This window comes from Lactuca virosa, chromosome 1, assembly GCF_052849685.1.
Source record: "Lactuca virosa cultivar CGN04683 chromosome 1, Lactuca_virosa_CGN04683_v6, whole genome shotgun sequence".
Classification (NCBI taxonomy): domain Eukaryota; kingdom Viridiplantae; phylum Streptophyta; class Magnoliopsida; order Asterales; family Asteraceae; genus Lactuca; species Lactuca virosa.
Genome location: NC_136426.1, coordinates 50,814,620 through 50,877,217, shown reverse-complemented (window position 1 = coordinate 50,877,217; position 62,598 = coordinate 50,814,620). Strand labels below are relative to the sequence as shown.

At 35.1% G+C, this 62,598-nt stretch overlaps 3 protein-coding genes and 2 pseudogenes across 5 annotated transcripts; 2 read left to right on the top strand and 3 right to left on the bottom strand.

Moving 5' to 3' along the window:
- Positions 1-17,664: 17,664 nt before the first annotated feature.
- On the bottom strand, positions 17,665-19,486 carry LOC145126994 (aldehyde oxidase GLOX pseudogene; annotated as a pseudogene).
- A 36-nt stretch (positions 19,487-19,522) lies between these two features.
- Positions 19,523-23,370, bottom strand: LOC145127054 (E3 ubiquitin-protein ligase RGLG2-like). 3 transcript variants are annotated; one of them, XM_079062317.1, is made up of 12 exons: positions 23,213-23,370; positions 22,406-22,653; positions 22,153-22,237; positions 21,919-22,059; positions 21,723-21,836; positions 21,363-21,460; positions 21,180-21,259; positions 20,989-21,094; positions 20,675-20,802; positions 20,179-20,338; positions 19,884-19,940; positions 19,523-19,779 (listed from the first exon to the last, which is right to left on the bottom strand). In XM_079062317.1, the coding sequence occupies exons 2-12, from the start codon at positions 22,646-22,648 to the stop codon at positions 19,699-19,701; spliced, it is 1,293 nt and encodes a 430-aa protein (XP_078918443.1). In that variant the 5' UTR covers positions 22,649-22,653; positions 23,213-23,370; the 3' UTR covers positions 19,523-19,698. The 3 variants fall into 3 exon arrangements, with proteins under 3 accessions (XP_078918443.1, XP_078918484.1, XP_078918525.1); XM_079062358.1 differs by lacking the exon at positions 23,213-23,370 and adding an exon at positions 23,139-23,156; XM_079062399.1 differs by lacking the exon at positions 23,213-23,370 and adding an exon at positions 23,011-23,067.
- Positions 23,371-23,818: 448 nt separating this feature from the next.
- Positions 23,819-26,266, top strand: LOC145126928 (Rhodanese/Cell cycle control phosphatase superfamily protein). The gene is made up of 10 exons (XM_079062217.1): positions 23,819-24,073; positions 24,172-24,267; positions 24,689-24,796; positions 24,912-25,008; positions 25,150-25,189; positions 25,281-25,355; positions 25,476-25,563; positions 25,670-25,737; positions 25,852-25,924; positions 26,014-26,266. Exons 1-10 carry the CDS (start codon positions 23,915-23,917, stop codon positions 26,095-26,097), a joined length of 888 nt encoding a protein of 295 aa, XP_078918343.1. The 5' UTR covers positions 23,819-23,914; the 3' UTR covers positions 26,098-26,266.
- A 28,182-nt stretch (positions 26,267-54,448) lies between these two features.
- LOC145126868 (cytochrome P450 736A117 pseudogene) lies at positions 54,449-56,382 on the bottom strand (annotated as a pseudogene).
- A 712-nt stretch (positions 56,383-57,094) lies between these two features.
- On the top strand, positions 57,095-58,909 carry XRCC2 (homolog of X-ray repair cross complementing 2 (XRCC2)). The gene is made up of 2 exons (XM_079041883.1): positions 57,095-57,515; positions 57,950-58,909. Exon 2 carries the CDS (start codon positions 57,974-57,976, stop codon positions 58,862-58,864), a length of 891 nt encoding a protein of 296 aa, XP_078898009.1. The 5' UTR covers positions 57,095-57,515; positions 57,950-57,973; the 3' UTR covers positions 58,865-58,909.
- Positions 58,910-62,598: the final 3,689 nt, after the last annotated feature.

The window sequence follows — 62,598 nt, the reverse complement described above, 5'->3', positions numbered from 1 at the left end:
TCTCTCCTAGATTACTCCTCAACTCAAAGCTCTCTCTAAAAGATTCCTGCTGGATACTCTTACTCCGCACATACTCAAACCGCATCACAGACAACAAAAATTCCTAGGCTAAGGCATCAAAAATCAGGCAAATCTAGCCCTAATATATGAAATACCTAGCCTATCATCTAGCATGCATCACTAATATCTCAATAATAACTCATAACACAAATAAGTAAGGGTATTTTGGGAAATCACCGTTCAGGCTCTGGCTGATTGCACACACTGCTCCTTCTCGTTTTCTCTTAGAAACTCTTGCTCGTTTTAGAAAAATCATTTCTTTTGAAAATTTTTCTCAAATCCCCAGTTTGAGTCCAGACATACCCGAAGGTGCATCCGAATCTCTCAAACCAATGCTCTGATACCAACTTGTAACACCGAAAATTTTCAAACAAATTTTTCGTTTAAATCATAAAATTCTCATAACACGTTGCACATAAATCTCATTTGTTTAATTTACAAATCGCAACTCCATAATTGTTTGATTAAAATCCAAGATCCTCAAAACATGACTCTTTCACTGGTGTGTACAATCAAGTCGGTGCCTTCCCGTGATCCTGAGAAAAACCTGAAACACATGACACATAACACGGTAAGCACGAAGCTTAGTGAGTTCCCCAAAATACCACACACATCTCATTAGCCACTCGAGGCTATAACATAGTAAGACCCTCCGATCAATGTGTCTCAGTGGGACCCTCCGGTCCCACAACTCTGATGGACCCTCCCGTCTTAACTCTGTAAGCTCTGAATAATACACAACATAAATCACAAAGAAATAATGCAGGATATCACAATACACAATATAAGCACATAAGACATATCAATCACACAAAGATACCACTCATGGTAAGTATAGTGAGAAGACTCACCTCGCAAGCAAGCAAAGAAATAACCTCGTACTCGAATCTTGAACTATCCTCCGCCTAACACAAGGATGAATATCTCTAATTAATACTCTTTTCACGAATCTAATACCCGAAGGCTATTCTTTCTCTCTCTAACTCTTAAAGTGGATAAAAGACCATTTTACCCCTCCATTGTCTCCATTACTCATGTTTGACCCAACCCTAAAGTCAACAGAAGTCAAACTCGAGTCAACAGTCCATGTTTGACCCGACTCGCCGAGTGTACCCATGTGACTCGTTGAGTCCACTCGTTTCCTCAGAAGTCTCGTGAAGCTCCAGCTCAGCTCGTCGAGTTGACCCCCAACTCGCCGAGTTATCGCATGATCAAGCTCATCGGGACAAACCCTCACCGACTCGTCGAGTCGGCTCATCGACTCGGCGAGTCCATTCAAACTCGTTCCTTATTCAGACGATTCAAGGCAGATCTACCACTCCAAACACTAGATCTAGCATCTTAAGACTCAGTTGTCACGTAAAGCTTCGATCTTTACGTTAATGTATGGTAAATTTGCTCCAAAATACCAAAACATGCTCTCACAAGGTTTTAAGCACAATAACCCTCATGTGGATGAATAAAGTTGGGACCTTTGGACTCTGGGGACCCCACAAGGTCCAGATCTGAGGTTTAAACCCCGTGATAACTCTATATGCTCGAAGTCCCAACAAAAGGGGGAAGAAACCCTAATCTTCCATAATAATGAGATCTAGGCAAATAAATGAGAAAGGTGCAAGCTTTTACCTCCCACTGAAGCCCTAGCATGAAGATACTCTAGATCCAACCGATTCTCTTGCTTCCTTGTTGGATAATCTCCCCTTCTCCTCAAAAGATGCACTAGGTTACTCCAGGTTTAGCTTCTAAGACTCTCTTAGCTCACTACACACGTTTAGGGTTTTACACAGGAAGGTTAGGCAGCTGGTGAGGCAGAAATAGGGGCATAAATTCCCTTATATAGGCCCCAACCCCGGGAAATTAGGGTTTCACAACACAGCACCAACTCGGCGAGTCGGCTCTTTGACTCGTCGAGTCCATTCATTAATCCCATGCGGTCAACTCGACTCTACTTGACGAGTTGGACTCACAACTCGTCGAGTCACTCCATAAATCTCAAAAAATTAAACACACAATAATATACCTGGGAGTCCGGATGTTACAATTGGTTTTGGTGCAATTCATAAGTCCCCATATTTTTCCAAAGGAATTTAGTTTTTTATTTTTCATTTGCTAATGCATTATTGGATTCTAAACTATAATTGGATTTGTTTTCACAGAAGTTGATGCTTGAAGAACGGACCACAAAATTAGAAGTGATTCTTAGCAACATTATTCTTTTCGAATGTATTAGTGTCTTTGTTAGATTTTGATGTTTTTTTCCTGATTTGAAAGTGTTTTTAGTTTTATTCTTTAACCATAAATGTAATTCTTAGCAATTGTTACTCGTATTCTATAAGAATTAATGTAATTTTTGTTTTTATTCTTCAATTGATAGTTCGAGAATTTGTTATTCTACAAGAATATTTTAAAGTTATGATCAAGAAATAGGTTCAAGAATATTTTTATTATTTTATGGTTCAAGAATATTTTTATTTTTTAATATACTCATAAACATATTCTGTCAGAATGTTCGAATTAAAAGAATTATAATTTGTAAAATCGGGTTTTTAAAATTAATAAAATCTATGATCCCTTAAAATATGCAATTTTTATTGATTAAATCTATATTATATGACTAAAATACCCTTGTAATTAATTTAGATGGTATTTTTCAATTATATTTATTTCAATAATATGTATTAATCACTTTCTTAAAATAAGTAAAATGATTGGCCCACAATCATTCCTACATCCATACAATAATTAGTTAGAATATAATAACCTAAGCCTATATATATATATATATATATATATATATATATATATATATATATATATATTGAACGATAAATACAAATATATACTAAACTATTCCTAAATTATTCCACATATGTCCACAATGAGATTTGAACCCTCAACCTCAAGGAGGAAGGACAATACCAGATATAAATTAGATTTTTAAAGCTCATATTCTATGTTTTAATTGCCCAATGTTTTAGGGTATAATTAATGCATAGCCCAATCTAAATTAAATTATAAAAAATAATAACTTGAATCACATGATGTAATGTCCTAAAAATATTAAGTAAAATCTTTTTATTTTAAAACCACCAATAACCGTAAAATAATGTGTTCAAATTCAACCAATGTATAAAGAATTCTCAAACATCAAAGTAAACAAATAGATAATGCGGAATAAATCTCCGGGAGATGTAATGTGATCAAGCCGGACCCTTTCCCTGGGAACCAGAACTACCTGAAACATTTACACATAAAAACGTAAGTACAAAGCTTAGTGAGTTCCACAAAATACCACATACCATACATAACATCCCCCACCCCCCCCCCCCCCCCACACACACACACACACATCACAGGTCTCGTCCATATATCGGGCCCGACCTTTATATCGGGCCCCAACCACATTGCGGGCCCTGCACAACACACATGCAACATTCACAAAGACAATCTAGCATTCTACATAGTATAGTGAGAAAAATCACCTCACAAATGCAACCAACAGCTAACCAGCTCACACAGTCGAAAAAACAGGTGCTTCACACCTTCTAATGAATCATACAAGGTAACCCTTAGTCTACCTTCTAAAACTAGCAATATTACTAAAAGTCAAACATGTCAAAGTCAACGGTCTAAAAGGTCAACTTAGAAGATCACCATGCCATGGCCAACCCATGGCCATGTGGTGGCGGCTAAATGCCAAAACAATCATGCAGACTATGCTCTCCACGTCGTGGCGAGCAAGCCACCACGTCGTGGAAACTACAAAAAAGACATCTTAATGGGATTAAGCTCTTAATCTGTTAAGCCTTCTGATCTAACTTTTCGGGATGCTTCTAAGGACTCCAAAGGCTCATAAAAATCCAAAACTTTATGGACATGCATGCCACATGCATGTCGTTCACTCAAACTAGGTCAAAATATGAGAAAAATGACATAATCCACATGCATGTAACACCCATTTCCTAGAATGGATCTGATAGTGCCATATTTATACATATTTTTAGGCATTATTTTAATACATTTTAAACTATAATTTGGTTAATTGCAAAGATATTTGGTACTTATAATGTTTAAATTATATTTAAAATGGACATTCTCGAAGAAAAGGACTGAAACCGACAAAAAGGTGGATATTTAGAGGAAGAGGAGCTGAAAAAGACACAAAAAGGATGTTGTCGGACAACTTGACCCCTCATCAGTATTTTGGCCATATCTCATGACTATTAACTCCGATTGACTAGATTCAAAATGTTCCGGAAACTAGACAAAATTTCGGACGACTTTCATTTTTTGTGAAAAATACGAATTCCTAGTTCTCACGATGTGATACCTCTTACCTCACGACGTGAGAATAAAAAGTCACCAAAAACGCCCTGTGTCGGTCTATGCAGGTGTGCTGCCCCCTCCAACATTTTTCATTTTACTTATATACTATTAGTTATAATTATAAACCCTATTAATTACTTTTTGCCAAAAACAAAAACTAATCCCAAGCCCAACGCCCCGCTGAGCCCAATTTCCTTAATATTGTGGTTGGACAATTATAATTTGCATATTCAATAACAAATACATCAATTACAATTTGATGACAGTTAAAAATCATCGGCAATTGGCAAAGGGACTATATTGCAAATTACATTCACCTCATTTTCTTTTACAAACTTCAAGTTCAAGAAAAGATAATTTCTAATTCTTACTTTACTAGTTAATACATATTTACGTTATTTTTTACTTATCATTAATATTATTTTTAGCAATATAATTTGTAATTAATGACAATATTATGATTAGTTATTAGTTTCTAAATTCTTATAATAATAGGGTAAACCATGTGTAAGAAAATAATTATTGATTTTTTTTTCAAACATAAAAAGAAAAATAATTATTGAATTCTTGAAAAAATTAATGTAGTTCCTATTTATACCATTTTTTCTTTATCATTTTCTGTTTCAATTTTACAAAGACGATTATGTTATTTGAATAAAATTTTTTAATATATATAAGCCCCTTTATCCTAAAATCCTAGCTCCGCCCCTGGGTCTAGGAGTTCGTGTGCGGCAAGGAATTACATCACCACAACGTGGCATCTATTCCCCATGCAGTGGAAATCGAATTTTAGGAAACTATATATATTCGAACATTAGGTCGATTCCAGAGGTTGAAGGCCAGACGGTTGTGATAATTGACGAAGAAAAACCCTTCCAAGAACCCTGGGAAGGTGGAATTCGATTAGAGAACAAGGGATAAAGATATTGGAGCAATGATTCACATATATTCATTCGGCTTGCCTAGTTTAATCATGTTTAGCCTATTTTTCCTTTTGTTTATGTATTTTTCAGTTGTGATTATGGGCTAATTACCCTTGCTTTCGTTTAGATTAGATGAAATCTTGATTAATATGTGCTGATTTCTTGTTTGATGGATTGATGAAGTTATTTTTGCTTTAAATATTTTTTGATAAATCTAAACCTAGCTTGTAAAAGTTTCTACCTTTATTGCCTTGTCTCAAGATTGTGTAGTTAAACCGTAGTTAATTGCATGAAATTGATTTACATAGTTGTTTATGATCATTAAATTGCTAGAGATAGGATTGGTCATATCCTAGTATAGGTGATAAGTTAGTTGTTTAATTGTGTTAGAGAGCAATATTTGATCATAATATTTGCTCGATTACTAGACTTGACCAAAGAATAGTAGTCTGTAGATTCTATCATTCAGAGTACAAATTACCTTTAAAATCAATGTAGTGTCCTCAACTTGCATGATCATTGGGGTTAAGTTAGTCGGATCAAGATAACTAGTAACTTTTATTTGGTAACTAACGAAATTAATCCTTTGTCTTGAAATCAACCATAAGAAAAAGGAGGGATTCGTAGCTAAACGAAAGTATCCTTTATTCTTGATTTAAAATCATGTTTCTAGTTGTTTACTTTAGTAATTAGTTGATTATTTTAATTAAGTTAATATGAACTTGTAAAATCAGATAAAACCCCCATTTTTAGTTGTTTTCTTAATTTAGCTTTTAGTAGTTATTTTATTAATTAAATACCGTTCCCTGTGATCGACACCCGACTTACCCAAACTATTCTATAATATGACTAGGTACACTGCCTATAAGTGCATAATTTAGCTAAGTAGTTAGGTTAATAAATTTAAAGTTAGAAAGGTATATAAAGTGCACATCAAGTTTTTGGCGACGTTGCCGGGGAACGGTTTGTGTTTAGTTCGGATTATTTATTTTAATTTTCTTTAGGTTTTTATATCATTTATTTTAATTTTCCAAGTTTCAAAGCTTTTGATGCTTGTCTTAAGGAAATGGAACAAGAATTAGAGCGGGAAGATGAGGGATATGACTTAGACAAAGATTTGAAGAGGTTTGGAATATGCTTAGGTCACATCTTACCTGAAGATCAAGAACAAGCTGAGTTAAATGAACTAGAGATAGAAGAGGTGGAATTTAATCCAAACAAAAGTTCTAGAGGAGCTAAAAAGATTGCTAGCAGAAGGCTCAGACGAAGAACAAGAACAAGTTGATTTGCAGGAACCACGTCGTGGTGTGATCATTACCACGTCGTGGACCACTGTTTTTCCGGTTTGTGTTTCGAAGCATGGGGTGACGATTCCATCTTTGAAGAAGGTACTGAAGTGCGATCCTTTTCTGAAAAGTGTCCAACCGGTTCCCACCATTGTCAATTTTCTGGAATTCGATAGATGCTTGCTCGATTGGCCGATTTTCGAAACAAAAAGTCAAATCTTACGAACCGGTCTAAAAATAATATTAAATACAACGGATGGATTGGCATCGATTTTTTTATAAGTTTATTAATTTGAGCTTCCAGCTCAAGACTCACACAAAAAAAAACGCTTATTGGGAGGTAATTCGACTTTTAAATTAGTTTGCATTTTCTTTTCCTTTTAGTTTTTGTTTTATTTTTTTAGTTTTTGTTTTATTTTTGAATAAAATTGCTTTTGATGATTCTTATTTTTGTTGCAAGAAACTTTCAGCTAAGAAATTGATTATGGGAAAAAATGCAAGCGTGGGGTGGAGTATTACGAGAAGAAGGCAAGAAGTAAGACACACAAATAAGTGTAGGGTATACAATCGACATGAAGCTAAAACCAAGGAGTCTTTTGTGTTATAAATGCTATATATGTGAATCAATTGATACGAGGGACCGGTCGAGAAATTAGCTACTTCGATATTAGTCGATTTATTCAACGATGAAGAATTAAGATTTTTCACGAAGACGCGGCACAAGCCTAGCTACCTCGAGACGCGACTTTTTATTACATCACGACTACTTTCCTGACATTTGAAGACAGCGACGCGCCAATTCTCACTGCACATTGTAACAATGATTTTCTCGCAAGTTCTAGATTTTATAGGGACCACATTGTGGCCAGCAACTTGCCACGACGTGGCAGTGTCCCAGTCAAATTTTCGAGCTATGAAGTTTGGTTGTCCGCCTCTTATTTTGTTTCCAAGAGTACACTATTTTCGGCATGGATGTTCAAATTCCGGAGTGTTCTAGCATATAAAATCAAGTTTAGTATCGATAAGCAACCCACGACAGTCATCCAATCTCGCGATTACATAATGAAGGCGAGTTTGTTCCTTTTCTTCCTCTTTTATTTTATAAGCTTTTAATTTTTTTTATACAATGAGGGCATTGTATATTTAAGTTTGGGGGTAGGGCATTGAGAAAGAAAAATAACATGCTAGATTGAAATAAAAATATATGCTATGCTAGATTGAAATAAAAATATATGCTAGATTTAAAAAAAAATACTGAGAAAACAAAGACTTGAAAAAATGGTATAAATTAGAAAAATCTAGAAAATTTAAAATTTTGCTTATGTTAGAACTAAGTTTGCTAGTATTGTATGGGATAACTTGATGCAAATTTAAAGATTTAGTTAAGCTAATATCTTATAGTATATTTGTGGCTTCCCAATTTTAGTGAAATCATGAGACACAAACGTAAAATTGTGTAGTTTGAGGGACATAATATGTTTTGCATCGTGTACTTCAAATGTATCCAAGAAAATTTATATAGTCATTGCACATTAGAATAATACCTTTAACCAATAAATGCTGATGTTAAGTTCACTTGCTTAAGCATGTATTTTTCTTTTAGGTTTTTAGTTTGAGAGGAAAAAAGTGAGATGTGAAAAAAAAAGTGAAAAAAGTTTTGATAAAGAAAAAAAAAGTTGCAAAGTTTGAGAATAAGAGTCTACAAAGCTATGAAGATCAATATGTATGTTTGGGAGCTTAACCAAAAATACGTTGAGGTTAAGAAAGTTTTATAGGGATGGATTCGAAGGGATGCATACAATGAATGTTGTTCAAAATACATGGGAAACATTTATGACGATCGTAAGTATTTAGGGTGTGGGAGGTAATTAGGATCTAGACACAAATACATGCATTAAAGTGACACGTAATTAGTCGGTTCAATTCGGATTGTCTTGTGTGATATTGGTGGGCAATGTTCTATGTGATGTATTAAAAATAAAGTTTTGCTTGAGGGCAAGCAAAAGACAAGTGCATGGTATTTTAATAGTGCCATATTTATACATATTTTTAGGCAATATTTTAATATATTTTAAACTATAATTTGGTTAATTGCAAATATATTTGGTACTTATAATGTTTAAATTATATTTTGCAGCCAAAAATGGACATTCTCGAATAAAATGACTGAAACCGACAAAAGCTGGATATTTGGAGGAAGAGGAGCTGAAAAAGACACAAAAAGGATGTTGTTGGACAACTTGACCCCTCGTCAGTATTTTGGCTGTATCTCATGACTCGTAACTCCGATTGACGAGATTCAAAATGATCCAGAACTAGACAAAATTTCGGATGACTTTCGTTTTTGTGAAAAATATGAATTCTCATTCTCACGACATGAGACCTCTTACCTCACAACGTGAGAATAAAAAAATCACCAAAAAACTCCCTGTATCGATCTAGGAGTTCGTGTACGGCAAGGAATCACATCACCACGATGTGGCATCTATTCCCCAACGCCGTGGAAATCGAATTTTAGGAAACTATATATATATATATATATATATATATATATATATATATATATATATATATTCGGACATTAGGTCGATTCCAAAGGTTGAAGGCCATGGGCTGCGATAATTGACAAAGAAAAACCCTTCCAAGAACCCTGGAAATGTAGAATTCGATTAGAGAACAAGGGATAAAGACATTGGAGCAAGGATCCACACATATTCATTCGGGTTTCCTAGTTTAATCATGTTTAGCCTAGTTTTCCTTTTGTTTATATGTTTTTTCAGTTGTGATTATGGACTAATAACCCTTGCTTTCATTTAGATTAGATGAACTCTTGATTACTATGTGTTGATTTCTTGTTTGATGGATTGATTAAGTTAGTTTTGCTATAAATAGTGTTTGATAAATCTAAACCTATCTTGTTAAAGTTTCTATCTTTATTGTTTTGTCTCAAGATTGTGTAGTTAAACTGCAGTTAATTGCATGAAATTGATATCCCTATTTATTTATGACCATTAAATTGCTAGAGATAGGATTGACCATATCCTAGTATAGGTGATAAGTTAGTTGCTTAACTATGTTAGAGAGCAATATTTGATCATAATATTTTCTCGATTGCTAGACTTGACCAAAGAATAGTAGTCTGTAGATTCTATCATTCAGAGTCCAAATTACCTTTAAAATCAATTTAGTGTCATTAACTTGCATGATCATTGGGGTTAAAGTTGTTAAATTGACTTATGCTAGTTAGTCGGATTAATATAACTTGTAACTTTTATTTGGTAACTAACGAAATTAATCCGTTGTCTTGAAATCAACCACGGGAAAAAGGAGGGATTCGAAACTAAGCGAAAGTATCATTTATTCTTGATTTAAAATCGTCTTTCTAGTTGTTTACTTTAGTAATTAGTTGAGTATTTTAATTAAGTTAATATGAACTTGTAAAATCATATAAAACCCCTATTTTTAGTTGTTTTCTTAGTTTAGCTTTTAGTAGTTATTTTATTATTTAAATATCGTTCCCTACGATCGACACCTGATTTACCCAAGCTATTCTATAATCTGACTAGATACACTGGCTATAAGTGTATAATTTAGCTAAGTAGTTAGGTTTATAAATTTAAAGCTAGATAGGTATATAAAGTACATGTCAGGATCAGTGAATGATATAAAGGAGTCTAATACATGGTTTTTGAGGAAAAACATATGCGACGACGTGACACATAGAGTGTCACGGCGTGGCATGCAAGATGAAGAACGCGTATTTTACGTAAGCACCACGACGTTGCAAGACAGTGGCCATGACATGGTGAGCGCTGCAGCCCAGCCCATGGATGAAGAGTGTGTTTTCAACATAGGCATGTGTTTTGAATCAGACTGTGTTTATTGCTAAAACTTCAATTGGTCTTCAAACTTGGCTTCGACTTCGTTTTAACTTCGACCAACGACACATCTTGTCCATCTTCTCTCCATAATCTATGCTCCATCATCCAAGCTCCAAGCTCCATGCTCGCCTCCAATGCTCCAAGCTCCATATTGCCTACAAAATAAGTCAAAAATAGTGAAATATTAGGCATTCCAAATAAAACATGCAAGTACACAATAGTTCACTAAAGACAATAATTAGAAAGTAAAATACAATGAAAAGATAGAAATGAATGTGCAAAATATGTGCATAAAATGCACCTAACCAATTTATATTTAATGGTATAAGATAGATTTTGTTTCAAATAAAGAAATCGTAATTATTAAAATATATTTATATTTAATCGTGTAAGATAAATGATCAAAAAGTATAGATTTGATTTATTTATTTAAAAAGTATTTAAGTTAATTTGTTAAAATTTAAAAGTTTTTTGTTAAAGGGTAGTCCAAGTAGGTTTTGGATTTAAAGTTTGAAACTCAAACTTAAACAAAAATGTACAAGGACTTTTTCGTAAAAAAAATTAGATTTTTGTCATAGCAGTTTTGTATATTGGCAAGTTTGGTCCTTGTTTGGAAAATAAATTACAAAAGTTGTCATTGTAATTTACAGAAAAGATCTCGATGTAAAAAATTAAGAAAAAACAACATAAATGGTCCCTGTGGTTTCCTAAAATCTGAAGTTTAGTTCTTGTGGTTTAAAAACATCATAGATGGTCCCTGTGCTTTCAAAACTTTTGACGATTGGTCCTTATTGCTAACTCCGTTAAGTTTTGTCCGTTAACTGAAGGGCAATTTCATCATTTCACTACTACAGGGATCATTTATTATGTTTTCACTTATTTAAAACTAAAATTAAATAATATTTAAAGGGGTCTCTCTCTCTCTCTCACACACACACACACACCCAAACGCAACTTTGACCTACACATAAACACACATGGTCGGTTACAAAACAAATTAGGACTAAATACCGTCATCGATTCACTCGATCACAAACCAAATCTCCAAAATAAAATACAAATTAAACTACTGGTTCATTAACCATGTCATCCTTCTTTGTAATCTTCTCCAACTCCTATGCATCCAATCAGATCCCAAATTGGTTGCCTCCTAATTTCATCTTGATCAATCAATTGTGTTTAGTCATCATCTCTTTACGTCTGCACTAGATAACTCAAAGGCTCAAACTTAGATAACTCGAAGGCCCAAGATGATTGTTTACGTTTTCCTGTGTATATAACCATGTAACACCAAACCCACACCACACAATTTTACAATTTCAACATCATTAAGAAAAATATGTATTTGAGAAACATACCTGATGAAGAAGGCGAAGACGATGGTGACGAAATTGAAGAAGACCTTGTTGGTTTATTAGGTTTTAGGGTTCTCCAGATTTGGTATTCGATTCTAGATTTGGGTTAATGGGAAATCACTGATCAATAACCCACGTCCTCCAGAATGAATCATTCCAAGATTCAAGATTTAGGTTTATGATGGAGTTCAGTATAGCTACATCCAGTTTCACACATGATTAATACAAAATTTCAATCAATTGGTTACAAAACCAAACTACAGAAATCCATGTGATGTTTATCGATAGACACTGTCATCAAATTCAAAGAAACCAATCAAAAATCGGATCTCAAATGAGTCCCACTCATCTTCTACAGACGCAACAAAGAAACCCTAATCCCAATTTGACATCTTCTCCAAGTCTACAAGAAGCAGCTGTTTCAAGATGTTCAGTGGAAATTGAATTAGTTTGAATCGGAGGCACATACAGGCAAGAAGGAAGAGATGAATGTGTTGACGGAAGTTAATGTGTTAGAGAACCAGATGGAAGCTAAAGTGGCTGAAGCAAATTATGAGGATAAACACACACATATACACACATGATCTGCATCTTCTCACACATACACACGAAGAGAGAGAGAGAGAGAGAGAGAGAGAGAGAGAGAGGGTGGGACCCTCTTTGTATATTATTTCATTTTTTTATTTTTTTTAAAATAAAAGAAAACATCATAAGTGGTCCCTGTAATAGTGAAATGACGAAATTGTCCTTCGGTTAACGGATAAAACTTAACGGAGTTAGCAATAAGGACCAATCGTCAAAAGTTTGAAAGCACAGGAACCATTTATGATGTTTTTTCAAAAATTAATTACAAAAGCTCTCCCTGTAATTTACATAATAAGTCCATGCATATATTTTTTTTATATAAACTAGTAAAGAACCCGCGGCTACGCCGCTTTTGGGGTAATATGGAAAAATCGGCCAACTTTAAAAAATATGTACTGAAATTGTAAATCACCATAAATAGGGGAGAAAGTCGACAACCCCTAAAATTAGATGTCAAAAGTGTACAACGAAAAGAATGGACATTGGTGGAGAAAATCCAAAAATGTTGTGGCAATAATGTTAAAGTTGTCAAAGTTGGGAAAATATGGTGGCAAAATTTAAAGGAAGTTTTCTGTGTTTTTTTATGTCAAAATGTAAAAATTTTGACTACAAGGACGAAAAGTGTCAAATTCATTAAAGATTTGTGGCAAAAACACCAAAATGTAAAACCTTTGACTGCAAGGACTAAAAGTGTCAAAGTCATTAAAGATTTCTGGCAAAAACCTTAAGGCACAAAAACTTAATTAAAAGGCAAAAATGTAAAAATTTTGACTTTAGGAACTAAAAGTGTCAAATTCAGTAAACTTTTGTGGCAAAAACCTAAAGCCTAAAAAGGTACTTGTTAGGCGTGTCAAACCCAACAAATAAAGGGTACAAATGACTCCTTAAACACTACTACTATGCACTAAAAACGTAGTACAAGGTAAGTAGGGTCGATCCACAGAGACACGGGACAAGTGTTTATACCTTTTTGCGTAAGGTACAAAAATGGTCACAGAATGGGGGGAATTTATAAGCAATGATTTAAACTATAGAATAAAGCAATAAGTAAATGATTGATTAAGTGAAATAAGTTCAAGATTTGTAAGTACTCCAACTCTATGCAAGACAAATTAGCAATGTGATTCCATGGATGACAAGATATTTGTTTAATTCTATCTAAGTTGGTACTTAAAAGTGTTAACAAGCTCTAACACTTCCCATTCACCACAATAATTAACCAAAACAAGCTCTTTGATTAATCCTAACCTTACCAATTTAATCTAAACAAACTCTTAGAATTAGGTTGAAAGATTGCATTAAACTTTATGTGAATGTTCCCAACAACACTCAATACTCCTCATAAGCTCGGGAGCATAAGAATGTGTGAATAAGATTTACACTAAATTCATTCAATAGAAATCAGTTTAGTGCTTGTTACCTAGTCCAATTTACAAAACAATTACGGATTTTGCAATTAGATAACTTGAATGATCTAACCCTAATTCAAATGGCCAATAAGAATCACAATTAGAATCAAACATTCGATTGAAACAAAATCAAATTCACTAGATAGAAAATTGAAAGAAAACATCAAGTCATATGATTGAAATCACAACTAGAAGTCAAGACATAAAGTTGGAGAATCTAGGGTTCTAGCCACTCATGACTAGAACAATATCACAAATCTAGAAAATGAAATTAAAGTTCTTACAAAATGAAATCAAATGTTCCCAAGTGTTAATCAACTTCAAAATCCTCAAGAAAATCGCCTTCTCTACTCCAAAAGTCGACCCCCCCAAAGTAAAAAGTCGGTTCCCCCCTTTAAAAATGGTGAAAAACTGCTTTAAAACCCGCATTTACGTTTACACGGCCCGCGTAAATTAACACTGTCATTTACACGGCCCGCGTAAACGCAAAAATATACTGTGCAGAAATCTACGTTTACACGGCCCGCGTAAACGCAAGGCTTGCATTTACTCGGCCGTATAAATCTCTGTAAAGCCAAAATCTTCATTTCTTTGATATCTTGCTCCTCGGTGCTCCGCAAGTCCTGAAATTTTGTCTGCAACTTTTATTTACCTCCTCCAACAATATCCTACCTCCAAAAGTCCCTGAAATATCACAAAAGTATTTGAATGAAATTGCCTCATGAAAAATCCCGAAAAACATGCAAAATGCATGAGTTTAAGCCTATATGCAATGTACTTTTATGAAATAAAGCTACAAAATGGGTACATGAAATGCACCTAACAATACTATTCCTAAGTTCCTTTGGATTTAATATATACTAGTAAAGAACCCGCGGCTACGCCGCTTTTGGGGTAATATGAAAAAAATCGGCAAACTTTAAAAAATATGTGCTGAAATTGTAAATCACCATAAATAGGGGAGAAAGTCGACAACCCCTAAAATTAGATGTCAAAAGTGTACAACGAAAAGAATGGACATTGGTGGAGAAAATCCAAAAATGTTGTGGCAATAATGTTAAAGTTGGGAAAATATGGTGGCAAAATTTTAAAGGAAGTTTTCTGTGTTTTTTATGTCAAAATGTAAAAGTTTTGACTATAAGGACGAAAAGTGTCAAATTCATTAAAGATTTGTGGCAAAAACACCAAAATGTAAAACCTTTGACTGCAAGGACTAAAAGTGTCAAAGTCATTAAAGATTTGTGGCAAAAACCTTAAGGCATAAAAACTTAATTAAAAGGCAAAAATGTAAAAATTTTGACTTTAGGGACTAAAAGTGTCAAATTCAGTAAACTTTTGTGACAAAAACCTAAAGCCTAAAAAGGTACTATTCCTAAGCTCATTTGGATTTAATATATATATAATGATCAATGTTTTTAAATAGTATGTTTTATGGTTTATATGTTGATAAAAAATAGAAAAATGGTCTTTACCTAATAAAAATTTTATAGATCACTGTAAAATAAACATAAATAAACTCTCAATCGTGCACCCCTATAAAACAGGGAAAAACAATTTATAGTTACAATAAAAGACCACTTTTACTTCACATTAATTCTTTTTCTTTTTTGTTTTAGTGCATATGCATAGTCCGCACATATACATACACAAGGACCACAAGTAACTTAAAAACAATACAACGAATTAACATATTACAGACAAAAAAAATAGATAAAACTTCAAAAATGGTCCCTGTGGTTTCCGAAAATATCAAGTTTAGTCCCTAAGTTCAAAAAACATCACGGATCGTCCATGTGGTTTCAAAATTTGTAATGTTTAGTCCTTCCGCCTAACTCCGTCAGCTTTCTGCCGTTAAATGAGGAGCATTTTCGTCATTTCAATACCCAAGGACCATTTATGAGGTTTTCTCTATTAAAAAAAAGAAAAAAATATAATTATTTAATTAAAGGGCCCCACCTCTCTCTCTCTCTCTCACACACACTTTTCCTTCCTCGCCTATTCTTCTTCGCCAGAGCTAAAAACAAACAACAGTTCTCTTGTTTCACTTGAAGCAGCTTCCAGCCACCCGATCCTTGTCATTCTCGTTGATTGTTGTGTTTGTTAATGCCTCTGGAAAGGGTGGAGTTAGGTACCGAGTCTAAGTACAAACAACGTTGATGGATTAGGCTGAGGAAAGTTGTTCGCCATCACCCCCTTCTTTGACTTGGGCTATTCCGGCAGTGAAACTCGAAGGGAAGGGGCAGTTGCAGTCGCCGATCAAAGCAGGGTGTTTGGGGGTTGAGCTTCGACTGGAAAGGTGGAGAGGGGGTTAGATCTGAGGCGGCAGTCCCCATTCTTGTGCTTCGTTTTTCCGGTGAGCCAAGGTTGGAAGGGGTGATGGCGAACAACATCGATTCTGCTTAAAAGAGTTGTTGAATTCTCTCCCTAACGGTTTCTCTTCTTCCTTGTTCGAAGATTATTGGAGAGACCTGCTCTCGCCAGACCGTCGCCGCCACCACCGTAGGAGCTGCCTCTCTATCATAAATTTGTAATGCTACCCTCCCTTGGAATCAACTAAATTCGATTCTGTTAGTATCATACAATAAACCATTTCCTATGAATAGAAAAGGGAATGGCTGATTCTAGTGTCATGGTGTTTTTCAGTACAGATTGTAAATGGAAAATGGAATCCCCTGAACGATTTGATACTATTGTGGTGTTAAAGAAGGAAGATAGTCTTAACCTGATAAATCCTTGTGAACCCATCAAAGTTTTTGATGAAGATGATGAAATATGAAACAGATTGAATAAGGATTTGAAAGAATGGTAATCAGATTATGTTTTTTTACCTGATACCCAATTGGAGATTAAGCATCTCGATCTAACTCTATGGCGTCCTTGTATAACATTTATCGAAATTCCAATTTTGTTAAAAGTGTGTTTGTTGGTGTGAAATGTATCTGGGTTTTTTTTACGAAGAAGATGATCGTGTGTATGAGAGAGAGAGAGAGAAGAGAGAGAGAGAGGGGCCCTTTTATTAAATAATTATATTTTTTTTCTTTTTTTTAATAGAGAAAACCTCATAAATGGTCACTGGGTATTGAAATGACGAAAATGTCCCTCACTTAACGGTAGAAAGCTGACGGAGTTAGGCGAAAGGACCATTTGTTAAAAGTTTTGAAACCACAGGGACGATCCGTGAGGTTTTTTGAACTTAGGGACTAAACTTGATATTTTCAAAAACCACAGGGACCATTTTTGAAGTTTTGTCAAAAAAATATCTTTCACATTGAACAAACCTATTTATATTTCGCACATTCTTTTTTTATGTTTATATCGGATTATAGTATTTTGTTTAGTTTTACCCACATTCAAATGTATTGTACCATTCCGTATAGTAAGTATTACAATTTAAACTGATAATCTTTAAAAAATTGAAGTAAACTTTCAGAGTATGTTATGAATAGAAATTGATATTCATACGTAAAGGTAAGAGAATAAAAAATACGCATGACCACTTATTTAATATTCTTATACCTTCTCATATAAGACAAAAAAATACAGCTGAAAATAATAATATTAAAACAAAAAAGTATAATATATTAATCGGAGAGTTTGAATGGGCATTTGCCTGCTTAAGCATGACCAATCGAAGTCAATGCCGTTTTATTGCTTAGATTACATCTTTTATTTGTAGAAAAAAGTTATGAATTTTCTTTTATTTAATCTTTAATAAAATAAAATCTAATTGTAATATAAACTTTTATAAATAACAGTTGTATTAAATATGACGACATAACTAAATCATCAATATAATCTTTACATTTTTTTTTAATAACACAACTTAAAATAATGCAACATTTGAATACACTTAACTCTTCTGACCCCCTACAAAATATTTGTTTAAACATTAAAAAGAAAGTTTGATGTGTTTCTGTTGAAATAAGAGGGAAGTGGGTAGCGACATTTTACCCACAAACCTAAAGTATCCTAAGCCACGAAGATCTACTAGGAACACCACCGTTAACCACCGTCAACATATAAAAACCCGGTGGTGCAACATAAATCGAAGGAGGAGCCACCACACTCGCCTGAACCCTATCTTGACCACCACCACTCTCCAAACCCAAACACTCAAGTCTCAACATTCTCTGATTCATCGATAACGAGTGAGTCGTAAACGGTGGTGCATATGCCACCACACTCAAATTCCCGGAATCATTCGTGAGGCCAAAAGTAACATTAAAAATGTGACCGTTTTCCACACCGTGGGCTTTTCGTGGGTAAATGACCATTACGTCCTTTGGCCGGAGATCATCAAACTGTGGATCCATATAGTCCGGGGTTAGGGCTTGTAGCCTGAGCTCAGTCGGGTGAGTCACACCGTGCATGATGTACCGGTTATTCGGGTTCCCACCAGCCACCAAGATCCGCCCGTCCGGTAACAACACTGCCGACGAATGATACAACCTCGCGATTTTTGTTTTCTTTAAAATTTGAAACCGTTTTCCTGGCCCGTTGTCCGGTTTATAAAGATACGGTTCGAGAGCCGGATCCGATGCGGTACCCCATCCAGCGCACCCTCGTTTTGCACCGTTGATTATCAAGATATCACCGGTCGGTAATACCAACATGTCGCTCATGATCCGTGGGCCGGGCATGTTCTCCATCCGCCACTTGTGGCGGTTTCCGGTGATCACCATTCTTCCACAAGAACGCAAGCCCGTCAGATAACGCCGCCGTTGAGCTGCAGTGTAGGACCCACGGGCTGCACCACCGCACACCATAACTTCAACTTTACCGAAATTGTCGTTGTAGTCTAAAGGAAGAATTACGGAAGAGCCTGTGCTCGGGTAACTGCGGGCCCCGTTTCCCGGGATTTTTGGGAAGTTTTTTACGACTTTACGTTTTTTATAATCGAAAAGAATCGAATCCCGATTAGCAAAAATGAATAAATGTCCATTGTTTGATAAGTGTAAAATCGGGTATAAATTGTTCCCTTTTGAATTTCGCTCAAACGTACGATGCAAAAACGGGAGATCATATGGTTTATTCGAAGTTTTAGGGACAAATTCGTAACTAAACGCCGATTGTCCCCCGACAACTATAACACTGTTTTCCTTTGGAAGAGATAAACTCGAAGCATACCATCGCCTAACAAACATCTCCTTTTTTGATTCCATCCAATCACATCCGTTATTTTGACATGGTTTATAATACCGGATCTTTTTCGACCCGGACCCGTTTCCACCCGTTTGTAGTAGGGTTCCATTACTCAAAAACGAACCTGATGAGCACCACGTGTCTGTTGCAAGATGTAGGGCCCGCACTTTGTTTTTCACTATATTATATTCCACCGAGTGTGCGTAACACGAGGACTCCCGGGACCCACCCCGGGCCTTGCACTTTCGTAAACGGTACTGAGATGGGCCCGCATTGGTTTGATCAAATATGACAACTTTATTGTGGTGGGTGACTGCCATGTGCATTGCTACGACACCCGTGTTGTTCATGAGAAGGTTCCAATTCCACCCGTGTTGACTGGACTTTGACCGGGTCGGGTTGGGCCCGGTTTGGCCCAGTTCATGTGGACGTTTACTACATATAACGCAATTCAAAAGTAAAAGAAAAAGTATGAAGCACTCGAGTGGTTTACACGAGGCCCGTGTCCCACCCATGGGAGTATTGATAATAATCTTGAGGGACGAGGGTATGGTATTTGTAGAGTGAAATTAATTATATGAATTTATTTTGGTTAAAGAAATGCATATGATACATCCTAAAGTTATGCAACTAATTTACAAGATCACAAAAAAAGCTTACCCTAAGATTTTGCAATTTTTTTGGGGGTATTAAAGAGAAAGAATATGAACAGAAAATATGGGGGCTGGTGTTTAATAAAGTTTGATTCTGGTTTGTATGTGACTCCTACAAATAGGGCAAAGTTGAAGGTCTGTGCCACATTCGCAACATGTCTGAAAATATTAAAAGGAAAGAAATCATGAGTTAATTTACTTAAATGTATATTAATTTGTATTTCATTATTTTGTAGGTTTATATATATTTGTGGAAAATGTACCTGATGCCCACAGCCGAAAGCCATGTCCTTTCGAGCAGTTATGCAGATGGGACAAAGCTGCAAAGAATGTGTAAATTAAAGGTGTAATCTCGGGTAAAATTAGTTCACCAATAAATTCTTTTTCTCTTTATATGTATTTAATCATAGATTTTATTGCAAAAGTATAGGACATTTCATACTCATATTAGTTGTAACACAATATTTTTGGAAACAAGTTAAAAAAACTAAAAATGGTTACTTGTTTTTTAGGAGAATAGAAAAGAGGGTATGTTTTGTATTATATAGATTGACTTACATTATTATCTGAGGTAGAAGTCCCATGGTAATTTGTATGAGTTGATGATGTTTCTCTTGTTTTGACAGTTGGTTGGAAAGTAGTGGATCGTGAAGGATTTGGTCCACCATAACGTGGTGGTGGAAGCGAAATCCTTTCTATAGCATTTCCTCTACGAGCACTGAGAGAGTACAAGAAATAGCAATGTACTTTTATTTATTTGTTTATTGTATTTACTACTATTTATAGTATATGACTATCATTTCTTTCTATTATATTATTGTACTTTCAGTTTTTTTCTTATTACATCGTAAGTATAGAAATCTACCCAAATATAGCATCGTACTTTAAAAATTCTACTCAATTATCTCAATGATAATTGCTTTGAATTTATATGATGTTGCTATAATTGGGTAGAACTTTTAAAGTATGAAGATGTAATAGGAAGAAATGTAAGTAGGATGCTATTTCATGCATACTTTATATTTTTTTCAAAGAGTTTTGAGAAGTCACCCACCCTAGTATGTTGAGCTCAAGTGTTGCTTTATATTGTGAAGGTATCTCCATCAAGGCAGAAAGAGCAAACTCTGCTTCCTTCCTAGATGAATCCATGTTCGCCGACATAATTTCTGTGAAATTTACAAACTAAAATCGACAAAACAAGTAAATATTCAGAATGGTAAAATGGAAGGAAAAAACAAATTAGTAGAAATTTATAAAAAGTTAGGACTCACTCATTTCACTAACTTTATTTATTAAGTTGTTCTTTCCGCATTAAGTAAAAGAGAAATAGTTGTAAAATGGAGTATTATATAAATAAATAAAACTTGCCTGGAAATTGTCAAAAGCCCGAGCAGGAATATTGTCGTCAAATTCCTTCATCATGTCCCATGGTCCATCTCCAACCCCAACTAATACTATTGACAATGGATACTCGCTATAAAAATAATAATAATAATAAATTTGTTTAGTACTTGTCAAAGATATGTGAAAACCTAAAAAATGGATTGTTTTAAATGTACCTAGCTTTCACAATTGCATCAACAGTTTTCCTTTCCTGTGGACTTAGTTGACCATGGTCAGTATCAACACTTCTTGTGACCTGTACGCAAAGGTGCATTTTAGCAATATAGATAGGTGCACAATAGTGGTAACCAAATAGTTGAAAGTTAGAAAATGAGCATATTTTTTTTAATCAAGATTACCTGGCCATCGGCAATGATCAACAAGACATGATATTGACCACCACTTTGTTCAACAATGGTAATTGCCATTTCAATGATAGGGGCAAATGATGTGGGCCCTGTTTGGATGCAGAAAGGAAGTTCACCACTCTTAATTTTCACAAGAAAGCTTTATGCAAGAAAAGATAAATTGGGGTGTTTGGTTGAATGAAATGGAATGGCTAAGGTAATGGAATGAGTCATTAGATTCCATGATCATGTTAGGTTGACCTATAGTAGTGGAATGAATTTTCATATGAAAATTTTAACACTGGTCTATATAGTATTTAATTACAGTTATATAAATTATTATATACAAAACTAATAAAGTGTAATTTTAACCTGCAAGCCGCAATTGAGGTACTAATTCTCTATACCGTCTCAAAACATCTTCAAATCCATCACAAAATTTGTCATCCGGGTAGAAACTAAACACCTCTTGATCATGAGTTGAAGCTATCAAATCACAACATCACATATAAGTGGCAATAACTTTTAACAACTCACACAAATTTAACCATAAATTTCGATTTTATACCATCTCCAAATCCAAAACAAGGAATTAAATTATCCTCATCAAAGGAAGCTAATGTCCTTCCAATTATTGATATTGCTTCTTCATAAGGGTTCATATCAATTCCAATGTGATGTAAGCTTCTTCGATGAAAAGACCTTGCACCTAATAACAATCGATGTTACAAAAATAAAATTATTCTAAATAAGCTCCAAAAATGTATATAAGTATATGAAATAGTCCAAGATTAAACTCAACCTGTCCACTCGTTGCTCTTGGTAAAATCTACACCAACAATCAAATTTGAAGACTCCAAACCAGCACCTGCTAGAGCATCAGTAACCTGAGTAAAGTAAAAATGATGAGTTAAACTTATTTTTAAGGATAATAGCAATGTACTTTAAAAAAAAAAAAAAAAAAAAAAAAAAAAAAAAAAACCCATAATAGCCATAACCTTTTCCTCTTTACTTGAGAGTGAGAGAAGTTTAAGTTAAAATAATGATAATGTTACCTGCTCTAAGTTGTTGTAATTATCATCTATTCTGGAGTATTTTCTCTCAAGATTCTTCTTAACTGTAGGAGCTTGATCAGGATAGCTTTGATAAGGCGAAGGGTAAGCATATGATTGGGTCACTGGTGGTTGAGGAAATGGCGATTGAGGATATGGTGATTGTGGATAAGCCCATGGATTTGATGTCGAGCTATATGATGAATACGTTCTTGAAACAGCCCTCTTTGAAAATTTGCAACCCATTAACTCTAAAAACACAAAATTAAGCACCAAATTGAGTATCATTGATAACTGCAGGAATAGGAAACAATCGATTGAAGAAGAATCATTGTCAAGTTGTTGTAATCGGTAGAAAAAGTGAATTGCATACTAAAATATAAAAACCGAACTTTCCTAAAAACGTTGATCGCTGCATTAAAATTCCTAACAAGTTCAACAAAAAGGAACGAAACAGTGTCCAATTTGACCCAAATTCACTGCAGTTTTACTTTTTAAAAGTCAATTCAGAAGTCAAAGTCTTCGCTCTTGTGTTCTGATAAAACGCACATAAACACAAAATTAAACACGAAATTGAGAATTGTGATCAATAAAACAGTAAAGCATACATCAACAAAACTACATAGAATTCATCCACAAAGACACTGATCCAGAAATGAAAGTTTCGCTTCAACTATACATATATACATACGAACGAAGTCGAATTTACTGAAGAAAACACTCAAACAGGCGTTACCGAAAGCAATACGAATCAATCGAACAAGAATTAATGTTAAGTTGTTATAATCCGTAGAGAACTGAGTAACCTACTGAGGAATAGAAGCGGCGCTGGAAAGGGTTGGTGGTTGCAGGTGAAACTTTGAAAGTAGAGTGAAACGTGGCAATGGATTCAGATTTAAATATATATAACGACTCCATAAGAATCAGAGAAAATCTGCAACGTTTTCCCCTTAAGAGTTCGATTCCACCACGTTTTGTGTGTTTCTTCGCAATCACTTCGTCTGAGACGTAACACATGACGTTGACTGATTGCAAAAAAAATTACTTGTATTCCATTTTAATGCAACAATCTCTTTTGAGAAAATAGATATAAATAGTTATTTTTTAACTCTTTTTCTTTCAAATAAGTGATAACCATCAACTTTGTATTAATGTATTTAGCTAACTATAAAATCACTATTTGTTTATATTTCATGAACCAAAACTACATAAAATGAAACTAACAGGACTGCATGTGCGAAAAAACTCAAAAAAGTTGGATCGAAACTGCAACAGAATGAAACTATGAGGACATTATGTGCAAAACATTCCAACAGTTGGAGCAAAATTGCAACGTTTATCAAACCGCCAGGAGATTTTTGTAATTGACTTCAAAACACTAAAAAAGTGTCGAAAATAATTCAGGAAAATAAACAGATCAGCATATCCGGGTTTAGCATGTCCGTTAGATATATTTGGTTCACCGGATAAATCATCAAATTCTCACTCTGCTATCTTTTTATTTCCACAACGATGGAGGTTCTTGGTGTATCAGTTTCACCTCTCACCTCAACGCCCTCTAATCCCAGGAACTATCAGCATTACAGTAACCACCGATTCGGAAAAACTCATTTCTTCAACCCGTCGTCTTTGAAACACAAACCCCTTCACCAAATTCAGTTTAAGTCCAGCGTATGTTTGTGCTCCATTATCGGTTTTCTCGCAATTTACAACTTCCAGGCTCTTATAAAAATTGTATATTGAGTCTTTCTAGTGTTTGAAAATTCCAGTGCAAGGGGATCATAAAAGCGCAAGCAGTCGATGAAGATTACGAGTTAAAGCAAGTGAAAGATATGGCTGCAGCCAGGAAGAGATGGGAGGCCCTGGTATTTCCACTGAATTAAGTTCTTACTAGGTTTTTAGTTCAAAATTGCGAAATTTGTATGAAGAATTTCGTTAAGGGTTCTTAAATACTATGATGTTGTTGCATAGTTTGTGGAAGATTGGCATCGTAGGTCAGTTATCGCATTCAGAATTGCATCTTTGTTTGAAGATTTAGGTAGAGGGTTCATATGCATACCTTAATGTTTTCCCCTGTTTGGCTGTTTGTATGCAAAACATGTGTAAAGATTTTAGATAAGGGTTCTTGGATACTCAAGCTTTTGTGGGTCCTATTTATGAATTACTAGTATTACATTCTCAAAGCTAACGATGGTAGGTGGTGATAAGAATGTGCAATACTTCTCATGTTAACCTTCCATCGATTTCAACTCAAAGTGTTGTTTCATTTTTCCATGTTTATTGAAGGTAAGGGAGGAGAAAGTGAAAATGCTTACACCAAAGGAAGCTGGATACGCCATTCAACTTTCTGGCAAAACATTACTTGATGTTCGTCCATCTACAGAGCATGAAAAGGTGAAATAATGTTCATATATCCATTCTTCATCATCATATACACATGATATACAAGTAGCCGAAGTTAAATTTCAAAAGCAACATTATTATTTTCTTGTTGTTGATTGTTTTGAAGGCATGGGTTAAAGGGTCAACTTGGATCCCAATCTTTGATGTCGATACTCAGTTTGATGCTGGAACTCTTTCACGGAAGGTCACAAGTTACATGATGGGTACCCATTTAATCAGCTTTGTCAACGATCACATTTAGTCAACTAATCAGTTTATGGGCAAATTAGTAATTTTAGTGAGGAAAGTTGGTTAAGTTTGTTATTTGTAGGTGCTTATTACCTATATTTCTTGTATGACAACAGGAGGTTGGTGGAGTGGCGTGCCTACATTATCTTATGATAAGTATGTGTTGAGTTGTTTGTAACCATGGATAATATATAATCAATCTTGAAAAATATAATCTTTTTGTTACAATTTTTTCTCTTTTCAACAGACAATTTGTTTCAAAAGTCATGGAGAAATTCCCAAAAGATACAGACCTTATTGTCGCATGCCAAAAGGGATTAAGGTGAACGTCTTTCTAGAACTCATGTCATGGAGTTTTATACCATTTATTTGATTTATGCTAATCAAGAATAATTATTTATACCATTTATCTGATATTTTACGTATTGCTAAATTGTTGTAGGTCTTTAGCTGCCTGTGAGCAACTATACAATGCTGGTTATACAAACGTTTTCTGGATTCAAGGAGGTCTAGAGGCTGCTGAAGAAGAGGTAAATTATAATCCTTAATTTCAAAGCAAGAGAAACACTTTAGTCCTGTTTTTTCCCTCACATAAAAACATGATTTGGTAGTGTAATTAAGTCTTGTTTGATGCAGGATCTTGAAAGGGAAGGTCCTCAGCCCCTTAAGCTTGCTGGAATTGGTGGAGTTTCAGAGTTTCTTGGGTAACTTACTATCAAACATCATCTCATTTTTCCAAATCTTTTCCTTGTAAATAAATGCTATATAACAAGAATTTGATCATATTGTGGAATGCTTCCAATTTGCTGAATATGCAGTTGGACTGATCAGCAAAGAGCTCAAGCTGCAAAGGAGGGCTGGGGTTACAAGCTAATGTTTTCTGCTCGATTGGTAACAAGTTTAATTTCAATCTTTTTCCAAACACATTTCACTCAACTATACTTTATAAACTAAAAATTCTCAACATGTCTACTTCATAGGTGGGGGTTGTTATTGCTGCTGATGCATTGTTTATTGGGGTCCAGCAACTCGCTCATTATCTTCAAGATATAAGGGCTAACTAAAGATCCATTTTTTTTTTTGTTCAAAGATTATAGATTTCATAGGCGCTTTTTACAATTCTTGTATAATTTTCATGAGGTGATTATACTGCTATTGCCTCACTAAATTTTGTCTATAAACCGGAACTATGTATGTGTGTATAATTTAGGCCATGTTTTTTTTTTTCTTCCATTAAGTGTTAAAGTGTGGATAAATGGAAGGATAAAATGTCATTTCCATCTACAAGTTATGAAAGGTTCGGACTTGATAAGGAAAACCATTTTCCTGACTTCTAGATTTAGTAAAAAAGAAACGTACACTTTCTTGCAAGCAAATTATGTGTAGAAAGCAACCAATGGGGTGTGATATATTGTGCATTGAGCCTGATGTTAAGACCTACCAAGTTAGATATGAAAGGTGAACCAAGATTCTGAAAAAAATTCTACAAATGTCATGAGGACTGAACACATATTAAGAAAGTGGGGGAAGGATCTTGTACAGGCTTTATGTAGATTTTTCATTGTAAATATATAGAATAGTGTCAATTCATTTAATAGATAGGTTTCTTTCATTTGTATAGATCTATTTACTTATGTAGTTCTCTCTTGTAACATTTTCCAAGAGTAATATAATTCGCTTTTCCATTTAGCTTGTTCTTGCTTGCTTTACTTTGTTAGTTTACCTTGTGAGTTCCGCATTTGGGCTGACTTAGTTTGAGGACTGTGTGGAGACAAGCCCATAACACCTAGCGAGGACACGAGCTTCGAAATCTTCACTTTGTTTTTGTAGGTGTTTTTCCTTTACTCTTTTTTACCAATATAGGTAATTGTACTTTATTTTTATTTCATCATGGTGGCAACATACTTACATTTCTTTATAGTTTATAGCAATATGTAACCCATTGTATCAACACACATATGTTTCTTACACATTATAGCAACATAACTATTTATTCATAATAGCAACATACTTACATATTTGTACACATAACAACTAACAAATAAAGTACAATGCCTATAATAGAGACGTACTTACATATTTTATCGATAAAAATATGTAAGTATGTTGAGATATGGCATAGCCTTAGGAGGTTGGGTCACACTCAGCATGCTCCTTGCCACCCCAGATCTAGGATCCGTACAGGGCCGGCCTTAGTGTGTAAACAATTAAGCCCTTGCTTAGGGCCCCCACTTCTAAGGGGTCCCACTTAACCCAAACCTCAATTAGGGAATAATTAAGTGTCGATTAAAATTCTCCAATTTCCATTCGCAAATCGCACACATCGGCTGTAGAAACCAATTAACCAAACGATCAATGCTATCTATTGAATGCGACTCACGGACTCAACGATTGTTCTTCAATTCTTCTTCTTTCTCTGTCATTTGAATCTGATCAGTTGATTCTTATTCTTCAATCTGATTTTTTGATTGTTCAAAAATCAGAAAAAAGTGGTTACCTCCATTGTTGATTGACTTGATTCTTCTTTGAGTAAATTACACGAATGATCCCTATGGTTTAGGGTAATTTGCGCGTTTGGTCCCTAACTTATTTTTTTAACTCGGAAGGTCCCTACTGTTTGTTTTTGTTACGCGTTTGGTCCATGTCTTACCTAAAAAAATACTATTTTGCCATTGATTTTTTAATTTATTTAAATAAACACACCCCAACCCCACCCCTCTCACATTACCTTACCTACCACACCATTTTTCTCTATTTAAATAATAGTCTTTTTAGGTAAGATAGGGACCAAGCGCGTAACAAAAAACAAACAGTAGGGACCAAGCGCGTAACAAAAACAAACAACAGGGACCTTCCGAGTTAAAAAAATAAGTTAGGGACCAAACGTGCAAATTACCCCAAACCAAAGGAACCATTCGTGTAATTTACTCTTCTTCTTTCTGAAAGGCTATCAAGTGTCAAGACTCAAGAACTCAATTGATTTGGTGATTCCTGAATTTTGAAAAGTAAGTTCTTCTTCCATTCTTGTTCTTCTTCGATTTTTCCTCTGATTATCTATGATTGTGGTTTGAGAATTTGTGAAAAGCTGATAATCTATTATCTATGTTAATTTTTGTTATTTTGATGAAGTTAAATTTGTTTGATGCACTACACCAAATAGAGTACTGTTATTTTGATGAAGTTAAATTTGTTTGATATACAATAATACAATATGATGTAATTTATTTTTGATTCTGTAGTAATGCTAGATTTTTTTTTATTTTCTTCACAAAAGAAAGAGATAAATTTGTTTTTTTATTAGGGTTAATAGGGCTTAATTTTTTTAATATTAATTGTGTCAAGTTGGATTTTGGAATTTGGAATCAGGTTTCTTATTTGTTATGTTATATGATTTGTCAATTGAATAATAGTTAGTAAAACAAATTAATTATGAAAATTTCATTAAAGAATTTGCATCTAAAAAGGTTAGAAAAATTAACTTTATGTCATAAAATATGTTCACAACAAAAATATATACATAAAAAACAAAAAATTTTAACTCCGCAATTTGTAAACTTTTTAGTTTATTATTGCCGGTCTCAAGCCCGGATAAAGGAGAAGGGTTTATAACAAATATACTAAATGTCAAAGGGCCCCAAATTTTTGGTTCGCTTAAAGCCCCCAAACTGGTTGAGTCGGCCCTGGATCCGCATCTCATACCTTGAAAAGTTGGAATTCTTTCTCATGCAAAAACATGTCCCGTACACCCGGATAACCCACTGGTCGATGCTTAGCGGTGTTAGGGCCATACTTCTCGATCATCGCCCCATTATACGAATCCCACAATATACCAAAATAACACAGTTGTTTTTATACTTAATATTGTTAATTATAAGCAACTTTGAGACCCCTCGTTGGTGGTGTTAATTCCACTGCATAATAGTCTCAAACAAAATAAATTCTCATAAAACCATTGTACGAATGAAACCAAAATAACATAAGCATTTTAACAATAGAAAGAAGATGTAAATTAGTAAATACTTTTCTAGCCAACTCGAAATGACTGGAATTACTAGTGGAGTCGACTATCATCGAACTTGATGTATGTTAGAGTTGATGCTTTGGTGTCCCTAAGTAAGTTTTTGTAAGCTTTGTTGATAATTCAAGAGACAAATTTGTTGTTTTCGTCCTTCTATTATCCTCATATAGATGGTCAAACTGCTAAACTGATGTTGTGTGACATCCTCTAGTTTTCATAACAAAAAAAACTTTTCTTTACGCTTTAAAAATTGTATTATTATTGTTTGCGGAAAATCCCAGGATATAAAATCTTTTTGAGAACAAGTTTGCCTCAAATAAAATCCTAAGGATGTCATAATCAATATAGATACATAAGTGACAACATAAATACCTAATGATCTTGAACACTGTTGCAATCTGTCTCTTAATCACTCAACATCCACATCAAGTTTCAGTAGCTTAAGTCTTGATACCCATGATGCATACAAACTGAGTGGATCAGGTTGGAAAACCTGGTGAGATACATATGGATTTCAATCCCACAATATTATTATGATAATATTCCTTAATTACCAAACCTGCAAAACCAATTGTTTATCAAACAATATATCACAAACTTAGATACCTACAAACCAATCATACCCATTCCAACTGATCATCACAGATCCTAGTCCACGATTATTGGGAATATGAATCGTTTTAGAGCAAGGGTTTGACTATTAATATGTAGCTAGCATGCATCGTAAACATAGAAATAACTTGAGAATGAGTTCATCTGATTTTGGTGTTTGATATTGTGAAGAAAAAGATTGCTATGTTTGTTCAGATATTAACCTGTTTCCGGAAGACCCAGATTTCCCACTCCTAGATAAATGGTGTGGTGGCATTTTCCAAGCTATAAAGGGCGTTGAAGAAGCAAACGAAAGAGACTCTGAAACAAGTTGAACACTAAATCAACGTGCAGACGATCTAGCAGAGCAAGTAAATGAAAAAGAAAAATCGGTTGCTGAAGCTATGAAAGATTCAAAGAAGCAGAGAAGTGGATTTAAGATGAAAACGGAGATTGATAAGCTTCGTGCAGAACGAGACCGTCTAACATATGTTGTTAGAATTAGAGGGGATTTTATTGACCGCAAACAAAATATGTATCCCTAACAATTTCCAAATTTGTGGAAACCAATATAAGTATGTATTAGGATTTGTAAAGATCTTTATACTAATGTTAATGAAAATCATTGTCATTTTAGATAACCCTACCGATCCTTTTACATATTTAAGTTTCAAAAGACATTACAATATTTAATTTTTATATTACATTTATAGGACAACCGAGAACTTGCATCTGGTGCAAACTAGCTGTGTCTACATGATTTTCAAACAATTTTATGTTGGTTTCAGTTAGGCTGAACCCATTATCAGTCAATTGGATTTGATTTTCTATTGTTGGAGTTGTCCTATGTGCTTCTTCGATAAGGTCCATTGTGTTCACAAAATGGTCTTATATCTTCAAACATTGTAATGGGGAGCATTTGCATATTATACAATGTTGATTTTCTCCGCTCCTCGGCCGCAGAAGGTGGTAATGGGATTTCCGGTATTACCATTCGTTGTTTCGTACATTGATACTCACAAATCATTTCTAATACAGTTGTATCAACAAGATGTCCTTGCTCATATTGAAGACGTAGTATATCATATTCTATTGACAACTCATCCTCATCGATCGAGTCACTGGATGTTGGAGACTGAAAATAAAATATATTAACATACACAGTAAAAACCAACTTGCATAAACGTATCCAATAATAAAACCAACTTGATGAAACATATCCATAAAAAAAATTATTTCAACTAGGCTATAATAACATGTTTGCCTAAACTTCTTTCTATCTCATCTTTCATAGTTCTATATGTTTTCAATTTAAACATTAACACTTTTTCCGATTTCTTTCTTAATTTTATAGATGTGTTTGCTGGTTTATTTTTTATTTTTATTTTCTAACTTAGCATCTTGGTTTTTTTATCTGCAAAAACAAAATCCAACAACATTTTAATACATTACCATAAAAATAAAATATAAAATTTATTACAAATTTTGTAATTCGGTTTTATCTTTATCGGACACAATTTTGAAAGCTCTTATAAATAGAATACAACTTCTTCGTCCATCAAACCCACTTTTTTTAACAATATCCATGCAAATTCATCTTTGGACTAATAGGGTTATTAAACAATATTAGACAAAAAAAAACAAAAAAAGTGATAATGGATATTTATTCCGGAACATCATTCCAGATTTGTTCATTATATTTCGGAGTGTTCTACGCATTCTATGTGACATCCCCTAATTTCTCGGCCAGAAAAGACCGATTTACTTTATGTTTTTTAAAATCAAATCAGAGAAATCTTTATAAAAGATGTTGCGGAATTGGTCCCCAAAACAAAATATGATAAAAGTTTGTCAAAACCTTTCTTTAAGAAATATATAATTTCATTTCATATCAAAACTTCGGGATGTCATGTACCAATACAGACCAAAAGCATAAACAAGACATTATAAGCCTTTCAACAGTTATATACAACTACTTGTTGGATTAATGTCTAAGTCCATAACTATATTTGGTATGTACTTGACCCGACCCGGCATGGTCCATTTGGGTTGCACTTCACCGGCACAATTTATATGGATAGTCTTTTGAGAATAGTATATTTATAATTTATATTAATATATTATAACTACTAATATATTAATATGGAATCATATTATTTAATTAAGTATTGATCAAGAATTAATTTAAATTTTAATTAAGTGATCAAAAAGAACTAATTAAATATGGACTCTTATATATATGGAATGGGCCAAGTTCATTTAGGTTGGGCTAAGCTTTCATGGATGGTCCATGGAGCTTTTAACCCATGGATCCTATGTAAATGAAAGGTCATGGGTATTAGGGTTTACATGGATGTAACCCTAATCCTCCATAATATATAAATGGGTCCTTGGCTCACAAAATTGGCACAAGTGTGTGAAAATAAGAGTGGGCCGATTTTAGTGTGCATACATATTCTCTCAAGTTCTTCCAAGGTGTTTTGGTGATTTGTGATTCCATTTGAGACTTCCACACTATTGGGGCTAAGCTCTTAAAGCTTGAAGACATCAAGCTACATCAAAGGTATGTCATCTAACTAGAACTTTGTAGTATAGTTGCTTCATAATATGCTAGTTAGGATGAAACCTTGGAATATTGATTATTTGCATGTATAATAGAGAAAACATAGATCCAAGGTTTATAGGGTTGCATGTACACCATAGGAGTGTTAGAGTGCTCAAAACCCAACAGTGGTATCAGAGCCATGGGTTGTTTTCTGTTATATTGATGCAAATGTTTTATTTTCAAGTTGAAAAAAAAGGAAAAAAAAACATGACGTTTGTCAAATTTTAAGATAATTACTTGTTTTGTGAAAAACGAATTATTTGTAAAATTTGAATCATTTGTTATATGAGTTGAATTAGGTCAAATTTAGTAAAAAATAAAATGATATGATTATTTTATTAGTTTTAAAAGTTTGATCTAAATGTTTTAAGGAGTTACATATTTTGTCATAAAATTTTGGAGCTCAAAAGTTTTTTTTAAAGTTGTGATCTTAAGGATTTTTGAAACTTCCATAAGTTATGGATATGAAAGTTTTTTTTTAAAAAAAAAAAAATTGATTCAAAGTTTTTTTGGAGTTACAAAATTTGGTGTTAATGTTTTAAAGAATTCCATAACTTGTTCTTAAGTTATGGAACATGGAAAGTTTCATCATAAAACACCATTAATTCCATAAGTTATGGAATCCAAAGGTTTTCAAGAATTACAAAACTTGCCCTCAAGTTTTGGAATTTGAGAAAAGTTTTTTATGAAAAAAAAGAATTGAATTCTAAAACTCTTGGGTTCATAACTTAAATAATTAATTAAATGGTTTTAATTTTGAGTTTAATAATTGGAATTATGATGTTTTGTTGAATAGTTCAAATTAACTCTTATGGACTTTATTAATAGTTAATTAAAGCGTTTAATTAAAAGAGTATTATTAATCCATAAATATATGGTTTGAGTTTAATTAAATTAAAAGTCTAGTTTAATTAATAGATTAAACCACCAAGTATTTTAAATGTCTAAAATACACCCTTATACTATTATAATATTAAAAGTTTAATATATTATATGTATAAGAGCAAGTCGTCTTACCATTAGTAGGCCTCATTCACGAAGCCGGTCTATAAGGGGGGTATAAGGTTGTTGCCTATAAAATGGCAGCTTAATTGGTGTCCACTCTCACCCACCGCTTCCTTGACTGGTGGAGGGTCGTTAGCCGAACAAGTAGGACAAGGACTATAATTCTCCCTTCATTAAAAGTATTAATGATAAATACTAAGTAACTAAACCTTTTATTAATTCTCAATCTTAGTTACTTAGGAAAATGTGAATAAGGTGCTAATCCATTGTGACAACCGTCAAAAATTGAGTCAAGTCAAAGTCAAACAAAGTCAACAAGTCAAAACCAATCGACTCAATTAACCCTTGTATATTAGGGTTTACACTATGTAATTACTGTACAATGCAATATCTTAATGAGAGAAACATCATTTGGAAAGTTCGTGTGTTGAATTTCCTAAGTAAACATTGAACCAAAACGATAAAACATTATTGCACACTCATCGGGAGTGTGTACGACACTAAAACACGGTTTAACGGGGTTTACGAACCTTGCGTTGTGAAGCCGGACACTCAAATTAATCACAAACGAAACCTCTCTAAATTGTTTTCACTCTATCTCTTTCTATTTGAAATCTCTCCCAAATCTCTCCCAAATCTCTCTCAAAAAGTTACTTTAACTTTTTGTAATCATTTGGGTCATATCGACCCTTAACCGGGTCAAAAATCGCTTGAAACGGGGTAAAAACAGGTAAAATAGCCTTAAGGACCGAAGCCTCTCAGGACCGAAGCCTCTCATGAGAAGCCTCTCAGGACCGAAGCCTCTCATGAGAAGCCTCTCAGGACCGAAGCCTCTCATTAGAAGCCTCTCAGGACAGAAGCCTCGCATGAGAAGCCTCTCAGACAGCCCATGCGAGAGGTCTCGCAGACGGCCCCTTTTTACCGGTTTTTCGACTACGACTTCGTTTTAACTCCATTTTTCATTATTTTAACGTGGGATTTTCACCTAAAACTTTATTTTATAAACTAAGGCCCCAAAATATATAAATCTCCAGGGTTTTTATAAAAATATATTAAAAGAATTAGTGGTTGAACTAATTATTGAGGGAATATTTGCTTTTCCTTAATTTATGGCAAAAGCAAACCACCACCACCTCACTCTATGATTAGCCACTCTTTCCCACTACCCCTTGTCACCTTAGTGGACCTTTACACCCAATCTCCAGCTCTTCCCACGTTCTAAGAGCTGGAGAATTGGTCATCTCTCCTCATTCTCATTAACTTCTTTCATTCTACACTTAGCAACCAAAGAACACTCTCCAAAATTCTCTCATCTTTTCTCTCAACTTCAAGAACTTCAAGGCTTTCTCCAGGGATTTCTTTCTTCAATTAATTCTCGAATCATCAAGACATCTTCTTAGTGTTCTTGGGTTGAACACTTCCTCTCTCTTACTTTCATCTACTGAAACCACATAGGGTGAGTTCATACCCCTACATTTACATGTTTTTCTTAAGTTTTAAGGGGGGAATACAAGTAAAATCATCAAGAACACAATTAAACTTTTTCTATCAGATTACATCAGAAAAGATGAACTTCGATCACGGACTGTTTTGGTCAACTTAAATATTTTAGTTTTCAAAACTGTTCCAGGTGCAAGTAGTTCAAACTCTTAGCTTTAAAATGGCTACTTTCACATCTCCATATGATTTTTATACAATTTATGGTGATTTTTACAAAACTGCCTATCATTTCAGAGGCAAACCCGGACCAGTCTGTGATTATGAACATTTTCACCTCTGTTAGAGATCACTAAAAATCATGATAAAATTTACGAACATACTAGACTCATATTCCAAACTCTCAGAATTTGCGGATTTGGATTTGGAGCTTTGATGATTTTTCTATAAATTTTCTAAGAACAGTAACAGAAACTGTATACAATAAAAAGTTGCTGTCAATTTCATTTCACCTTGTAACATGTTGAGCAAGGTGTATATCTTTATGTGATTATATGTTATTGCAATATATGACATTTTATCTTAATATTTAGACACACATCAGTTTACAAATGGATTTGGACATATAAAATATAAAGAATAACAAGTGATTATAATCAAAGTACAACCGATACATTCAAACATTTAATAAACTATTTTGAATATAGTTTGCATATATTACTACGTTCTACCCTTGGTTGATAAACTATAATAGGTATAGTTTATGATATATTACATAACACATACATTTAAAAAGGGTACATTTATACAAAGGATATTTTCATTAAGCAAGGTACGGCCATACGGTACCAAGTTTTCATAACACGTAATTCCGTTAATGACTTTATGAAACATTACATAACACATACATTTAAAAAGGGTACATTTATACAAAGGATATTTTCATTAAGCAAGGTACGGCCATACGGTACCAAGTTTTCATAACACGTAATTCCGTTAATGACTTCTGTGAGACATTACATAACACATACATTTAAAAAGGGTACATTTATACAAAGGATATTTTCATTAAGCAAGATACGGCCATACGGTACCAAGTTTTTCATAACACGTAATTCCGTTAATGACTTTGTGAGACATTTACTTCAAATTACCATTAAGTCCTGTATTGTAACCAGAGTCTCCTTGAGGGAGAGCGTGATAGTTGTGTATAGATCTATATTGGGTTTGACAAACCCACACCTAAACTGCATGCAACAGTTAGACCGATAGGTCTGGGGTGACAAATGTCATAACATTTCTGACGCCTGAAGAACGTCGTTTTAGGCAACCTTGGTCATAGTATGGTTATAATAAACTCACATAAAGTATTAATAAACATTGGAATTTACGGGAACTTCATTAAAATTTAACGAGTTTATGTCGATTTAAACTTGCATTGTTTTACTATAAATATGACAAATTACTTGTACATTTCGGTCTTTGGGTTTTAAGACTACATTTACACATTAAGGAAAATATTGGATTTTCTAACATAAATACTACTTTTACAAACGAAAGGCTTTTAATAATACCAAACAAAAGCTTATGAACTCACCAACCCTTGTGTTGACACTTTTTCGAACAACTTGTATTCTCAGGAAATCATTAAACAGGTAACCAAGTGCATTTGAGGATGGGACGCTAAGGCGTCTACTATTTCATATTTTGTCAACATAATGTAATTGATTCGTAAACATGTAATTCATACAATGATGTAACTTTTTCAATTATATATATGTTGGTTGGGTTTGCTTGAATTACTATTACAATTGTTGTTATGATACTATACATGAAGTCCTCCACCCCCGGACGTTTCCGCCATCCTTGGTTTGGGGGTGTGACATCCATGAAATTACACTTTGCACTTTGTTTAAACCGTTAGTGGAGCGTGTGTGGTTAACCGACACACTAATATGGATTTAACAAAGTAGGCAAAGGGTAACTTAATATTTATCATAGTATCGGTGGAGCTCGTGTGGTTAACCGGCACATCGATTGAGGGGTAAATATTAAGGGTACCAAGTATATTTGCATGGTTACTTCACACCTTGTTTTGTGATCCTCGGCATCCCAGTCACAAAACCTGAAGGGCACACTCGAGATTGAAACATGTCATTGAAAAGTTCAATGAATCTCAAAAGAATCTAGGAGTTTCAAAACCAATTAAAACCTAATAATACATTTCGTTTATCTTGGTGGAAATTGGTGAATCGTCATTCACCTACCTTCAAATATTTTATAGCTTGGATTACGGCATCCCTCTTCCAAGTTATAAAATAGTTTGTTGGGTCCTAGCCTTAATATATCATATTGGGTGTTATATTAAGGACTTAAATCAACTTTACGTGAATTTCTCCCATTGTTGATGTCTGGTTTAGACAACAATGATCTTCCCAAACCAAGCTTTCCTAATGAATATGACTTCCCGAGTTTGGCTCATGGAAGTCATAATTCTCTTCCTCCACCTCCTCCAATTATTCTCCCTAACCCACAAGTTCAAGGTCACTCAAGCCCTAATGGCAAGCAAGGTCTATGTGTGATCGCATCTTAGAGATGAAGTCACATATTGACAAGTCGAGAGAGTTGGGTGTCAAAGTCTTAAGAAAGTTGGATGTTCAATCACTTTCTAAGTCACATAGTGAGTTCCTTTGGGACTACTATGAAACAGACTATGACATGAACCTTAATGATCATATCTATTTGCTTGGTGCTGCTGAATCAGCAATGATTTGGAACGATAGTAAAGCAAATTTGATTAGAAGATCAACTTCCCAAAAACTTTATGGACAGTGACAATGGTGACACTGGAAATCCAGAAAAAGCATTCTCTTCCCAATGGAAAGGGATTGGCCATAGTCAACCCGGTTGACCAAATGGTAAAGAGAAAGGCTAAGTCTGAGATAGTCCCATTACCAAAGGGTCCATATGTTTATTTTGCCAAAGGAAGGGGCGTTGATAGCAAAGCTGCCAAATTTACCTAAGGATGTTAAAGTCAATAAGTTTGACTCTACATCATGTATAGCTCATTATCTAACTCTGTTAAGTTCTATTCTGAGATCCTCATTACATGATGTGACTGGGTCACATGTTGATGTTTTAAGAATCAAAGAATAGAGAGAAATCTTAAAGGAAGTATATGCTAATTCTGATCGCGAAGGTGGATTTCGATCGCATCAGAATTTTGAGCAGTTGCTTAAGAAGTTATGATATATTGCTAAGGAATAGATAACAACAATTTTCCATGTGGATTGTAAGGATAAGTTTTTCCGCAAAGTTTTAAAATAAAAGAAAATTGTTTAATTTTATTTATTTGAAGTATCCTTACAATGGCATTTGTGGAAAATTGTTGCTTATATGATTCCACTGACAGCAATATTGGAAAATGGATTTGATTCTTTCATTTGTGGTAGTGTCTAAATTTACCAAATCAGGAAAGTTCCTCATCGACCAAGTTTCAATTGGACCGAAACTTGGAATCATGCAAGTTGAATAGTATGATGAATGAGAACTTTCAAGCATTGGAAAATCAAGACTAATTACTTGTTCACATGGATGTGTGAGTCAAGTGAAGGACTAAAGGGATCGAGTACACATTCTTGTGCACTGGTCATGTCCACCACAAAGCTCGTTAAGACTATTTGATTTACTAAAGTTTAGTAAATATGGTTATACTTACAAGTTTAAGTATAATTCTGAAACATTGGAAAAGTCTCAATGTATAGCAGAACGAATGAGAAGAATCAAATTAGGCAGAAAGATAAAAGTTTCTCAAATCTGAAAAGATGGGAGAGTACTTTAGTATCATGTTTGTGATCATATTAATGATTTAGAAATCATATCACAATTAGTCCTCTAAAGGTCATCTTAGTGCATTCTTATGACTAAGAAGAGGAGTCATGAATTGTTGAAATGGTTAGATCAAGAAGATGAGTCATACTTCGTTCCAAAACAATTCTTAGAGTCATACTCCAAGATTGTAACTTGAGTGATATATCTTAAAGAAAGGTTTAAAACACTTGTCAAATGTAAGAGTAAAAGTGTCCTACTCTTGTACATTTGAAATTGGTAAGTTGTGATGTTTTGGATAAAACAAAGACCAACTAAGGCCAATTGTGTGAAGTGTTTGTCTTGATAAAGAATCCACACTATCTATTGAATATTTGGCAAGATAGTCTTATATATCAAGAGGATAGTGGGAGTCTTAAAGATCCTAAAAAGAATTTCAAGAACTAATCAAGAATAAAACCTGAGGTTCTTCACTAGCACACGACTTGAGGTTTATAACCTATCGTGTTGACATATTCTGTGCCCATTCCAGTTAAAGTTGGCTTTGCATAGGAGTTCTGAAAGTTCTCAATTGGTTGCATAACAACTTGGAAGCAATGGCAGGCCCTGTACTGCCAGGTAGCAAGAAGTTAAGATTGCATAAGTTCAGTCCATATGAGTTTGGATTTGTCATTATCCTTGTCTTATGACTATGGTTTTGACGATTCACATGGATAAGAACATATACACCATAAAATCTAAGGGTCATAAGGTTTCTCTCCGATTCATGAAAATGATGGTGAGGAAACACTTCCACCAAGTAGATTTGAAGCAGATGGCAAAAGGTCTAAACAATTGAGACTATGATTACGGCATCCCTTTTCATAGTTCTGAAATTGTTTAGACACACATGCATGCTATCTAAGGAAAGGTGTATGATTTTGATAAAGTTTTATCAAAGCATCTCGTATCAGAAATCTGAACTTTGGTAAGAAAGTCAATAAAGTATTGATTTCTAGAAGTCCAGCTGATTTCTGAGTACATGTCAAAGCTCGTGGGAGCATAAGTGTTATGCTAATAATCATCATGTTAGTGGGAGCATGATAATTATTGTTAGTGTTGCAAGTTAGCAATGTTAATTATAGAAAACAAAAGTTTCAATTCGTGAGGCTGTAGGGATTGAAAAAGTTGTTTTGCTATAATTAAGGGAGAGGATATACTTCATTTCAGTTCTAAAGGCTTAGATTGAGACCTTAATCATCTTTAGTCAAGAATATATATATATATATATATATATATATATATATATGAATTTCATGTTGGATTGGTTCAACTTAAGGATATTCTATATATTGCGTTCTCAAAATTCGATTATGATTACGGCATCCCTCTTCATAGTCAAATTTTGAAAACATGGCAAATAAAAATATTGTAGCAAAAGACTGGTCTAGAATCATGTCTTTATGTGAGACATCATGAATCGTGTACCATTTGCTTTGGGTACAGGATCGATTGCATGTGCTATAATATTTTTCATTTCTTAATTTTTCCAAATGCCCAAAGGCATTAAGAAGGGAAAAGGTCTAGAATTGGATATGACTAAAATGATTAAGCAATTGTCGAGGACAATCTGAGGTTTACCAAAGATTGGTTGCTCAGGGACAGTTGGAAGTATAGTGCTAATTTTGGAAGGACCATATTGACATATTCTGAAAAGAGACATCTCTTATTCAGAAGTGATAGTCAAAATGAGAATATGGAGTTGTCTCCATAGGTGGAAGTTATCTGTGTAAGATTAGAAAACTTAATGCAAGAAGCATGTCCAAAGCAATGTAATTTGAATATGAGACTTAGTTTCCATGGAGTTGATCTCCATTGGAATACCTTATAATGACTGTTGACAAGTCTTTGTGACTTTGTACATATTCATTACAGGAGGGTCAGTGCATATAAGTTTAAAATCTAAACAGATTTCGATAAATGATAGGAATTTGAAATTCTCACATTTTTCGATAAGGATTTAGGAGTGTGAAATTAGAATCATTGAAATTATGTTCAATTGGTTTATTTCACAAAGTAAGGATCATAGACAAACATAGAGTGCATACTTGGTGTATGGCATAGCTATTGTTTAAGAAAAACATAGTGTACATGCTTGGAGCATGGGAGAACTAGTGTTTTTAATTCAAGTATAAAGTTGATAAAACCGAAACAATGAATAATGAGTAATCAGTATGGTGATAAATAAAAGTGTTTATTTATATTCATAGGGTTTGATACCATATTTGATTCATTTATTCTTGTGTTTCACTTTGCATGTTTTGACTTCCAGAATAACTAAGTCGCTCTTCCTAAATGATTAAGTTATTCAAACCATCCACAGTCGGTCATATGTTGGAAGTAGATATGAATCAAGACTGTCATGGGTTGGTTTGTAGAGGTCCAAGTTGGTGGACAAAGTGGTGCTACAACACTCATGAGTGCTCATAAGTTCTGAGTATTGGATTCAACCCACACTCATTTGAATCACTTCATGGATTTTATCACGAGTGATCATGAGACGATAATATCTTATATTCTTAAAACCTAGAGATATGAGTTGTTACTATGAGTTGGTTATACATTGATTGCACGAAAACGCATTGGTAACTCGATGTTATAAAACGTGCCTTTGTGTATGATTCAACAAGTAGTAGAATAAGCCATATGAGTCAAAGTTTATCCATTCCTTTTACCTTCGGGATAAAAGCGATATCTTTGGGCCCCTCGATGATTTAGCGATGACACATGTGAGTGCTTGGCCAAGCCAGGACTGATTTGATTTGTTCAATCAGTCAGTCATCATAAATCGAAAATCGGGAAACAACAAATGGACAGAGAGAATGATTATAATCCATGTCTCAGTCCATATGATATCTAGAATGGAGGAATATATGATCCCTTATCTAATGGACAAGTCATTGACAATGTCAGAGTTCGACAACGGCTTTAAGAGCTGCGATTGCCAGTTAGGTTTTGAAGTCATACTCAATAATAGTTTTAGACTTATCCAAGTGGGAGACTGTTGGATTAATGTCTAAGTCCATAACTATATTTGGTATGTACTTGACCCGATCCGACATGGTCCATTTGGGTTGCACTTCACCGGCACAATTTATATGGATAGTCTTTTGAGAATAGTATATTTATAATTTATATTAATATATTATAACTACTAATATATTAATATGGAATCATATTATTTAATTAAGTATTGATCAAGAATTAATTTAGAATTAATTAAGTGATCAAAAAGAACTAATTAAATATGGACTCTTATATATATGGAATGGGCCAAGTTCATTTAGGTTGGGCTAAGCTTTCATGGATGGTCCATGGAGCTTTTAACCCATGGATCCTATGTAAATGAAAGGTCATGGGTATTAGGGTTTACATGGATGTAACCCTAATCCTCCATAATATATAAATGGGTCCTTGGCTCACAAAATTGGCACAAGTGTGTGAAAATAAGAGTGGGCCGATTTTAGTGTGCATACATATTCTCTCAAGTTCTTCCAAGGTGTTTTGGTGATTTGTGATTCCATTTGAGGCTTCCACACTATTGGGGCTAAGCTCTTAAAGCTTGAAGACATCAAGCTACATCAAAGGTATGTCATCTAACTAGAACTTTGTAGTATAGTTGCTTCATAATATGCTAGTTAGGATGAAACCTTGGAATATTGATTATTTGCATGTATAATAGAGAAAACATAGATCCAAGGTTTATAGGGTTGCATGTACACCATAGGAGTGTTAGAATGCTCAAAACCCAACACTACTGACCTATAATCCAAAAATCTCACGTCATCCTCCGTGACTATGCTCGGGGTCCACTACGTGTAACATAAAAAGCTGAGTGGGTCAGGCTTGGGAGCCTGGTGAGCATATAGGGTTTTCAACCCACAATAATAATAAACTTATTAAGTTCATCGATCAACAATAACCCTGATTACCCGTTCTTGTTATCCTCACTTTACGTCCCTAAACACTTTTCACAAGGGACCTAGCCTAAATAATATCATCGGGATAGACACTACTGCTAAGGGGTTTCCTCAGCCATACATGTCCTAAAGGCGACCATGAGGGGGATTGGAGTACAACGAATGAATGCTCAAGTTCATTAACACCTACAGGTTGCGGGCCTGCTAGCGTTTCCCACTGGACTGTCTAGAAAAGTCTGTGGTCGTCATCCAAACTCCGCTAGATGACTGAATCACAAATCACATCGAGGCCTCTCATCATTTTATTTCATCACACACCAACTATCTACCCATGTTCTACCCAACATATTTGTAGATAAAATACTTATACAGTTTAAAACTTGTATAAAACATCAACTCAACAGTCACCTCAAATAAACAATTAATATATTTACACATAGCACGTATTATAAGGTAAATACTTCATATCTATGTGTAAAATGAAAGTGACTATACACTCACTTGATTTGATGATAATCGGGCAGCAATTCGTTTCCTAAAACGTTCGTTCCTAATAAAACCGAGAGTTTTATTTAGAAACCGGGCTCTGCGAGGGTCGGGCTTCGAAATCGAAAAGATAAAATTTCCGGGCTTCTCGGGCTCTTCGTGGCGTATTCCGAGGGTTATAATTGATACCGGCGCTTTGGGGGATGTTAAGATGAAGAAAATATGGAAAAAGGGGTTAAAAGTGGCAAAACTCCAAAACTACCCGAGAAGGCTCGCATGACCCTTCTATTTATAGGAGTCCGAAGTCGGCTTGGGAGGTGGGGTCCGCAGGTGGCTGCACATGGGTTGCGCGTGCGAGGCCTCGATGCCGCCTCCTGGTTGGACCGCGGCCTAGGGTCCGAAGTAGGGGTTCGTGGCACTCTCGCGAAGGCTCGGACACGTGAAAGAGGACACGCGTCGGACAGGCATTGGACCGCTTCGGATGACTCAGCAGCTCGGATGACTCAGCCATTTTTCGGACACGTGGCATGCTCTAAGCGAAGGTGACGTGGCCGAAGCCACCTATGCGAAATTTCTCGGTTTTCGCGCCAAAACTTCTAAAATCCATAACTTTCGCATACGAGCTCCGTTTTTGACGTTCTTTATATGCACGCGTAGGTAAAATTACGCTCTACAACTTTCGTTTAGACTTCGTCGGCTAATTTGACTTTAATTTTTATATTATTATTTTTAACAGACCGGGACAGGAAATCCGTTAAAAATTCATAACTTCTTCATCCGACGTCCGTTTTCGTCAGACTTTTTACCGTTGTGCTACTAATGACGAAACCTTCGATTCTCGTTTAGGTCGTGTCGGCTAAAAATCACTCGATCTAAAATTCGAGTTTTTAGCTGTCTACTGCTAAGCTGAAACTTCGAAAAATCATAACTTCCTCATACGAAGTCAGATTTGGGTGTTCTTTTTATGCCTACTCTCAGTTTAACGAACACTACGAGTTTCGTTTAGATCACTAAGGCCAAAAAGTAGTTTATCGGAAACTCACTTTTTACGACATTCGGCCCCGTGCCGGTTTGTCGCGAAACTTCGACAGGTCATAACTTCTTCGTTATAACTCGGATTTCGGCATTCTTTATATATCCGTAATCCTTGTCACGCCCACTACAAGTTTCTTAATAGATATCGGCTTTATCTAAAATTTAATTTTTGACGCTCATTTTTATTCTTAATTAATTAAGCCCTAATAATTGAGCAATAAACACATAATTCTCATAATATTCACATAATTCCTTTTCATTTCTTCAAAATGAGTTACAAAGGTTAACCTAGACTATAATGTCAATATTAATGCCTAGCCTAGAAACACGGGCATTACATTCTAGAATACATATACTTGTTTGTAATTGGTTTGACGAATCAATGTTGAAAACTAGGTCTGAAATGCAGGTAGAACGAACTTCATAATAAAAAAATCTAGAATGTGTATTCCGGATTTTTGTGTGTGGGACCTATATATATAACATTGTGCTACAATATTGGGCTTGTGCCATTTTTTTGGTCCGGAATGGACAATTCCGAACCAAGTGGTTAGTTTTAAAAAAAAAAAAAAACTTGGTTAGATTAGTTTTTTTTAGAACTTAAATTATTGTTAGATTAGTCAATTTCCCTAAAAAAAAATTGGATCCTATGATTTATTGGGGAGTCTTTATTGGGTCTTATTCATGAAAACACTTTAAACTCTCCGTGATCATCCCGAGTATTATTATAACACTCACTTTAGCTTTTAAGTTTGGTCTTTTTCTTATTGAAAACATAATTAATATTTAATTATTAATATAACCTCTATGTCTTTTATAGTTTTATTTACTAAGTTCTCTGTCTTCTAATACATAGTGAGTATCCATCGTTATCATTTTTTTTCGGACTCATTTGTACGTAACTAAGAACTTTGATATTCTTTTTTCTTATTTTTCAAAATTATTATGCATTTTATATTTTTTTGGACTATATCGTAGACAAAACCGTCTAAGATAGTGAAAGAAAAAGAATATTTGTTTTATTTCGTTTTTTGTAAGTTCTATCCAAATCAATAGATTATATAATTCTTTTAAAAGTGTTTTGTTGCTATACTAACTACTAGTTTGATAAAAGTATATACCAACTACTTTATGAAACATAAATACGAAGAATGTATTTTTACACTTTTGACTAGTTAATCAAGGTCTTCCAACCATAGTTCTTTGGATCCTTCATATCAAAGGTCTTTGGACCACAAGTCTAAAACAAGTAGGAGAGCCGGTTCTCAGGAATTAAATATTCTCAAAGGTCCGGGACAAGCTAGAATAAAAATGCTCTTATCGTTATTATAAGTTTTTATTTTTAAATAAAAATATATAAAATATATAATAAAGAAAAAAAATTGGATCCAAAATCTACATCTTATTGTTCATCTATTGAAGGTATAAAGTTCATACCTTGGAGCTTGCTTTGGTAGATCTTGTTTAAGATTAGATTTATGTTGAATTTGTCCCAAAACCTTGATCTTTATGAGTATGGAATACTCCAGAGTATTTGAGCTGTCATTTTAGATGTTTTAGGGTGCATAGTGTCATAAAAATGCAAGCTTGGTCCTTTCCTTTCATCCATGCATGAGTTATGGAGTTTTTGGTGATGTTAGCAGTTAGGGTTTTGGGATTAAGCTCTCTTTAGCCATGCAAATGCATAAAGTCAGAGACTTTATGGATTATGATATCTTTTAGGGTTAGATCTGAGGTTGGGGTAAAGTGTCTTAATGATTAAGACCTTAAAATTGGCTACGCCCAGCGTAGCCAATTGCGAACCCATTTTCTTCCAACCTTGTGCTCTGCCCAACGTAGAGCTGAGTATGCCGCGCGTAAAAGTCAACTTCATTGACTTTTGACTTTTTGACCAAATAGTGACTTTTGACCAATTTGTGTGGGATTTGGTCTTTAAAGGGACAAAATGGACCTTTTGCCCAAATTATGGATTAAACTTGGCTTGAGACTTGTTGAGTATGGAAAAAGTACCTTAGTTGTTAATTAGGGTTATTTGGTGTAATTAATAGGCGGAGTCTAGTTCCAGCCGTTCGGGTATGAGTTCTATTAGTCATCTATGCATGATGAGTCTCTTCACTATTCTCACCTGTGTGGTATAATATATGTGTTGACCAGCTGGGTCTATGTGCTATTACTGTGATATGTGATATTGTGTGTTCTGAGACTTTGGGTAGTCTTGAGGGTTGTTGATAACCCATAGGGCGTGCTGTTTGCCCACTGAGACTTCGGGTAGTCTCCAGGGTTGCTGATAACCTATAATTGTTTATTTTGTGTTGTGTTGTATATGATATTTTGGGGAACTCACAAATATTTGTGCTTACAGTTGTTGATTACATGTGTTTCAGGTACTTTTGATGATCGCGGCAAGGTGAAGACTTGATTGTACATATTCTCCTGTAGTTTATGATTCCAGATATTTTGGGACACTCTGATAATTCGATGATGATTTGTATTTGACACTTGTGATTTTCTTGTGATGGTTTTTATGAAACATTTTTTTATGTGAATTTTAAAAATAAAAAATTTAGTTTGAAAATTTGGATGTTACAATCACAAACACTTCAGGTTTTCAAAGACATTTCAATATTTGTTTCTCACTGCAATATCATTTTCAGCACCAAACCTGCTAGTAATATGTATCTTAGCACTTTAAAACATTGATATGTGTTAAAAAATGCAAATCTAATGATTCATTATATAGGGTGGCTTTGATACTATTTGTTAACATAAATACATAAACCATAAATCGAAAATGTTATCGACTCACCAAGATATAAAAGAAATTTATACATTAACTATGTTGTCTTATTGATGCAAAATTTTGACGACCAACTATAATTAGTATGTGATGGTATTCTTCAACAAAGATCCTTATTAATTTTTCAACCAATTTTAGATTATTAAGATCAAGGTCGTATAAAAAAAGTCTGTGTGTTTTTCTATGTTGATAACTAACCATATGTTATTCTTAGAATATTAGAGTTTTTATTAAACTTTAATATTCTAGTTATAACATTCAATTTAATAATAAACTATAAATGTAACCCATGCTACGCATAGGGTGGAGGTGTTTTAGAGGTGTAAGTTTTTTTTTTTTTGAAAGAATGCATATTTTTGAAGATGAAATTTTTCTGTTAATTTAACATATGAACTTATTTTACTTTCTGTTACAAAAAATGATGTAAAACAATCCATAAACTCAATACCATATCACAATGTAACTTATTTTACTTTCTATTACAAAAAATGAGGTTAGACAATTGATAAACTCAAAAGACATGATATCTAGAAGCATGTAGCCTCTCTATTTTCCAATTTTTGTTGAGTCGTCATTGTCTGCAAAAAAAAATTATGTGTAAGAAATTGACATGCCTTCCAACAACTTTCTTCATATAAGAACCATGCAAATTTGGACTACAAATCCCATTGAAAATACTAATACCTTAATACATCATATACTACAACATGCAAAAAGTTCCTTTTCACTTTTGTGGTTCTTAATGGATAATTTCTAGAGATGGTACCTGCAATCAAAACTAAAAAAATTCAAATTTCCGAAATAAAACATGTGTATCAAACTTACAATCTCCGATTGACAGAAAAAAAAATTATAATTCGCTTTAATTTTTAACCAATTTGATAAGCATATTACGAAACCTACAATCTCCAATTAGGAAATAAGAAATAAATTTTAATTTACTTTAATTTTTTTTAACCAAATTGATCAAAAGACTAATTTGATAAGCACCTATGAAAGCAAATTGATTTTATAAAATGTATGCAATAAGATATAAAAAATAAGTCTATATTAAAAGAGTTAATGAAGGAAGATGAACTCATGAGCATACTTTACATTTCTTCAGAAACACCTAATGTGTGACATCCCCTAATTTCTCGGTCAGAAAAGACCGATTTAATTTATGTTTTTTAAAATAAAATCAGAGAAATCTTTTTAAAAGATGTTGCGGAATTGGTCCCCAAAACAAAACATGATAAAAGTTTGTCAAAACCTTTCTTTAAGAAATATATAATTTCCTTTTATATCAAAACATCGGGATGTCATGTTCCGATACAGATCAAAAGCATAAACAAGACATTATAAGCCTTACAACAGTTATTTATAACTACTGGCCTATAATCCAAAAATCACTCATCATCATCATCCGACTATGCTCGGGGGTCCACTACCTGTAATATAAAAAGCTGAGTGGGTCAGGCTTGGAATCCTGGTGAGCATATAGGGTTTTCAACCCACAATAAATAAATTTATTATGCTTAAACATCAACAATCAACCAAATTACCCAACCCCATTATCTTATTTATTTCTTAAAAGTTTACCCTAAGAATCAACTATCACTCCTTCCTAAGGATTCATCCTAAGGAATAGGCACGAAGTCACCTCGTCACCAGGGTTTATACAACAGGCACTAAGTCCATAGCTGCCAGGGTTTATTCAACATGTGCTAAGTCCATAGCTCTCATTTATCGACAATATTATTCACAGGTATTCCCCCCTGCAATACATGTCAATGGGTTTTTAGAGTACAACAGATGAACATATAGTTCACACACCTACAGGTTGCGGGCCTGCTAGTGTTCCACAGACCGACTAGAATAGTCCATGGTTGTCATCCATACTCTGCTGAATGACGGGGGCCAACGTTTGGGTAAGAGTTTTTCTCATATTGCACCACTCACGCCAACGTCTGGGTAAGGGCTTTTATCATATTTCACCACTCACTCTCAACTCATTATCTATATCACTGATCATCTCATCTATCCAACTCACCTTTCATCACACACCCACTATTTAACTCATGATCTATATCACTGATCATCTCATCTATCCAACTCACCTTTCATCACACACCCACTATTTCATCTACCCATGTTTTACCCAACATTTTTGTAGATAAAATACATATACAGTTTAAAATTATTTAAAAACATGTATAAATCATTCCTTCAATATCCATCTCAAATAAACAAACAATATATATTCACACAGCACGTATTTTATATAAAATACATCATATCTATGTGTAAGGTGAAAGTAACTACACACTCACCGGATTTAATGAAAATCGGGCAGCAATTCGTTTCCTAAAACGATTGTTTCGAATAAAACCGGGAGTTTTATTTAGAAGCCGGGCTCTGCGAGGGTCGGACTTCAAAACCGAAAAGATAAATTTTTCGGGCTTCTTGGGCACTTCGGGACGTGTTTCGGGTGCTATAATCGATACCGGGGCTTCGGGGGATGTTAAAATAGTGAAAATATTGAAAAAGTGGCCAAAATTGCCAATTTCTCAAAATTACCCGAGAAGGCTTGCAACCTTCTATTTATAGGGGAGGCTGCTGATCGGACGGTTGAGAGGAGGCCACGTGGCAGCAGATCCGAAGGAGGCAGCACCTGGCTCGCACGTGGGCTTCGCATTCGAGGGCCTCGGTTGGAGGGTCCTGATTGGACCGAAGTCCGGGTCCGAGGTAGGTGGCTCGTGCCTCCTGCGAAGCTCGGATGGATCAAGGCAACACGCGTCAGACTCTCTTCTGCACACGCGTCACTCCTCGGATGCTTCCACGGCTTTGGATGACTCATAATATTTCCGACACATGGCACACATGCAGCGAAGGTGACGTGGCCGAAGTCCACGTATGCGAAATTTCCCGGTTTTGACAATATTTCTCGATTTTCGCGCCAAAACTTCTAAAATCCATAGCTTTAGCATACGAGCTCCGTTTTTGACGTTCTTTATATTCACGCGTAGGTAAAATTACGCTCTACAACTTTCGTTTAGACTTCGTCGGCTAATTTTGACTTTAATTTTTATATTATTATTTTTAACAGACCGGGACAGGAAATCCGTTAAAAATTCATAACTTCTTCATCCGACGTCCGTTTTCGTCTGTCTTTTTACCGTTGTACTACTATTTACGAGACCTTCGATTCTCATTTAGGTCGTGTCGGCTAAAAATCACTCGATCTAAAATTCGAGTTTTTAGCTGTCTACTGCTAAGCTGAAACTTCGAAAAATCATAACTTCTTCATACGAAGTCAGATTTAGGCGTTATTTTTATACCTACTCTCGGTTTAACGAACACTACGACTTTCATTTAGATCACTAAGGCTAAAAAGTAGTTTATCAAAAACTCACTTTTTACGACATTCGGCACCGTGCAGATTTTGTCGCGAAACTTCGACAGGTCATAACTTCTTCGTTATAACTCGGATTTCGGCATTCTTTATATATTCGTAATCCTTGTCACGACCACTACAACTTTCTTAATAAATATTGGCTTTATCTAATATTTATTTTTGATGCTCATTTTTAGTCTTAATTAATTAAACCCTAATAATTAAGCATAAAACACATAAAACACATAATATTCACATAATTCCTTTTCATTTCTTCAAAATGAGTCACAAAGGTTAACCTAGACTATCATGTAAATATTAATGTCTAGCCTAGAAACACGGGCATTACATAATGCTTCTTCTTCTCTTCTGGCTTTTCCATATGCATTAATGAGTAGGGCATATGTCACTACATGAGGGCAGACCAGAGTTCTATGCATCTACATGTAGTGTTGTAAAACTCGCCGAGTTGGCAGATTACTCCTCCGAGTACTCGCTACTCGGCCCCTTACCGAGGCGAGTTACAGAATCCCGAGTACTCCCTAACCGACCCCTTACTGAACTGAGTAGTGTTGTCAAACCCGGTCAACTCGGTGATTAATATGTATAATATACTTAACGATTTATTGTCTAACACACACATGTGATTATTACTACATATATATCTTAAATTTTCAGTAATTATTCACGAAGTGAGACCATTATATGTTTTTCAGTTTTTGTTTATTCACATGTATCTAATTTTGTTATATCAAATTAAGATTTTAACTTATGATTTTGATATATATAGGTTCCCTAAAAATATTTCTACATGAATTACCGAATCCGAGTACTCCCCGAGTACTGCCGAGTACTCCTGAGTACTCGCTACTCGGTAGTCGGCCGAACAGGTACCGAGTAACGAGTTCTACAACCATGTCTACATGATAAGTTTAATTCTAGTTATAAATATAAATACTTTAAAAATGCATTAACTTCCTTTTATATTAGTTGATCATAAACTTTGACCACCTCCTTATAATTAGATTCGTATGACATCAAGCTATTATAAGTCACTGAGGTTTGTTGGAGTCCTCTTTCATTCATCATTGAAAGTAGCCTTCGAGCCTTATCATTACTCCCTGCCTTTTGTACATATAAATCATCATGTGAAACATCTATTGATCAGGTTTCAAAGATGAAACCTCATCTGTGAAAATGGTTTCAAAAATTTCTTCATCCTCTTGAAACTTGTCTGCCTGCAACATCCATAAAGCCATAGATGAAGTTAAAAAATCCAAAGACACAAATAAGAAGAAAAAAAATAACAGAAGAATAGCATACCTCAACAAATATCTTGAGAATTATTTCATATGTTACAACAGAAGGTTCAGGTCCCGAAGAGTGCATCCTTCTAAGTATTGTTTTTGCCTTGTTGCATCCTTGACATAAGCACCCATTTCATGCTTAACAGTATTTCAAATTCTGCATAAAAAAAGGTTTAAACATTGATTTTAACGAATTTTGAAAATTTTAGATACCTAAATGATTTGATAGGTGCATTTTATGCACATATTTTGCACGTCTATTTATATATTTTCATTTCATTTTACTTCATAATTCTTGCATTTAGTTAATTATTTGGGTACTTGCATGTTTATTCGGAATGCATAGTATTTCACTATTTTTGATTAGATTTGTTGGCAATATGGAGCTTGGAGCATTGGAACTATGGAGGTGAGCTTGAAGTTTAGAGCTTGGAGCATGAAGATAAGATGAACCGGTCATGCCATGGAAGAAAACATGAATACATAACCCGAGTCATTTCACATCATCATAGCAAAGGAATACATTTGAAACACGGGTCGTGTTTGTCCTTTTTATCTTATATTTGAGCAACATGACTCCGGGTGAAGCTAGGCCGAAGACGGAGCAATAAGTTTGAAGACTTATTGGAGTTCTTGCAAAACACATGACCATGATAAAAACACATGGTCAAAACACATGACCATGCTAAAAACACATAGGCAAAAAGGCATGGCCATGCTAAAAACGCATGGCCTTGAGTTGGGCACATGAGCAGTTATTAAAAAAGTGGGAGTCGCCATTTTTTATAACAGTCAGTTTCAGGAGCAGGTTTTGGCAATCTTGGCCAATTTTAGGAGATTTCTTGGAGCTTTTGAAGAGACTAAATCATTGCAAACATTTTTGATTTCCATTAGTAAGAATTAAACGCTTCCATTTCCATTTTTTGTTGGTTGATTTTTTCTTAGCCATGTGTGGCTAAGAAACCCTAATTTCTAGTTCCTGTTCAAAACATGTTGATTATTTGACTTGAAGCATGTGATTTGATGTTTGATTTGTGATTTTATTCTAGTGATTATGTTTTTGTTTAAACTAGAACCCTTGAATTTGATTTGTGTTTGATTGGCCACTTTCATGAATTGAATTTTTGTGTAGTTAATTAACTTTTAGGGCACCTAATCGTTCTATTGAGTTAATAATTGGTAACAAACAATAAGTTTTCTTATTGTAAAACATATATCACATGTTTTCACACTTCCGAGCATATGAAAAGAAATGAACATTGTTGAGAAGTTTGTATAAAACTTAATGCAGTTTTTCAGTACAATCTAAGAGCGTGTTTAGATTGAATTAGTCAAGCTAGACCTAGTCAAAGAGCGTGTTATGGTTAGATAATTTGGAAAACGAGAAGTATTAGAGCGTATTAATATCTTTCAGTACCAACTTAGAATAGCAATCATGAATCACATCAAGTCATAATAAAGTTAAACAACAACATTGAGAACTAGAACTATAACCATTCCAACAAATTGTTTACAAGTTTATTTCATTTTTTGCATGTTCTCATAGTAGATTGTTATTTTTATTTTTAGACTTTTGCAAACAAAACCCCCTTTTTTGTGATTAAAGTACCTTGCGCAAAGAGTATAGACTGATTGTCCCGTGTCTCTGTGGTTCGACCCTGCTTGCCATACACTACTTTTTAATGCATTAAAGCAGTGTATGTAGAGTCTATTGTACCCATATCATTTGTTGGGTTTGACACGCCTAACATGATTTCAAGATGATTTCAAGTGACTCTTATCTTCATTGTCTTTGGATTATCACCTAGAATTGGAATTTTAAACTCAACTGACAAATAAGGTAAAAAAACCCCAAAATAATCGGTGAGCTAAAGATGTTCATGGTCGGATATCATGTTATCATGTCAAAATTGGGGCATAATTAATTGGTTGAAATATCTTTGAATTTATAATTGAGATTGAAATTATAGCAAATCAAGGAAAATTAAGTGTGGTTTAGCAGTTTGTAATTGAAATTCAATCAAAATCAATCCAAAAAATAAGTAACATCCAATTGAAATTAAGTTAAAGAAGAGGAATACCTTGGCAGAATATAGCGTGCAGATTGTCAAACGAAAGAGATAACCGGATTCGGAGATAGTATGTGAAAATGAAGATACGAAAGAAGAAGAAGACAAAGACATGGACGGCGACTTCGAGATCGTATCGTGATATTGCTTGTTGACGACGTAATACAAACCTAAAGCTGGTAAAGTACTTGAAAGTCGATCATTCAATTCATCAAAAATCGAAACAGGGAATTGCTTCCAAGCATCAACAGAATGAACAGGTAGAGAGTACATATATCTTACTTGAGTCGATATCCATGCGAACATGAGGTGATCCTGAGACGCATTCGTGTCTGAGAGAGAGAGAAGGGGACAGAAGCGAAGCTGAAGATATGAGCGTAAGGGTGCTTTTATGGCTATTTGACCGGAAATAACATCATGGATTTGAAGGGATCACTCTGTCAGTCACGTTGTCGGAGGTAGAAGGTGGAAATCATTTTGGGAGAATCGTTTATTTGACGCAGTCGACTAATGGAATTGAAGGAGAGGCACTGTAAATCATATCCATGGCGGTCACATTCCAGTGATTGGATTTTACCATCTCTTGATCGGAACGTGTTGATTAGGAGGAGGTACATATGAGAGCAATGCAGTGGGAAACATAGCAACAAGTCGGAAAAATTGAACGGAGGATAATGACGGTGTGTAGAAGGAATAAGGCAAATGCGAGACACGTATGAGAAGGAGCCAATACTTTTAACCATAAAAATGGGTTAGCCGATGACAATGCCAACTATAGCCGCAGCTCCAAAAATCTAAGCCTGCTTGAATAGAAGCCAGAGCTTCAAACCAACCGGCCAAAAGAAAAATGGTTTGAATAGGCTCGATACTTGTTATTATTCTTAAGAATGCTTGGGATTTATTGAATGATAAATAACCTTATACAACTTACAAAGATACCTACCACTAAATGATAACAATGATATCTTTATTATTAGAATATTCTAACACGTATCAATGCTTTTTTTTTTTTTGGTGTGTTTTTTTATTATTTCATCTAAACTGATTATTAAATACACACCAGCAAGAAACATAAGAAAATAAGCCCATTGGATCAAAAGGGATCTCCTTACACCTAAGCCAAACATGTAGGGACCATCAAACCGGAGTTGCGACAGCGAGAAGAGGAATCCTTTTGCGGACTGCAACTCCCGGAGATTCCGACATATCTAACTCCTCTTCCTTTACTCCGTTACCCAATTTCCAGTCGAACTTATACAGAAGAGTCGCTAGCAAATTCTCATTCGTAGCCATCGCAAATGCAATTCCTGGGCAAATCCTCCTCCCAGCTCCAAACGGAATCAACTCAAAATCATGCCCTTTGAAATCGATATTAGAACCCAAGAACCTCTCCGGCCGGAACTCCTCCGGTTCATCCCAATGTTTCGGGTCCCTTCCGATTGCCCAAACGTTCGTCATAACCAAAGTTCCCTTACTGATGTCATACCCCATAACTCTAACATCTTTTGAAGCAACATTAGGAACTAACATAGGCAGCGGAGGATGGAGCCGGAGTGTCTCCTTGATTACAGCTTTTAGGTAACTCATCTTCTCAAGATCCTCCTCCGCGATGCCATTTTTTCCGGCCAATATCGTCCTCACTTCATCTTTTACTTTCTTCATGATTGCCGGGTGTTTGAGTAGCTCCGCCATCACCCACTCTAGCACGGTGGCAGTGGTGTCCGTTCCGGCGGTATAAGCGTCCAACAGGAGTGCTTTGATATTAGTCTTGTTGAGAATACCACTGTCTTCATCGTCTTTTTGTATCTCCAATAAAATATCGACAAAATTTTCATGCTCGTTAACATCTTTCTGTTTCTTCTTATGCTCATCAAGTACTCCCTCCACGAATTCATCAATCTCTCTCGTGATTCTTTCCACCTTACTATCAAAACCATTGACACGGTCAACCCATGCGAGGCAAGGGATGAAGTCAGCAACTGCAAACGAACCTAATGTTATGAGGAAATCCCTCAAAAGTTGCTTAAACTTTTTTCCGTTCACCCCTTCGCCGTACTTCCGCCCTAACACCACCTGACACGTCACGTTGTTGGTGTATGTCACGAACAAATCGCTTAAATTCACCGGCTCGTTGTTTGAATCACGTATAATCTTCAACATGATGACAGTTTCTTCTTCTCGTACTGATCGGAAAAACCGAACTCTCTTGGTGCTCAGAAGCTGGAGCACCATGATGCTTTTTAACTGTCTCCAATGGTCGCCGTATGGGGATCCGGACACGGTTTTACCATCGTAGAGAAGCTTCTTTATCAATTTGGATTCGGGTCGACTTGCGAAGATGATGTCATAAGTTTTCATGATTTCACGGGCTGCATCGGCTGATGAGGCAACCACCGTCGGGACGTTGCCGAGGTGGATGAGCATGAGTGGGCCGTAACGGAGAGATAGTGACCGCAGAAATTGGTGGTGGAGGGGGCCGAGTTGGTGGAAGTTTCCGATGATTGGTAACCGGGGTGGTGATGGTGGAGGGTTTCTTGAGGTTTTAGATGGGAAGAATTGCCATTTGATGAAGAAGAGAATGATCATGAAGAGTGACCAAAGAAATGGATAAGATAAAAAGCTCAGCATGGTATCTGTGAGTGAGGGTGGCCGTTATTTTCTGTTTTTAAGCTGTAGCGGAGGCAGATAGGCAGCGGCGGATCAAGGCGGCTGCCGGCCACTGTTTAACGACGATATGGATAAAAACTAAAATAGTAAAATTTGGTGACTTGATTTGGTTTCCTTTCGTCTTTCGTTGTTTGTGGTTACACAATGTCGCAAACGTCTATTTTTTCAAAATCTATGTCATAATTTTCAAGAGTCTCTGTGTGGACTTTTTTAATCCTCAATAATTAAATAAATATTTTAGGTTGCATTAATAAGTGGATCTCGTACATGTAGTAACGTTTTGGTTTAAAATTACTTATATTTGTAATGTTAAGTAGTTGACTATATTGTTGTCAGTAGAAATATTTTAAATACTAAATTAAATTAAAATTTTGTATTAAATTATATATAATTTTTTTTTAATAGTACAGACGGACTTTATCCTCCGTATTTATCATGATTACTTTTAAAAGTTTTTGGACTCAATGTCCGATAACATCAAAGAATTTACGTAGCAGATTTTCTTGATTTATAATGATTACTTTTATAATATTTTGGACTCCATCTACGATAAAACCAAGAATTTTCGTAGCATATCTTTCCTGATTTCCAATAATGAAAGAATTTTCGTAGGATATGGTGGATGTGTTCGGAGCTTTTCAAAGTTTTTTAGAGTTTTTAATTTTTAATTTTATTTTAAACAAAACGCTTTTAATCTAAAAGATAGTTATTTCAAATACTTTTGAGAGTTTTTATTTAAGTTTATACTTTTCAAAACTAACTAATTTTGTGGGATATTTATGCACAAATAAAACTTTTTATTGATGAGTCGTTAGTAAATAATGACATTTATGTCGCTGTTTTGAGTCTTTTCCTCAATTTATCCGCTAGAATCTTGGTTTTCATACGGATCAACCTTTCTTCAAGTTCCACGCTAGCTATTTTGTGGTCTCTCTGTCGCCACGCTATAGTTTAATTTGATAACTTTCTTCTATACGAAATTATCCCATAATTTTTTATTAAAATTGACGAAAATCTAATATAGAAAATCGAAAACAATAGAAATTATTAAATTAGTTTTCGTAAGTGGGCTTGTCAAAGGCCCATTTAAGCATCATAGGTTGATAATATCTGATCCGAAAGATACAATCCTTCTTCAAGCTTCCCGGTTCCCGCTCTTCACTCTATAATCTCATAATCTGTATCATCTTCTACCTTTTGCCCTTTGTTGCCATTTTAGGGTTTTAGTAGTTGAATAAGAAATTTCATGATTGTCTAACGGGAATAATATAAGAATGAGGACTAATCAAGTTGCTCCAACAGGTTCGTCGATATCTCCCTATCGTCTTAATCTTTTGCAATTTCTTCTTATCTATCGTTTTTTTTTTTTTTTGCTCCGAATTATAGAATTGAGGAATTAATAGGGATGCTATATGTTGTATACGATATTAAATGTATGAAGATTGAGAATCATTGATCAGAATTGAGAGAGATTCCGACTGAATTGATTACGCCTTTGCTCAACAATTAGAGTCCCATTTGGTTTAAAAAATCGCACCTACCATTCTTCTTTTCTTTCTCAAGTTCGTTTTGGTTGCTTAAAAATACAACTATTGTGGTGTAGGGTTTGTAATTACTTATTTGAAGCTTGTGCGATTTTTTGTTGAGGTCTCGATTTTGAAGTTGAGCGATCTATAAATTGAGCTGCAATCCTTATCGTTTATCTGATGACCGTGTTTAATTATGTAAATTTGCAGATAACTGATTGATCAACAGTAAATATGGCTAAAGCTTGGATCAATAGAGATGAAACTGCAAAACAAATGTTGGCTAGGGTTCTTAAAGAAAGACCATTGTTACTTCTCCCTCAACCCCTTCACAGGGTACCCCTTAGCGTCAACAACATCATTGAGATCATAGGTCCATCTCCTTCAGCCAAAACCGAAATCTTGCTGCAAGTTGCTGTTACCTGTATTCTTCCCAAGAACTGGAATGGAATCCAATACGGTGGCTTAGAACATTCCGTCTTGTTCCTGGACTTAGATTGTCGGCTTGACATATTCCGCCTTTCTCAATCTCTGAAGTTACGAATATCCAAAACCAATCGCAATTCAAACCATCAATTTCAGCATGATGACATGGAGTTATTATTTAAAGATTGCATGAAACGAATCTCATACACCAGATGTTACGATAGTTTTCAATTCCTTTCCGCTCTAAAGGGATTGCATTCCAAACTAGATAAAGAAAGAAATGAAGATCGGAATGGTGTTGATGTACTAATGATTGATGGAATTGGAGCATTTTACTGGATCGATCGTGGGTTTTCATCTTTGCCACAGGGGAATCCCAACAGGAAAAACTTTTGTTTTCAAACTGTGTTTGAAACTGTTGTTCAGGAACTAAGGAAGCTCTTGATGATGCATCCTGTTCTTGTTTTAGCTACAAAGACAGTTACAAGTCAAGTCAAAGGTTGGTCAAAGAATGAATATCGTGAGTATATGCCATTGATTTGGCAATCGTTTGTTACACATAGAATTCTTGTGAGACCTTCGGATGATAAAAGAAAGATTCATGATCGTGTTTGCTATTTGGCAGAGTGGTTATTGCCAGCCCTAAATCTTTCAGATGAGTTTTTTGTTGGTGATGCTGGAATTCTCACTTTGTTGTAGAGCATGATCTTGGTTTCATATATGTTATTATTATTATTATTATTATTTTGTCAGCATGGTAAATTTCTAACAGGTTTTTGGATAACTGGTTTAGCAAAGTATGGTTTTTGTTTAAATATATATTTTTTCATTAATTTAATTATCATCGTACAACAGTGAGATGACAAATAAGCAACAAGCTGCGCCGCTAAGCTTTTTATATGATAAAACTAATTATTTTGAAGACTACATCCATAGATATAATCCATTATACTCTATTAAGAAGCTCTATCGCATCCGACGTGAGGAAACCAAACGTATCAAATGCAAATGGTATGAACACGTGTTGATTGCCATGCACGATTTCTCATGTTTGGTGATTTTGAATGTGACAGCTTTTAAAGCAGTCTGTCCCGTCGTGAAACCCCCAGCCCTCAAGCCCACGAGAGGAGATACCTCTGTAAGGTCTACATATGCGTGTTTCCATTCAACCCATCTAAAAATCAAAACGTCAGTCGGTCTAAGGGTTGACCTTCCTTCTACCGGGTCAGTCAAGAAATTCACAGGTGCCTCTTTTTTGGCAGAAACCCCGACACGCTTAAATATGTCAAACAAAACATCCCTAACCATACAGCGCCTGTATTAAAACTCCAAGAGTTCTTTACAATGAATTGTATGCTCTCCAAAAGTGTCCAAACATGCCTTGCGACACATCGGATATATCTCGTCAACTGAGAATATTAGAATCACGAGTCGATATTTGAAGATAGTACGATACTCCACGGGAGACATATGTTGGGCAAGTTTGATACTTCATTATGAAATGATCATTTTGCCTTCATCTTCTTCAACCGCGTCCGAATTTAAACACAATTTAGTCAAATTATAAAAAATACAAAATTACATAAATGGTCCTTGTGGTTTGCAAAATATGTCACCAAAAGTCCTTTTGATGATTTTTGAACACATATCCAGTCCTTATGACTGACTCTCCCTATGATTGACCGTATGTTTTTGTCCATTTAGTGTATGTGAAAACTGAAAAGACACTTTTGCCATTTGTTTTATTTATTTATTGTTTTCAAAATTATATTTTATATCCTAGCCTCGTCTTTCCATTCTTCTACTAGACTGGTTACTTGAATCAATTATTGACTTTAACTTATTGATTTTTGTATTTAAGTATTTTAAGATTGAATAATTTACCTGTATTTTAGGGATATAATGTGATTAGTCATAATTGAATGAGATAAAGGCTAATTGGTCATGTCCAATGGTTCAATTTGGACTTTAACATTTGGTGCACTTATTCTCATGAACTAATCTTGACTTGAAATCGATCTGAAGTTGTGATCACTCAGTGTATTGTATTGTGGCTTTGGTTTGATGATGTTTCGTGTATCAGTGTATCTATTAGTTTGATGTGGTTCGTTTTAGGCTAGATGGAAATATCGAACAAAAGAATCTGATGGAAAATAATGTATTTTATTTCTAATTTGAGTGGCATGGGAGGAAAAAGAAATACGTGTTCTTGTTAAATTTGGGAGGGAGGGTGGGAGAGAGGTTTTAAACTCTTACATCTCGTTTTCAAGTTCAACTTAACGAGAGAAACAAAAGAAAATGAAAAGAAAAAGTAAAAGAAATTATTGTTTCTATTTACCACTCTTTAAAAATATTCACAAATTAGTCTAATCATTAAAATAGTAAATATTTTTCCAAATGACATTCGTAAAATAGGTAGATCATATATATACAATCACTAAACAATGTGCTTTTAAGAAAAAAAAAATGATAATGTTGTCGAAAATAAATCTGTGAAAAATAAAAAAACATTTTTGAACTTGTAACACCCAATTTTTCAAAACAATTTTTCATTTCAAAACATACTTTTCACCACATAAAAATCACAAAATCATAATAAATCTCTGTATCATCACAAAACATGTCCCAAGATCTCATATAAATAAATCCTCTGTGTGTGTGTACGAATCATGTCGGCACCTTCCCGCGATCCTCACTAGTACCTGAAACACATCACACAACAACTGTAAACATAAAAGCTTAGTGAGTTCCCCAATGTACCACATACAACACATACGCCACTCGAGGCTACAATACGACCCTCCGGTCCGATGTGTCTCCGCGGGACCCTCCAGTCTCGTAGCTCATTGGACCCTCTGGTCCGGTCATAGCTCGTTGGACCCTTCGGTCCGGTCTGTATCGTTGGACCCTTCGGTCCGGTCTGTATCGTTGGACCCTTCGGTCCGGTCTATATCGTTGGACCCTTCGGTCCGATGTGTCTCCGCGGGACCCTCCAGTCCCGTAGCTCGTTGGACCCTCTGGTCCGGTCATAGCTCGTTGGACCCTTCGGTCCGGTCTGTATCGTTGGACCCTTCGGTCCGGTCTATACAATGCACATAATCTCATACATACACATAGCATACAAGACCCTCTGGTCTACACATAAATACCACTCTAGGTAATGTATAGTGAGAAGACTCACCTCGGGTATCTCGGATGATCTCGCACATGAATCTACTGATCTAGCCCCCGCCTAATCACATACGAAATATCCTCAATAAGTAATGGCTCTCAAAGGCTAGATTAAACCCCCTTCTACGATCTCTCAGAAGGGTAAAAGACCATTTTACCCCTCCTTGACTCAAAAGTCCAACTGTTGACCGAAACCCTAAAAGTCAACAGAAGTCAACGGTCACAGTTGACCCTACTCGCCGAGTGCACTAAGGTGACTCGGCAAGTACACGCATGCCCTCTTCGTCCCTGGTCCTCTCTTGACTCACTGAGTCAACCCTATACTCCACGGGTCGTCACCGATCGCGAGTCGCGGGGCAACCCGACTCAACTCGTCGAGTCCTCTCATGGACTCGGCGAGTACATTCCATGCTCACATTCAAACGACTTTCTGAGGTCAGATCTGTTCCTCTAATCCATAGATCTGGCCTTTCCAACCACTATAATCACGTAAAGTCTCAATCTTGATGCACATACAACATCCATATGACCATATATGATGATTTGGCCCCAAATACCTTAACCCAAGGTCATGACCTCCATTGTTCTTCATAAAGCTTGATGAGTAAGGCTCTCTGGACCTCTATGGATCCAGATCCAAAGCCTCATCACCAGAAGGGACTATTTGGACATCAAATCAACCTAGCAAAGGGCACACGAAACCCTAAATCCATATATTCTTCATAAAACAGAAGAAAAGCCGAAGTAATACCTCAAATGCAATGATCTAAGCTTCAAATCCTCAGAATAGCAACCTCCTTTGCTTTCTCTTGGCTAGGACCTCCTTCTTCTTGCTAAACAACACCACAAAGGTCAAGAATGGCTTCCTTTCTCTCTCAAAACGCTCAAGCACTCTAGGGTTTCTCTCTATGGACTGGTAGCCGCAATTGGAGGCCATAAGGGCCTTTAAATAGGTCACAAACCCGAGAAATTAGGGTTTCATTAAACAACGTGGACTCGCCGAGTCCACGTATGGACTCGCCGAGTCCCTCCTTAGTCAGGGCACTCGTATCGCGATCCAACTCGGCGAGTCGGGGTTCCTACTCGCCGAGTCCCTCTCTAAAATTCAATATAATGAATAATATCATATACCTGGGAATCCGGATGTTACAATTCTCCCCCACTAGAATCAGACTTCGCCCTCGAAGTCTCACTCCGCAAACAACTCTGGATGCTGCTCACGCATCTCTCGCTCCGGCTCCCAAGTCAGCTCAGACCCTCTC

Coding starts and splice junctions, on each gene's coding strand:
- LOC145126928 (XM_079062217.1), top strand. CDS start 23,915: ATGGAGGTTCTTGGTGTATCAGTTTCACCTCTCACCTCAACGCCCTCT. Junction 24,074..24,171: donor AAATTCAGTTTAAGTCCAGC/GTATGTTTGTGC, acceptor TGAAAATTCCAG/TGCAAGGGGATCATAAAAGC. Junction 24,268..24,688: donor GGAAGAGATGGGAGGCCCTG/GTATTTCCACTG, acceptor TGTTTATTGAAG/GTAAGGGAGGAGAAAGTGAA.
- LOC145127054 (XM_079062317.1), bottom strand. CDS start 22,648: ATGGGTTGCAAATTTTCAAAGAGGGCTGTTTCAAGAACGTATTCATCA. Junction 21,461..21,722: donor ACCTCAATTGCGGCTTGCAG/GTTAAAATTACA, acceptor GCATCCAAACAG/GGCCCACATCATTTGCCCCT. Junction 19,941..20,178: donor CTTCTACCTCAGATAATAAT/GTAAGTCAATCT, acceptor CATTCTTTGCAG/CTTTGTCCCATCTGCATAAC.
- XRCC2 (XM_079041883.1), top strand. CDS start 57,974: ATGGCTAAAGCTTGGATCAATAGAGATGAAACTGCAAAACAAATGTTG.